This window comes from Thalia democratica, chromosome 3 (genome assembly GCF_965202585.1).
Source record: "Thalia democratica chromosome 3, ktThaDemo2.hap1.1, whole genome shotgun sequence".
In the NCBI taxonomy this organism is placed as follows: domain Eukaryota; kingdom Metazoa; phylum Chordata; class Thaliacea; order Salpida; family Salpidae; genus Thalia; species Thalia democratica.
In genome coordinates this window covers 99,808,469-99,880,557 of record NC_139167.1, presented here as the reverse complement: position 1 = coordinate 99,880,557, position 72,089 = coordinate 99,808,469, and the positions used below count along the sequence as shown (strand labels likewise).

General features: G+C 23.0%; 1 protein-coding gene across 1 annotated transcript; it reads left to right on the top strand.

Moving 5' to 3' along the window:
- Nucleotides 1-19,734: 19,734 nt before the first annotated feature.
- Nucleotides 19,735-56,789, top strand: LOC145832679 (kelch-like protein 23). The gene is made up of 6 exons (XM_082939981.1): nucleotides 19,735-20,217; nucleotides 23,709-23,937; nucleotides 28,988-29,149; nucleotides 34,683-34,796; nucleotides 35,028-35,200; nucleotides 56,604-56,789. The coding sequence occupies exons 1-6, from the start codon at nucleotides 19,735-19,737 to the stop codon at nucleotides 56,787-56,789; spliced, it is 1,347 nt and encodes a 448-aa protein (XP_082796107.1).
- Nucleotides 56,790-72,089: the final 15,300 nt, after the last annotated feature.

Sequence of the window (72,089 nt, the reverse complement as noted above, 5' to 3'; positions counted from 1 at the left end):
TTATGTAAAGTAACTAATCTATATCCTTCTTTAGTTAACCTATAGTTTTCATTTGTTCAAAAAACATGTTTTAGGTCTTTAGTGTTTTTAAGTAATAGTACAGATTATACAAATGGTTTTATATATATTTATTTCGATTAAAAATAAACTACGTAAATGCTAACAGTATATATTTTAAATTGGTTACTAAAAATCTTCTAACTTAGTTACATAAATAGATTTATGCAAATTGTATATTTTATTCGCGACCGGTTTCGGTGGCAAGAGATTGCGACCTTTTCAAGCAAAAATAAAATATCAAACTGCATATAACAATGTTAGTTAATTATACTGTTGTTTAAAAACTTATTCATGCATGAAGATTATAAACAAAAATGTTGCATCATCGAAAATTCAAGCATATCATAGTATATTTAGGTAAAATTGGTACTTGTTTAAAAAAAAAAGACGGATTGAAATAATATAAATATAATGAATTAAAACAAAATGAATTCGGAGCTTTTTTTTAATAATAATAATAAAATATTTAAACCTTGAAACTTATCTAAAACAATTTAAGAATTGTCTAAAATTGTGATTTTAAGCCAAGAGTCAACAAAACAATAATAAAACTCAAAGTCGCTGAAGATTTCAAAATCTAATTTGTGTTAAATTAACATAACTGCAAAATTTAAACGGATTTAAGACCTACTTAAAAAAAATCTAAAAATTTATCTAAGTTGAATTAAGAACTGTCTAAAAAACTTTTTAACAATTTAAGCCAAATTTCAACAAAAACTCAATGAAAAAATCATAAAAAAATAACCTATTTTGTACTTTAATTATGATTTGGTTGAAGTTTTGTCTGCTTTCAAGTTTATTAATAAAAAATTGTTTCCGTATCTGCATGTATTCATTAATTCCGTTCTTTTGTTGCTGCAGTTTGTACCGGATTCAGTATTAGTAAAGCTTCTTTTAAACACAATCTGCATGTCATAATTCTTTGTTTTGGTTTTTTCTGCCTTTGTAATATTTTCCAACTTATTTTGTAATTCTTTTTTATATTTTTTAATTAATGGGTTAATTTTGAGAGTTCAGTTGCTTGTTTATACTGGAGGTAGTTTTTGTCATTTGGATTGCTTTTTATTGTTGTGATGTGTGTAGATATACGTTTTTTAGTTTATTAGCACTTAGTCCAATGTATATATTTGTTAAATTATCGGTTTCTATTGATGCCTGGTAAATTAAATTTTCTGCCCTTCATTCTCCTCCTTCAAGGGAGCAAGTTTCTTTCTTTCTGCAGTTACATGATTCATCTTTGTTTACTTTATTGTTGTTTATTACTGTTTGTTGTGGTTTTTTATTATTGTTTCAATGTTTGACATGCAGCTATAGCTTAATTTTATATTGATTTTGTTTAAATGTTTTTTTAACTTACTATTTTCTCCAAAGTGCTTGTTTATTATTTTTAGAAAATTTTTACTTATGTTTGTTTTTACTGATTTGCAATATGGGGGATTAAACCATATAATTTTTCTTTTCTGTTTGTTTTTTTATTTTTGAATTTTTCTGTATAGTTAGTTTTATAATTGTATCCGTTTACCTTTAAAGCCAAGTCTTTTATTACGTTGTTGAATAGGTTTTTCTTACTTGAATTATTAGAAAGTCTGGTTTCTACCATTTTCGGGATTTGTTTGATTATGTTTGGTGGGTGGTTTGATTTAGAATTTATGTAACTTATTTTGGTGTTGTCTTTTTTATATGGGTAGAATGTATGGTTTAGTAGATTGAAATTTAGATCTATTAAGTTTTTAAATATCTTTATATGCGCTTGGCAAAACTTTTATCAAACTCCTAGTAATCCCTAGAATCAATGCCTTTTTTTAGTTTTTAAATCTATGTAAATAATAAAATTTAAAGAAAAAATGATTGTTCAAACTATAATCCACTATAACTAACAGTTATAAATTTATTTCTAGGTAAATCCATGGTATGATTTGCTTAAATTTACTGCTTTAAATTGTGACTATACTTAAACTGTATATGATAATATTTTCAAGGAAAATTACTTTTCAAGAAAGTTTTACATGAACATGTTTTAGATAATTTTTTTAAAACTATTAAGAAAACTTAAGATATTTTTATGTTCTTAAAAGTTGTTTCAAATTTTTATACTGTTTTTTTTAATATTAAACTGCCTTACACTAACTTTTTAATTGACAATAACATTTTAGAAGAAAAAGATAACAGTTGTTATTGTTTTAATTACATTATCATTATATTTTCAAATAAATTTAAAGTGCTAAAGTAAAAAAGTTGTTTCAGTAATATATGTTTAAACTTTATTGTCAAATTTAAATTAAACTTATTTAAATCAAATCTGTATCTGTAATAAAGTTTATTATTTATTCTAATTCAAATTAAATTATATCACTGCATCTCAAATATGATTACATTTGAAATGATTATAAAGCACTGCAACTTTCAACAATATTTTTGAAAGTAGTTGATAAAGATCTTTCTAATGTTGCTAAAATATGCGAAAAACAAACTATTTAAAAAAAAATCCAGGTATTTCTTTCAGACCTTTAAATAAATTTTTAATGTAAAAATAACAGTTTTCTTTAAATTTTTAATTTGTTTTAGTTTTAAGCAAAATATTTATGATAATTAAAACTAGTTTTTATTACGTGCAGTTAAGTAAAACTCTTAAAACATCATCAAAACTATTGTATATTCTGTTATAATATAAATTTTAATTAAGAATTACAGTTAATAGAATTCGAATAAAAGTTTGGTATGGGGATTCAAATGATAATTGTTTAAAGGAATTAATTCCTATTCAAAATAAAAAAAAAGGTATTAAACTATCGAATAAGTACCTAATTGCTAATTCTATAGATTTTACTTTTATAAAGAACAATCAATGTTTTACCAAAAAAGTTTTAATGTATTTTCACTGCGACTCTTCAGAAAGTTACTGCCGAATTTTAAAGTAGAACAATAGCTTTTAAAGTAAAAAAAAAATAACTTTAGAAAAATGCTTAAGTAATTAAATTTTTGTAAAAAACTAATCAACAAAATAAATTAATGTAAAATATTAATTAACGCAAAAATTAACATTTTAAGTTACAAAACAAAAAAAAATGTTTAACATAAACAAAGACACTTAATAAATAAAATAACCAAGGAAGCTTTTAAACAAATTAACTAAAGACACCTTTAAACAAATAAGGATACCTTATAGTCAAACTCTTTCTGCTTACACAGTTCTGATTTATTTAAAAGTATTGAGATTGCTTTTAATCTGACAAAATCAATGGAATTAGTACAGTTGTAAATATCCTTAGTTCTTGATAAATCATAGTTCTATTCTCAATTAACGTCGGTAAACAGGTGTTCTGCTATTGAAGACCTTTTTGTCGCATTTAAAACACCTTTCGTCTTGTTATTAGTCTTTTCTTTTATAAAGTTTAATACACATTTCGGTACATAATCATTTACTCTCGTTTTTAAATGCCTAGAGCTTTGTCCAATATAGCTATTTTCGCAAAAGCAGTTAAATTTTAATACAATACAAATTTTATCAAGTTGGGATATTGGGTCAAAGTTATTGTTTTTACTTTAATAGCTATTGTTCTATTCCAAAATTCTGCAGTAAGTTTCTGAAGAGTCGCAGTAGTGAAAATATATTAAAACCTTAAAGGTAAAACATTGGTTGTTCTTACATAGGTAAAGAGTATAGTAGACTAAATGTTTTATTTTTTCCTAACAAATTAGTTAATTAGTCGCAATAAAAATAAATTTGGTTAAAAAAATTATTTTTAGACTAGTAGGTAATCAACTCACATGCATTTTTTTACTTACGTCTCTAGACTTTGTTAGAATTCTAAAAATGTTCAAGTATTTTAATAATGTATTTTGTTTTTATTAAGATTTTAAAATGTATCAAAACGTGTAGTAGTCAAATATTTTTATTAGATATTGATGAATACTTTATATTGAAATAAAATATTTGCTTGATTAATTTTGATTTTTGCAGTTGTAAGAATTACAAATCGTTTTCTTTGTTACATTAACTTTTTACAGCATAATTGTTTATCTTCTATTTAAGCTTATAATAAAGTTTCTGCTTATTTTATATCGTCTCAGTAGCTTTTTATTAACAAATAACAAAAAAATTGACATTAATCTTCTTAGAAAATTAAACGCACAAACCAACTTAAATATATTCATTGAACGAACGAAATTCAAAAGTCAGCAGAAAAAACTTACAAACTAAATACATATAAAAACATAAAAGTAAGCTTTTACAAAAACAATTGAATTTTAAACACTAGTCAACACAGTATTTTACACAAGTTAGGTTAGTCAAGTCATTTAAAACATTATATTTCTTTTCCGACCATTGATTTGTTTGTGTGTCATAAGTATACATAGTATTATCTTTAGAATTTGAGTAGTAGTAAATATTTTCCCTGATCAAGAAAATAATATTACCTGTACATACGGCTTGGTATTTTGATGACCAATAAGAATTATACTTGGGTAACTTTAATTCTATTAAGGTAAATTTTCTTGAAAAGCTCTCAAAAACTTCACTGCTTGTAGTTTTCCATCCACAGATAACAAACAACTTATTACCCATGCTAACTGATGCATGCTTACTTCTTTTTTCAATCATATCAGGTAAATAAGTCCATTTGTTTTCATAATAGTCATACGCTTCTAACGATTGAAATTTATATGAATCTATACCTCCAGTAACAACAATTTTTCCTTCAAAAACTATAGAAGCTGCGAAATATCTACTTTTACTCATATCAGCTTTTTTAATGAAGTTGTTTGTTTCAGAGTTGTAAATAAAGCATGAACCATCGTTTTTAATTACATATATATTTTGTTTCAAAGAGCAAATAGAACAATACCTGTATACTATATCTGACTGCGGTTTACAAGACCAAGTTTTAGTTTTATTGCAAAACTTTCTAACACAACTATCACACTCACCATATTGTATATATCCACCAAAAACAAACAAGTCTGAATTAATAACAACAGTTTCACATCCACAAAGCTCCTTTGGCATTGAAGTAAATTTTTCACATATCAGTTCAGGACCATCTAGTTTGTAAACACTATTAAAAACTTTTTTGTTTCTTTCTCCACAAACTAAAATGCTGAAATCATCTTGGTTGCAGTGTCTATTTACATATAAAATCTTTGGTGGAAAATCTTGTACTGTTATAATTACAACTTAACAAATTAATATTACAACTTGACAAAACTGCATCTATTTTTCAATTAATTGCGACTTTAAGATCAAAGACAACTATTGATTTAAAAAAAACTAAACGATGTATAGAATGCACTTATTAATTACAAAAAAAACATACATTAAAATTGTTTAAAAGTGTTCAATGCACTTTAAATCGATAGGTAAAACAGACTAGACATTACAAATATTCTAACAAGCGATCATTTTTTTATTTTGTATTAATGTTGATAACTTAGTTTGACATTTCTTAATAATACTTAAGACTCAGAAGCATAAATTCAGTTAATTTCAATATTTTATTACTATAAAACAGCTTTTAAAATTTTACTCTTTAATACTAAAACTAATGTGTATTTGAAAAAAAAATAAAATTACTTACATACTAACTTATTTTAAAAAGCTATTATTTTTACATGAAAGATAATAAAAATTGAATTATAAAACTAAATTTGAATTTAAATGTAATAAAAATTTAGTTTTAATTAATTTAAAACATTTAACATTTATTTGAATGCACAAGATACTCATTAATTAAGTAAAATTCTTTAATTGAGGTTTAGTTTAGTTAATTATCAAATTTTTATTATTATTTATTAATTAAAAATTATTAACTAATGTGTGATAAAAATAATAAAACAAAATAAAAAGATTTTTTAAACATAAAACTTGTTTGAAAATTTAAAATATTTTTTAATTTTAAATAACAAATAATTTAAAACCTAAATTACTGATTTTCATACAGTATTTTAGATTTACTTAGCTTATTTAAAAATTAAAGACTTACAGGAAGAAAAATGAATAGGTTGATACTTATAATTACTTCTTAAGCGACTAGTTTTGTTAATTTCAAAACTTATTAGTAATAAATTCTGCAAATTTCAAATTAATTTGTAAATAATTCTTTTGTTTAATAAATGTAACTAGTTATATATAAAAATCTGAATACATTAATCACTATAACTTGTGAGAGATGCATACAAGATTATTTATTTTGATACAATTTAGTTTTCATTAGACTATCATTTTTTCAAATAATTGTTTTTGTATGTGCTAAAAGTAACTACTTTACAGATGGATTTTTTAAAACTAGAGTAGAATAGAGTAAAATAACAAAGATAATTGACCTAGTTTAACAATTTTTTTCTGTGTTTACTTGGTCTGAGTTTTTGACTAACTTACTAAAATTGAAATAACTTGATCTTTTAAACACCAGTTTAAGTAAATACTAAAACTAAACTTAAACTTTATTACAATCAAATTTGTTCAAATTTAATAAAATGTATAAATACTAATAGAATTGTTACTATAGTTGATGAAAGTAAAACTAAAAAATCTGTTTTAGCTAAATAATTTAAAGTTTTTGTTTCATTAAAGATAAACTTAATTGAGACGAATATAAACTTGATTACACGTAAACTAAATTTAAGAAAACATTGAGCAAAATAAATAAACTAAATGAAACTAAAAGTAACTTAAAGTTATTTAGTAGTAAGTTAAGTAGCTTACAACAACCTTAAATTAATTAAAATAACTTAATTGAAACTGATACTGCCATAAAAATTTATATGCAAATATAATAGACATTAAGATTTAAAAAACATAACTAAGAGTTTGTAATTAAGAAAAAACATATATTTACCCAAGTTGTATGAAAATACAAAAATAACACGTAACAGTCAGTTTCGTTGAAATGATAAACGGTATGACAAAAAATAGCTCAAAATTAGTTCCTGAAACAAAATTGAACTGAATAGCTTGTTTAAACAAAACAAATTGAGGCTTATAATACGCTTTTCTCAGATACAATCTACAGAAAATGAGTATTTTAAAAATTTATTGATGGTGTTTGACACTCCTATATTTTATGTCAATAATTTTTACTTACGCAAGTTATAAGTAAAATTTTGCAAATTTCTAGTGACTATGATTCCAGTGACGTCATATATTCTAAATAGTATGAAACTGGTTTGCAACATAATTATTTTTAAATAGTTCATTTAAAATGGTGCTGTAAACATTTTTTGCAGGTCATCTATAAGTTAAGTAAGCAAAATTATAATAATGTAAGGCGTATAATACCATATTCTTATTGCGTATTTTATTGCTTATGTGAAATATCTGCGAAAATTAAAAACAAAATATTTTAGTTGATAAAAACTTTATAACTATGTAAATTTGAAAAGCAATAAAGAACAAAGCTGGGAAAAGTTGTATGTTTGCTGTTAGTGTTTTAAAGTACTTTACAATTTTTAATAGTTTTTAAAACTCTGTAAAGCTTTATTTTTCAATGTACCAATGCTTTGTGTTTTGAAACAAATCCTTAACTACTAACATAAAATAAACAATACTAATTAAAAGCAAAGTTCTAAACTTAAGTCGTTTATTATCCTTGTTAAAGTATTCTTACTCTTTATCTGTTTTTAAAACGACTTACAACAAGCTATAAAACTTTTTATTATGAAAAAAGTATGAATATGTTTAATATACTGCTCACATAAAAAGTGCTATGTCTAAAATTCTATTACTAATAAAAATATCGTTTAAGCATATTTAGTTTTCGAATTAAAAGTTTATTATAAATGTTCTAGTTCAATTAAGTTTTTTGCAGTTGAAAACTTTTATTACAATGCTTACTATACTTGAAATTGTTTAAGATATAGCAAGAAAATAAAAAAAGATGAAAGAGTTTTAAATAGCTATTTTTTGTTTATGAACAGTTATTAGTTGTTATTTGAAAATTTTATTTGATCTGATAAACTATAAATTTTATCAATTTTCTCTACTTTTACATCAACTTAATTCTAATTAGTTAAATTGTTAAAGTTTAAAACAGAAAAGTTAATAACTATATTTAAGCCGTTGGTTTTACTACAAGCTGTAAAAGCTAAATACAAAGTTCAGAATCATAAATTTAATATAACTAGGTAGCTTAAACCCAATGTACAGTACATATCTAGTTAATAAAAATACTAACAACATCTTTAAAGTGTAATGCAGTTAGCGTAATTAGCTACTTCAATTACTACTTATGTATTTACAATGATGATCAGTAAAAGCGTTACAAATTTATAAACGCACTTGTTTGTTGTTCAGATGGTAGAGCATACGCGAAGTTCCGGATCAATGCCAGGTAACTTCTTATGTTTGTTTAATTATTTTAGTCGTTCTTCGAGTTCTTTACTATTTATTATCCAACGCCACAACTAAAAATAAAAAGAAAGAATTTGATAAGAATATAAAATTTTTTGATAATTTAAGTTTTTAAGGCTGTCTTTAAAGAATGTAGTATGAAAGTTTTTCTTATAGGTTATGAACATTTTATTCATTAAGACCTTAGTTTTTATAAATACGTACGTTTTGTTAATACGAGGCTAAAAGACGAATATTAATCTATGTTAGAAAATTTTGTCAGAGTTTGTTTACATTTTCTTTGTAAGTAACTAAAAGCTTTTGAGACATAACTTTAAATGTAAAGGAAAAATAATTTATTAGTACACATCAAGTAGTCAAAAGTTGGCTAATACGCTTTCTATAGCTACAATTTGTTTTTATAACTAAAATAAAATTTATATAACTAAAGGAAAAAACAAGAACACTTAAAAATTTCTTAATTTTAAAATGCTATTGCTATAAACGTGTGAATAAGTGGTTTTTACTTTAAACTTTAGAAAAAAAAGTCCAGTTCTCAAAGTTTTTTATAAAAATAAAAATGAATCACAAGTTTAGAGATGTTTATAAATGCACTGTTATTACTAGCTATATATTTAAATGAGGTATAGCACGTTTTTTGTTAATATAACAAATACAATATAATATTTTTTATTAAAAGAAACTTTCGTTAGTCTTTTTTTGATCTTTTTAGACAAATATTAATACAAAAAGTTTAATTCAAAATTGAAAATTCTCGAGTAAAAGTCATAAAAATTAACTTTGGTTACTGGAAACAAATAAGTTTTTTAATTGTGTGAAACACAGTTTTAGATCTTTTATACTAAAGAGAAAATTAAATTAAAACTACAAACACTTATTTAGTTTAAATTAGATTTATTTCAGCGGTTTGTACTTTGCAAGTGCGTACCTAATTGGCAGGTTACTGTATTTTAAAATTGATTATAATATGACCAAATCAAATTTCAAATTTTTTTTCTATTTTTTCAAATTTGCATCATATGTAGATTAAGTAATGGTTAAAACTAAGATGAAAACTTTATAACTTTTTGATAAATTGTTATATGTGCCAGAATTTTTACAACAAATGGTTGATTAACTAAAATCTGTTTCCCTTGATTAATCTTATATAAATTAAATATTTAAACCACAATAATCTAACATAAAACTGAAATAAGCCGATCGCGGAAAACAAAGTCTTTCCAAACTAACTGGATTCCTCCCGAGCCAGATTTCAGCTAAGATCCGGTTCCGAATCTTTTTATTTAAACTTAGGATTCATCAGGATCCTGTTCTAGATCATTAAAAAAAATTAAGATCCGTTGGGATCCGGTTCAAAGCAAAAAATGGCCGGTTCCGGATCTTGGATCCGGTATATCACTATTTAATTTACGTTTTTAACCGTAAAACTCAAATTAGTAAAATATCTAGAATCTAGAACATTTTAAAAAATAAATGTAATATAATCATTTTATATAAGCACAACCAGTTACCTTATTATTAATCCTATTGTTTTATTAGTAAACCAGGCACCTAGCTTGGTACGTTTCTGCAAATCTACAGAATTTTTTATCACAATTAGTCACCTTATTATTAATCCTACTGTTTTACAAGTTAACTTAGAACCACTAAATGTTTATAAATGCAACTTTTGTTTTGTAGTTTCTATAGTTAATAGTGTTCAAACTTAAACTGTCAGTAAATTATATAACTTTTTTAGATTAAAAGTAGATATGAACGATAAAGTATAACTATTTATTTACCAAAAATAACGAACTGTTCATTCATTCTTTATCTTACAAGCTAGTTTAGGTAAAACTTAAAAAAAGATCTATTTATTAGTCATACAGTATGTGACTCTAAAAATTGAGAAAACTGATAATGTAAAAAGAGATTACAAATAGCACAATCATTAAATTTAAATTATAAGGTATATTTTTAAATTCTTAACTTCTTATCTGGTTATGTATATATATATATATATAAATAAGTTTCAAACAAACCTTTGCGGCTTTTAAAGAATGACGTAACTAATTGTTAAAAAGATAAACATTGTACAAGCGCGTAAAAATTTAATTAGTATCATTAAAATGTTAATAAAAGTCTGTATAATCGCTAAATTTAAGTATTTTTTTTATTTATCAACGTTTTATATAAATTATAAAACAAATAGCAGACTTCACTTATCATAAAGAAATATATTTATTCTTTCGAGACTATAAATATATTAAATTTGGCTCTCTAGTACTTTAGATCTGTTTATATTTTTTAGGATTCTACTTAATTAAAACAACATTTTAGCTTATGACACAAAAAAAAAATTAATTCATTTTAACAAAAGAAAACACGGAATAACTTATAAACTTTTCTTACCAATACAAAAATATTAAAATGATGCACTATGCAAAGTTTAAAAATCCTTTTTGCGGTTAAAATAAGCATGTGTAAACTTTTGAAGTTTTCTATAAACTGTTCCATTTAATACAAGTCTTTTAATTTCCAATTTAAATACTAGAATATCTAGTATACGTTTTACAACTTGGTTAACGGGACAGACTTGGTTTAATTGTTTGCGGATAGGATTTCACTTACCATAGGCATTCAATAAAACTGCAGCAGAATTACAAATAAGATATTAATTCAAGATAAAAGCTATTTAGCTTTTTCTGTAGACGATACTAAAAACAAAGCTTAAATTGATCAAAACAAGATCAATTAATAAACGATATAAATCATACACTAGTAGTTGATATTAAGGTGTTCTCGACTTATCAAATGAAAAAGTAAGATATCATTTTATTACATCAAACATTAAGCTTCAGTATTTAAATCATACTATGCTGAATGAAAGTCGCAAAAAATACCTATATTTTGAAGTAACTATGTTTTATACTTCTTAAACATTTTTTTTTCTATGAATCTTCTACAATTTCATAAAAGATATTTTAAATGTTTAAAAATTGAAGTCAAAACAACAAAAAGCCTCTTAGTTAAAAAAAATTGTTTTATCTTACACATTTATAAATTTTTATGTTATCTAGGATATTAACACGTAAACTATAAATTTGATAATTTGTCTTATAATAGTTTTAAATAGTTTTAAATTATCTTTTTATTGACATATTTTAAATAAAACTAAAATTTTTAACAAAGTTATTCATAATAAATCATTTATAATCTTAGGTATGAATAACCACGAACTAATTTTGAGTTGTAAATGTTTCAAACCTTAAAATAATAAAAAGCAAGTAGTACTATTTTATTTAACGTTGCACAATTTTAAATTACTAATGACATATAAACTATTTATGTGTATTATATTTTTTTAAGTTTTATTTTTTATAAATTTATATTAGATACGGCACCACATAAAATAACTTAAATATGTAAATTAACAAATGAAGTTGAAAATTAAACTAAAATTAGTTGCAAAATAATCAAACAACATTAAGTTTTTACAGATACCATTTTTAATAGATATTCACATACTAACCAAAATAATATTTAACAAAAGGAAAGCCAATCAGGTTTTATGGAACACTACTTTTCTTTTTGACCATTGATTTCCTTGAAAATCAAAAGTATGCACACTTATTACTTTCCCAGAAAGATTTAAATAACTTTTAAAAATTACGAAAATAGTGTTACCTATACACACTGCTTTGTGAACAAATGATAAACTAGTATCAAATTTCGTAAACTGTGCTTTCATCAAAGTAAACTTTCTTGAAAAACTGTCAAATACTTCACAATGTTTAGTATGTTCTCCAGCAATAACAAATAGTTTATTACCCATGCTAACTGATGCATGTTTACTTCTTTCTTCAATCATATCCGGTAAATAAGTCCATTTGTTTTCAAAGTAATCATATTCTTCTACTGATTTACATTCATTCCAATCTATACCTCCAGTAACAACTATTTTGCCTTCAAAAACTGTACAAGCTGCATAATATCTACTATTATTCATACCAGCTATTTGACTTAATTTGTTGGTTTCAAAATTGTAAACAAAACAAGAACCATCGCAACTTATTACATAAATGATTTGCTTAAAAGAGCAAATTAAAATGTTATTGCATTCTATATTTAACTTAGGTTTATGTGACCAAGTTTTAGTTCTGTTACCAAATATGCTAACAGATATAGTTAGTTTTCCAGTTTGCGAATACCCGCCAAAAACATATAAATCTGAGTTAACAACAGCAGTTTTACAATGATAAAATTCCTTTGGCATTGAAGTGAACTTTTCACATTTTAGTTCACGACTATATAGTTTATAAACATTATTTACCTGTTTTCTACTATCAGCACTAAATCCTCCACAAATTAAAATACTGAAATCATCTTGGTTGCAATGTCTATTTTCATACAAAATTTTTGGTGGAAAACTAAAATGTTTTCTTTTTTGCATAGTAACTTCTAGTTTTGAATTTGACGATAACAAAACCATCAAGTAATAATTGATACTATACGAATAAATACAACTATTAATCGAAAAAATTACCAAAGTTTTAAATACTCTTATCAATTACATAAAAATACAAATAAATTTAAAATATATATTGATATAACAGTTTTAAAGTTTAGGAGGATCTCTTTTTAACGTACTTATTTTTTTGCTATATATTAGTTTAAATTTATTTTGATATTTTGTTAATAGTCGAAAAATAATTTTTTTATTTTAAAAAACCTTACTGACGTTTTTTTTCTTAAATTAATGTATAGAACAAAGTGTTTTTGTTAATATACATATCTTTGTATTACTCGACCTTGTTAACTTTTTCATTTAACTTTTAAATGTAATCATTTAGTTCAAATAACACGTTTAACGTTTAAGTTAGTTTATTATATATATGATAATAAAGCAGATTACCAAGCTGTTCACACAATCTTTTATAGTCTTGATCATATGATAGTCTGCTTTAAGTAATACAATCTGTAATAAATACAATATTACTAGTTAGAATATTTCGTACAAAACAAATTTAAGTTTTATCAAGCAATTTCGAAAAAATACATCTTTTTCTTTATAAATCTTTAAAGTTTCTAAAAAATTCAACTAATCTTAGTTTCGTTTTTATTTGTTGTTTAAAAAAAAATTACAAAAATTCTCATTGAAAACTTATTTTTTTTTTGTATTTATTTGTTTTTTCTATATTAGATAGGTACAACATATTTATATAGTAAATTAACACGTAAATAATAATCTCCGAACGACCATCAAAAAGCTTGTTTGATGGCTGTTCGTAGAAACTTGCTTGGAATATACTTTTCGGCGATTGTGCAATATTTGTAGGACAAACCTGAATGTGCTAAAATTATAAAAAAGAGAATCGTTCTGTTTTAGTTAGAGCGGAGAACTTTTTTTAGCTTCGTATTCTAGAAGCCTTATGCATTCAATCTTTAAAGCCCAATGGATGTAAGCAGAAAAAGTACGTATACCAAACTAGACTTTTTTAATCCTTTGCGAAGTAATTTTAAAGTAAATAGTTTTTCGTAATTTTTAAAGTGTAGTTTTGTTTTTATTTTTATCGATGGTTTATTTTAATTAAATTTTAATCTAACGAGTTTTGTTAGTACAGCAAACTTTTACATTATAAGCATTTAATTATTTTTACATTCGATTTTTATGTCATTTTATATTTTAAAACTTTAAGCTACAGTATATTCTTATTTCAGTTTCAACTTTGTTTAATTTAGTATGATACAATTTTTACACTTACAACAAGACTTACTATGAAAGATCTCAAATAATTTTTTTTAATGAAATGTGTGTTATATTTTTTAATATATCAAAAAACTTTATTATTTATACAAATAAATTGAACCTTTATCAAATTCAAGACTGTAGACTTTTCTAAATTGAAAAGTGACAACTTTTTTTTTAATCTTCAGAGTTAAAATTTATTTGAAACTTTTTTTTTATGTTTTACCGGCTTAAAAATTTAATATTTAAGTAATTAAAAAACTATTTGTATATACAATTTAAAAATGTAGAATTACAATAAATTTGTGTTGCAAATTGAAATAGTTTATATGACGTTTTTTTAAGAATAAATTTAAAATTCTAATCTAAAAATTAACTAACAAATATAGTTTTACTTTTTTATTGTAAAAACACCATCAAATAAATTCGTGATTATTAAATAGAGTAAGTGTTGCGCTGAATTAAAAAAGTAAAAATATTAAGATTTCGAATATTTAATTCAAAATTAACGAAATTTATAAAATAACGAAATTTTATTTCAAAATTTAGTAACAAATTTATATAAGCAACTAGAAATAAAACTAGTCAAACAAAATTTGTATTCAAACAAGCTATAACATTAAAAACATTGTATGTAAATTAAACTTACTACACATTTAGAGTATAATAAAATAGTAACATTAATTCTAACTTTACCTATTTTTCGTTATTTCTTAATTTGTTTAAGTAAAAAATTATTGCTAACTAATATCGTATTTCATTACAACTAGCTTAAAAAATCCTTAATACATTTAGTTTTTTTTTATTTTAAACTCTTTTTTTCCAGATAAATTTTCATTGACATCTAGTAAAATGATAGTTGTGTTTAATTGTAAGAACTTAGTTTGATATTAGAAAAGGTTAAATATCATATAGTATAGATATAAAATACATAAAAAAATAGATACATTCAAAAGCATCTAATATAACCTAGTATAAGTTTTTTTTACATCATTAAGGTAAAAGTGTTTAGAGTGTTAATATAATGTTTATAAAAAAGTTCTCACTTTGAAAATTAGTTGTAGATCATGGAAAAATTTATGTTTTAAATTTAATAAAGAAAAAAAGCAAAAAAAATTGTGCATACATTTATTTTGAAATTTTCTAAATTTTTTAACAGTGTTTGTAATATAATGTATGTAAGTGACCATTTAATGAGAAAAATATATTATACAACGGCTACCCTTCTATAACTGTTTAATTGTAGAATATATTACTTACATAAAAACACAAAACTTGAACAAGTTTATTAAACGAACGAAGTCAGCTGAAAACTTTTACAAACTAAATACTAATATAAACAAAAGAGTAAAGCTTCTACAAACATAAATGATTCAATTAAGTTTTTGAGATCAATATATTCAATATTTCACACAGGAATAGCTAATCATGTTATTTAAAATACTACACGTTTTTATCGACCAAAGGTTTTTTGTAACATCATAAACATACATGGTTGTAGCTGTTGAAGTTCCATAGAAGTAATTTTCAGATAGCAATAGTATAGTGTTACCTATACAGACAGCTTGGTATGTAGATGAACGATGAGAGTTAAATTTAGGTGATTTTGCTTTTAATAAAATGAACTTTCTTGAAAAACTATCAAATACTTCACAGCTTGTAGTATCAAATCCACCAATAACAAGCAGCTTGTTACCCATGCTAACTGATGCATGGTCACTTCTATATTCAATCATATCAGGAAAGTAGTTCCATTTGTTTTCATAATAATCATATGCTTCTACGGACTTTCGTTTGTAACCTCCAGTAACAACAATTCTTCCTTCGAAAACTGATAAAGCTGAATTACATCTTTTATTTTTCATATCAGCCCTTTGATTTAATTTGTTGGTTTCAAAACTGTAATCTAAACAAGTACCATTGTATCTTATTACATAGAAGTCTTGCTTAAAACAGCAGATAAAATAATTGTGGTCCACTATATCTAATTGTGGTTTACATGACCAAGTTTTAGTCTTGTTACAAAACTTTCTTACACAACTATCATACTCACCATTTTGTAAATACCCACCAAAGACAAACAAGTCTGAATTAATTACAGCAGTTTTACAATAATATAATGCTTCTGGCATGTTAGTATAATTTTTGCATTTAAATTGAGGACCATAAAATTTAAAAACACTTTTAAAAACTTTTCTGTTTTTATTCCTTCCTCCACAAACTAAAACACTGAAATCATCTTGGTTGCAATATCTGTTTTCATACAAAACCTTTGGTGGAAAATTAAAACTTTCTTGCATTCTTACTTCTTGTTTTGAACTTAACCAAAATGAATCCATTTAAGATTAAATTGAGACTTTACGAAAAAGCACAACTGTTTGTTGAAAAAAAAAAGTAATTTATTAAACACGCTTGTCAACTACATAAAAAATACAGCTAGATCACAAGCGTATATTGTTATAACAGTTTAATAATGTAAAAGGATATCCATATACTTTTAAAATCAATAAAAACTAAAAAAAAAATTATATAACAGCTTAGTTTTTTATTTGTTAGTTAACAATTGTTTAAAAAAAATGTTAAAACAACTATAATAATCGGAACTATACTGTTTACTATTAAAACTTATATGCATTCAAAAAATTTATATAGGTTAACTAATAACCAAGTTATAATTATAGAAGTTAGAATTATCTTAAAATGATTTTCTGCTCGAAAATGTGTAAACATATTTTTAGAAAGTTATCATGAACTAAAGTCTAAACTATAAAAACATGTTTTTAGCGTACTCTTATTTTTGATTATACTTTGATTTTTTAAACTAATCGTAACTTTCATCAACTCTTTCAATCAGGTTTTATTTAAGATTGTTATAACAGTCAAATACTTGAACAAAACTTATTATTTGTACCAAAATATTGAACATAAACTTCATAACAGAGGTAATCACTAATCAATATAAATTTTATTTTAGTAAACTAGAGTAATATTTTTAAATTTTTTATTTATAGCAGGTATGCTAAAACTTTTGTTCAAAATTTACTTTAACTTTTTAAAATATGTGCTAAAACTAGTAACACAAATTATAATATTATTTCATTTTAATTTTTGCTTGAAGAGTACAACAGCGTCTCTTTTAGTTTTAAATATTTATTATATCTAGTAAATATTATTTCAAAATTTAAATATTGTCCTTAAAAACATACTAGATAAATATAATTTATCTAGTAAAAATAAAATTCAACATACTGGATTTCTAGTTTTACTTCAAACGCGACAAATTTGACTTTGGTTTTAGTTTTATACAGTTTTAGTGGGAGACAAGCGGTAAATTTAAAATTTGTTAAAAAAATAATTGCAATATTAAGTTTGTTTTAATACACATAAAATGTAACAAAAACAATTAACTATGATATTCGATACACACTATGTACTGTAAACAAACAATTATAAACATAGATGTTGTGTAATGATTTTTTAAATTGTTTGAAAATGTTGTTATTTGATAAAATTAAGTGTTAGATATTAAAATAATTTTATTATAACTGGAAGTTTTGTTCGGGAACGGGTCAAAATTACACGAATGAACAAAAGTGCACGAAGAAAATTTTGCAGCAAGGGTCACTTTTGCTTGAGTTACATTTTTGCACGACAGTAAAAAAAAACTGAAAGTAAACTTATATTACAAAAACAAAAACAAAGAAAAAAATAAAAATAACTAACTAAAAAAAAAACTAATGACCGAGGGTGAGTTTTAGGGGTAACAGTGAGAGTAAAAAAAAAATTAATTAAAAAAATTTAAACAAAATAAATTAACAATTAAAAAAAAATCAACTTGTGCATAAATTTTTCCACGAAAAATTGTCTGCTCGCGCAAAAGTGACTTCGTGCAATTTTATCCCCTCTTGTAAAATTTTTTCGTGCTACTTTGTGCCCTCGTGCAATTTTGTACGCTTGTATAAATTTGACAACTACCCGTTTTAATTAGCTATCAATAAGGGTTTACTGTTAATCCTCATGTTTTAATTAATTAATTTAAATTTATTTAAATTCGATATAGTTTTAGTCCAGTAAATGTTAGATAAACTTTATTCAAGTTTGTTATGTTAGTATACACAGAAGGGGATATTTTAACAATTACTCCTGTTAGATTGACTCTCGCGTAAAAGTTTTGACTACATTTAAAGTATTTTATAAAGTATGATGTTCTCTATAGATTAGTTAGTGTTTGCAATTGTTCTTTATACCATTATTGATCATTCATGTCATACCTAGTTTTAAATAGAGTAGCCCTAAACAATATTTAATATCAGCATTTAGTATAAGTTTAGTATTAAATCAATTATGGTTTTCTATGTAGATGTACTATATTATAATCCTTTAATAACTTAAGTTTCTCAATTTAGCTGTTGCACAAAAAATAAGTATTTAACTTTTAAAGTGCAGCACTTATTCCTGACTACTTACAGGGTTGCCACTCATGAGGCTAAAAAGCCAGCCTGAGTCATCAATAACTAAATTAAGGTTAACGCAGAACTAAAATAAAAACAAAATAATTCTATAAAATACTGTTACTTTTTTGACAAGAGTTTTGTCTGAGTTGTTAGATACATTAACCTGTTAAGAAAACTTAAAATTATTTTTTGTAAAATAAAATATTAAAGTTGGTGAGTTCAATCGTAAATAGTATGTTTTACTAACACAATTTTTTATTTTTTTTAACAAATATTTTTAAAACTTGTAGAGTAAATGCATTACTAATGTTTAGATATTTCTGTACTGTATATTTCTTAAATGGTTGAAAAAAACAGCCGTACTTTTTAAATCTGAAATTACTTTTATAAAGTGTATTTAAAATTTTAATATTAAAATCTTTCAGAGATTTTAAGGAATGTTTTTTGTAAATTTTAGGTTCTCTAAAAATTAAAATAGAATTTTGTTTAGTTTAAAAAGTCCGAGATAATAATATTAGAAAAATCTCTGTCCCTACATTGTATTTTATAGGTTTCTAAATACTTCAATGTTTATAGAAACAAAATTTGCATTAAACAATAAACAGTTTAAACTATTCGAACCGTTGCAGTTTTAAAAATTTTTATAAGCTAACATAAAATAATTCTGTTTTAGTTTTTATCTATTTCCAACAACTTTAAAAAGTGTTTTCATAAAAATAAAAACAAAACCTCTTTTGTATAACTTATTTTTAAATTAAAATATTGTTCGAAGATTAAAAAAAAGTATTTTAAACTAACCCATTTATATTTTTAAAGTCGTACAAGAGCGTACATTTAAAAATTAACTGTATATCTTTTGTAATTTATGAGTATTTTAATAAGAATCGTTACTTATTTTTTCAATTAACAGTTGGTAAAGTATCAATTAATGCTAGATGGATTTATTATTGTCAAGTTCAAAGTTAATTGAAACAATGCAAGAAAATTTTAATTTTCTATCAAAAGTTTTGTATCAAAATAGATATTGCAACCAAGATGATTTCAGTATTTTAGTTTGTGGAGGATTTAACAATGAAATTAGTAAATTAGTATATAGTGATTATAAACTAGATGGTTGTGAACTTAAATGTGAAAAATTTACTGCAATGCCAAATGCAGTTGGAGATTGTAAAACTGCTGTCATTAATTCTGATTTGTTTGTTTTTTGCGGACTTAAACAAAATGGTGAGTATGATAGTTGTATTAGAAAATTTTGCAACAAAACTAAAACTTGGTCTTTTAAAACGCAGTCAGATTTAGAATACAATAGATGTTCTATTTGCTCTTTCAAGCAAAATCTATATGTAATTAGATACGATGGTTCATGTTTTGTTTACAATTTCGAAACCAACGAATCAAGTCAAATAGCTGATATGAGTATAAGTAGACGTTATGCAGCTTGCACAGTTTTTGAAGGCAAAATTGTTGTTTCAGGAGGTATAACATTGAAATATGTTGAAGCATATGACTATTATGAAAATAAATGGACTGATTTACCAGACATGATTGACGAAAGATATTGTCATGGTTCAGTTAGCATGGGTAACAAAATGTTTGTTATTGGTGGAGAAAATACTACAAGCTGTGAAGTATTTGATAGCTTTTCTAGAAAATTTACCTTAATAGAATCAAAGTTACCCAGATTTAATTCTTATTCGTCAACTAATTATCAAGCAGTATGTTTAGGTAGCACTATTTTCGTGATTAGCTTAAATTGGTATAAGATAACCATGTATATTTATGATGTTCAAAAAGTCGAATGGTCAAAAAAGAAAAGCAGTGTTATAAATAAAATAACTAGCCTGTCTTGTGTGAAATGCTATATAGATTAGTATTTAAATTATGTCGAAACAGTTTATGTTGTACAACTTAACTTTGTTATTTTAGACTACTTTGCATCTAGTTTATGTTTACTTATGAACTTTATTCGTTTAATAAAAATACTTATGTTCTTTTAAGTTTGTTTATTTATTAAATACATAATAAAGTATTTTTATTTAATCAGTTTTATAGTTAATTGTAGTATTTTACTTATGTGCAGTTTAACCGTAGTTTTTATTCTAACTAAAAGTAAGACACTTAGTTAAACAAAATAAAATTAATTGAATTATATACTTAAGTAATTTTTAAACATTTAAATTTGTGATTTCGATATTGTTAATAAGACAATTAATTATTTAACTAAGATGACATTTTTTTGGTAAATTTTTATTTACATATTTTTCAAATAACTTTTTGACTTAGAATGAAATAATCTGTTAGGTGATAGTTTGATAAAAAATCAAAGGAATAAAGCTTTGTATACAAAAATATCTAAAATTTCATTCAGTAGCATTAGAAAAACATGAAACTTAATTAATATTTTTAAAAATTGTTTTATGTTCTTACTTTAACTTAGAGAAAACCAAACATTAATTAAAAATTTGCAACGTTTACTTGTTTACGTAGAGTTTTAGTATGATTTATGTACAATTTTATTTTATTTTAATTTTTTTATAATACTTATGCTGGTGATCTACTGTCGATCTTAAACTTAAGAATCTAATATAAATTACTAATTTAACTTAATTCTAACAATACATAACTAAAAGAATAAAATAAAATACTTGACAAAACATTAATCACATTGTTACCAAGTTATCCAAGAAATAGTTGTAAGGATCAAAATTTAAGCAAGGAACTACATTTCGCTAAAACTAAAATTAATTTTAAACACAATTTAAGAAAATACTTAATCAAAATTGCAATATATAAGATAACTGTTCAAGAATATATGTTTAATCGTTTGCTAACAAAAGGTCCTATTGAAGTAACTTCACTGGAATATAAATAAGAAAGATTACTGTACAATTTGTTTTTATATATAAGATAGTTCTTAGATTTATAGTAATAAATTAAACACGCTAAGTATACTTCAACAAACTCTCGCCAAAGAGATACAGTTTTTTTATCATAATTGTAAAACGTTGATAACATTGAATAAAATACTTTATTTTTATTTTTATATATAATTAACAAACATTAGCATTTATACTTTTACGCTGTAAAATTTCCAATATATAAAATGTCACAAAAATTATATAAAGATATACAATTGTTTGTTTTACTATATTAAACTGTTGTTATTTGAAATTTTATAAAATCCGAAATGTAAAAGTTTAATTTGCTACAAAAATCAACTTAATAAATTTCAAGTGATTAAATTTGTAACACTTTTAAATAACAAAAAAGTTTGTCTTGTAAAAACTGATTGTTCAGTAATAAGTTAGTTAACTTTAACACACATAAAACTGTTTCTTAGTCAGTTGATTTAATTAAAAAACAAGAAAATGTTTTAACTAGGTAGATTCGATATGTGTACATGTTTTATTAAAACTTTAATTTATGGGATTTATTTTTGTTCAAAATATCAATAGTAAATTGAATTTCCGTGCACAAATGAGTTCGATCTTTTATATTCTAAAGTATATTATTTTGATTAAAACGAATATTTATTTTTCACCGGATACCACTTTTTTATTTACTATGTATTTATTGATTACATAAATAAATAAAACAATTCAAATATTTTTTGAAAACAAACAAAGTTAAGAGTAAGCTAAAAATCTTACAACTATAAAATAGATTCTACGTACATAAGACTATTGAAGTAATTTTAACATACTAATCATCACTGTATTTAACACAAGATTTTTTTTACACTACTGTTCTTTATCGACCAACATGTTTTATGAAGATAATAAACATACATAGTTGTGTTTTTCGAGCTCTGTACAAATTTTTTCTGGTCACGATATAAGATTACCTTTACAAAAAGCTTTGAGTTGAGATGACCAACTAATATTTAATTTTGGTGAGTTTAGTTCTATTAAAGTAATCTTTCTGGAAAAACTGTCAAATATAAACTGTTGATACCCGCATTTTAGCAATGATATAGATATCCTGGTAGGTTACTGTATTTTTACATTAAAAATTAGGACCATGAAGTTCAAAAACGCTTTTTGATTTTTTTTTAATTTTATCCATTTCTGCACAAACTAAAACAATGCAATTATATTAGTTACAATATCTGTTTTCATACAAAACTTTTTGTGGAACATTTAAACTTTTCGAATTGTTACTTCTTGTTTTGAACTTGACGAAAACGTATCTATCTGAGACTAACTTGAGACTTCAGGAATAAACACAATTATTTATTTAAAAATAACAATATGTGTACTAATTAAACCCATTAATTTCATAAAACATAAAGATAAATTTTTATACATAAAACAAGTCTTTTTCAACAACACATATATATTTCAACAATTTTCTTCAGTGTGATTACAATTGTAACAAGGTAAAACAAATTTTAAACTTATATAGCCTTTTTAATTATATGAGAAATTATCAATCAAGTAGCAAAAAAACCCTAAACTATAACAAAAAAATTAAAAACAACACGGAAAACGTAATTAACTGTAACAATTTAAAACAAAACAAAATTAGACTAATTTAAACAAGGATAATGAGTAATCAAATTCTCTTTGTTTGCATAATTCTGGCTTGTTTAAGTGAATATAAATAGCTTCTATTTTAATTAAATCAAAAATGTTCGTGCAACTTCTTAAAACTTTAAACTTTGTCTCACTGTAATTATTACCACATTTAGTTTTATGTATTTACATTGACAAACATATTTATGGGCTATCTTGAATACAAAGTTCTACCAGAATTCGATTCAAATTGTAAGTACATGAGATACGTGGATGATTGTTTTGTTATCAGTGATAGTGTAAAAGTTAGTAATTTATTGTTTGAGAGGTTAAACTCTTTGCATAGTGCTATTAAATTTACAAAAGAAAATGAAGAAAATGATCAAATATCATTTTTAGATGTTTTAATCAAAAGAAAGGATAATAAATTCATAACGTCTATTTTCAGAAAACCATTTACTGGTCAATACCTTAACTTTTAATCATATTGCAGTAAAAGAAGAAAAATTGGTTTGATTAAAACCCTATTTCATAGAGCCAATAAAATATGTTCGCCAGAAGTATTTCAGAATGAACTTAAGGTTATAAAAGAATTACTAATAAAGAACGGATATCCTAATCCGTTGATTGATAAGGTATTCAAAACTGAATTGAAAAGACTAAATTACACAAAACCTTATGGACCAGAGAAATGTCCTGTTCTATTAATTTTGCCCTATGTTGGTGAAAAATCAAAACAAGTTGAAAGAGATATCAAGAATATGACAGAAAAAGTTTACCATGCTTCTAAACCAAGAGTAATTTTTACATCTGCTGCTATCCTAAATCCTAGAGGTAAAGATCTAATATCCTACAAACACAAAAGTTGCGTGGTATACACGTATAAATGCTGTTGCGCAAACAGCTATATAGGACAAACTTCCAGGCATTTAGAAACAAGAATAAAAGAGCACGTACCTAAGTGCGTGAAAGACCATATCAAAAATCAACCGAAGAAAATGAGTAATGCAACCTTAAACGCAACAAAAAGATCATCAATTTCAGAGCACTTAGTAAAAAATCCTAAATGTGGTAATAATTACAGTGAGACAAAGTTCAAAGTTTTAAGAAGTTGCACGAAAATTTTTGATTTAATTAAAATAGAAGCTATTTATATTCACTTAAACAAGCCAGAATTATGCAAACAAAGAGAATTTGATTACTCATTATCCTTGTTTAAATTAGTCTAATTTTGTTTTGTTTTAAATTGTTACAGTTAATTACGTTTTCCGTGTTGTTTTTAATTTTTTTGTTATAGTTTAGGGTTTTTTTGCTATTTGATTGATAATTTCTCATATAATTAAAAAGGCTATATAAGTTTAAAATTTGTTTTACCTTGTTACAATTGTAATCACACTGAAGAAAATTGTTGAAATATATATGTGTTGTTGAAAAAGACTTGTTTTATGTATAAAAATTAAAATTAGCAGACATATGTTTAAAATTATAAAGATAAATTCTAAATTTGTATTGCTATAGTTGTTGAAAGATGTACAAGATACTCTACATATATAGTTTTAAAATTTTTACACTTTATTGAACTATAAATATTTTAACCAACAAGTTTTTATGATTTTCGTTCTTATGCTAATGTTTTAAATAAACCATATCAGTAGTTATTAAAGATAATTAAGAATCAGATAAATGAAGTTTTTTCAAAATTTAATTTTGTTCTGATAATGATATCTTTAATTATTTAACTATTAATTCTAAGGCTAAACTGCTTTGTTTAAAAAAAAAGTTACTCAGAAGGTAACTTATGAAAAAAATATTTCAATTTTTTTTAAATTAATATGAAAGAAATTGAATTTAAAAAGTATTAAGAAAATATTGAAATTTAAAATTTTAATAAGACTTAACTACAAAAGGTTTGATCATAGTTAGACATGTACAACAACAGTACTTACTAAGTAAACTAACTACAGTATAAAACTTTTAAGTGACAGAAATTTCTCCTATTTTATTGTGCTGAAATTGCTTTAAATTTAACTAACACGTGTTGAAAGCGATAAAAACAAATAAAAGTTTTATTTACTCAAAACTTTTCAAAATTGTATACAAAAAACGAGCCATCGTATCTCATTAAATAAATGTTTTGTTTAAAAGAACAAATTAAAATGTTGTTGTATTTTATTTTTAATTTTGGTTTATGTTACCACGTTTTAGTTTTGTTATAAAACATGCTAGCAGATACATTAAGTTTTCCACCTTGCGAATAGCCCCAAAAACATATTAATCTGAGTTAATAGCAACAAGTTTACAATTATGAAATTCCTCTGGCATTGAAGTAAAATTTTAACATAGTAGTTCTGGACCATCTAGTTTACAAACACTATTAACAAACTGCCTACTATCAACATAAGTTCCTCCACAAACTAAAATACTGAAATCATTTTGGTTACAATATCTATTTTCATATAAAATTTTTGATAGAAAATAAAAATTTTCTTGCATTGTTTAAATTGACTTTGAACTTGACAAAAACAAATCCATTTAGCATCAATTGATACTTTACCAACTAACATAACTGTTAATTGAAAAATAAGTAACGATTCTAATTAAAATACTCATTTTTTCCAAAAGATATACAGGTAGTTTATAAATGTATACTTTTATAAGACTTTAATAGTACAAACGGATTGGTTTAAAATACTTTTATTTATCCTTAAACAATATTTTAATTAGAAAATTAGTTATACAAAACAAAAGTATTTTTAAAGTTGTTGCGAATAGATAAAAATTAATACAGAATCATTTTATATTAACTTTAAAAATTATTAACACTAGAAAAGTACGCATATTTTAAACTGTTTATTCTTAAAACTAAATTTTGTTTGTATAAACATTGAAGTATTTAGAAACCTACTAAATACTAAGTATGGTCCGAGATTTTTCTAATTTTTATTTTCTTGAACTTTTTAAACTTAATAAAATTCTAGTTTTATTTTTATAAACCTCAATTATCACAAAATTTTTCCTAAAAAGTCTAAAACGTTTCAAAAATTCAACTTCTAAATATACTTTATAATTTCAGATTTAAAAAGTATGGTTTTTTTTTTCAACCATTAAAAAAACATAAACATCATAGAAATATTTAAACATTAGTAATATATTTACTGTAATAAAATCAAAAATATTTCTTGAAAAAATACAAAGAAGATAGTATTTTAGTAAAATATTTTATTTAGGTATACTAACTTTGTTATTTCATTTTTCAAAAATAATTTTATGTTTCCTTAAGAGGTTAAATGTCCCTGACAACTCAGACAAAACGGATTCAAACAAGGTCAACTTGTTAAAACAACGGGATCTTTGATCAAGAGAATGAATAGTATTTTGTAAAATCACTTTGTTTTTTTAGTTTTTTTAGTTCTGTATTTCAGTCTAGTTTATGATGACTCCCATGAGTGGCAACTTTGTAAGTAGTCAGAAATAAGTGCTGCACTTTAGGAGAAAAAAAAAACATTTTTTGGTGCAACAGCTAGATAAAGAAATTTAATTTGTTATAGGATTATAAAGTAATGTACATCCACACAGAAAAACAAAATTGAATTTAAAGTAAACTTATACTAAATGCTGATATTAAATAATACTTAGGGCTACTCTGTATAAAACTAGGCATAACATAAATGATTATGTTGTATTAAAGAACTATTGCAAAGACTAACAAATCTATAGAGAACATCATACTTTATAAAAAACATTAAATGTAGTCAAAACTTTTACACAAGAGTAAATCTAAAGAGTAATTTTTAAATTATTCCCTACTGTGTTTTACTAACATAGCAAACTTAAACAAAGTTTAACTAAAATTAACTTGAGTAAAACTATATCAAATACTAAATAAATCTAAATTTATTAATTATGATATGAGAAATAAACAGTTAATCCTTTTAAATGCTAATTAAGACGGGTAGCTGTCAAATTTGCACGAGCGTACGAGGGGAAAAAATTTTCACGAAGAAGTTTTTGCACAAAGATATTCTCACGAGGGGATAAAATTGCACGAATATAATTTTGCATGAGCAGGAGAAAATTTTGAACGGGTTGGGTTTTTTTTAAATCCTAATTTTTTTTTGTTTTTTCAACTAATTGTTTTTACTATCACTGTTACCCCTAACCCTTGCCCTCGGTCGATTGGTAGCTTTTTATTTTTTCGATTTAATATTTTTTTTTCTATTCGTGTTTTTTTATTTTTTTGTCTCTTGTAAAAATTGACCATTGGTGCAAAATTGTTTTCGTGCATTTTTGTCTTCGTGAAACTTTGACCCGTTCCAAAATAAAACTTTTAATTATTAAAAATTAATTTCAATATCTAACACTTAATATTATCAAAAAATAACGTTTTAATACAATTGAAAAAACATTAAACAATATCTATGTTTAGAAACTTTTTTATTTTACAGTACATGTATGATAATACAAATTTGATATTGCATATTTTTTTAATCTATTATTTTGAATTTGACCGCTTGTCTCTCACTAATATGTTATAAAACTAACAAACTAAAACCAAAGTCAAGTTTGTCGCGATTGAAGTAAAACTAGAACTCGACATATTTACTCATGTAAGTTGAATTTTATTTTTGAGTTATTAGTTTTAGCACATATTGTTGAAATTTTAATTAAATTCAGTATAAAAATTTTAGCGTACTTGCTACTAATAAAATATTTTAAAATGTAATTCTAGTTTACTAGAAGAATAATAATTTAATTAATAATTACCTCGGTTTTAAAATTTATATTCCATATTTTGGTACAAACAATAAGTTTTGTTCTAGTAATTGATTGTTATAACAGTCTTAAATAAATCCTGATTTAAAGAGTTGATGAAGGTTAGGATTAGTTAAAAAATCAATGTATAATCAATAACAACAGTCTACTAAATTAACTTTTGTAGCTTAAATTTTTATTATAATTTTTTAAATCATCTTTACATATTTTTTAGCCATAAATAATTTTAAGATAGTTCTAATTATCTTAAATATAACTTGGTTATTTGTTAATCTTTATAAATTTTTCTTTTTTAATTGAATGCATATAGATTTTAATAGTAAACAATTAAAATAGTTCTAAATACTATAATTATTGCATGAATAATTTTTGTTAACAATTATGAACAAAACTAACAAAAAATTTATTTGTTGTAAAACAAAAATTGTTATTGTTATTTAGTATTGATTTTATAAGTATTGTGGATAGCCTTCTACACTTTTAAATTGTAAAAACAATAAACGCTTGTGATCTAGCTGTTTATTTTAAATAATTGTCAAGCGTGTTTTATAAATAAAAAAGAAATTCAACTAACACTTGTGCTTTTTCGTAAAGTCTCGATTTAATCTTAAATGGATTCATTTTGGTTAAGTTCAAAACAAGAAGTAAGAATGCAAGAAAGTTTTAATTTTCCACCAACAATTTTATATGAATACAGATATTGTAACCAAGATGATTTCAGTGTTTTAGTTTGTGGAGGAAGGAATAAAAACGAAAAGTTTCAAAAAGTGTTTCTAAACTTTATGGTCCTCAATTTAAATGCAAAAAATATACTTACATGTCAGAAGCGTTATATAATTGTAAAACTGCTGTAATTAATTCAGAATTTTTTGTTTTTGGTGGATATACACAAAGTGGCGAGTATAGTAGTTATGATAGAAAATTATGCAATAAAACTAAAACTTGGTCATGTAAACCACAACCAGATATAGACTATCAGAACTGTTCTATTTGCTGTTTCAAGAAAGACTTTTATGTAATAAGATACAATGGTACTTGTTTTGTTTACAATTTTAAAACCAAAAAATTAAATCAAAGGGCTAATATGAATGAGCATATCAAGCTTTGACAGTTTTTGAAGGCAAAATCGTTGTTACTGGAGGTTACAAACGAAAGTCCGTAGAAGCATATGATTACTATGAAAACAAATGGACTTATTTTCCTGATATGGTTGAATATAGAAGTCGTCATGCATCAGTTAGCCTGGGTAACAAGTTGTTTGTTATTGGTGGATGTTATATTACATGCTACGAGGTGTTTGATAGTTTTTCAAGAAAATTTACTCTATTAAAAGCAAAATTACCCAAATTAGACTCTCGTAGTGAATTTAAACACCAAGCTGTATGTATAGGCAACACTATTTTATTGCTAAGCGAAAATTACATAGATGAAGCTACGAAAGATATAACCATGTATGTTTATAATGTTACAAAAAACATTTGGTCGATAAAATGTGTATATTTTTAAAAAACTTGACTAGCTTATTTTGTGTGAGATACTATATAGATTATTGTTAAAAACTTAATCGAATGATTTATGTTTGTAGAACCTTTACTCTTTTGTTTTATATGTACTTGTTTTGTAAAAGCTTTTTCTGACTTCGTTCGTTTAATAAACTTGTTTAAGTATTGTGTTTTCATGTAAGCAATATATTCTTTGTGAGTTTAGCCGATGTAAAACAGATATTGGCTCATTTGCGACTAGTAAATAATTACCACTTTACATTATATTAAAAAGAAAGTTTACGAATTTAGACAGTTTTTAAAAAGTTGTACGCACAACTTTTTCTGTTTTTTATTCTTTAATATCTGTAAAACTGAAATTTGTCCTTTATTTTCATCTCTGATATGCTAAACCAAAATTTTTTTTTATTAACATTTTAATTTAACACTTTTTATTTTAACCGTACTGTTTAAAAAAAAATCATAGAATAATAAGTTTAATGCTGTTGAATGTAATCAATTTTTGTATATTTTACATCTGAACGAATTGATCTTTAGATTTACACTTCAAACAGTTGGTTGAAAAAGAATTGTAGTGTTTTAAAAACTGTACTAAAATGGCTAACTTCTATAATTTACGGACATAAGTTCAGTTTAATCTGTCTTGTTTGGTAAAATCTTAACTCTTCTGTTTTATTTTTATCTAAATTTTTTACAGCTGACTTTAAAAATTTTTGTTAAACAAGTTGATTTGTCTAAACAGAACTTATTCAAAAACTAATTAACACTGAAAAACTATATATTAACATGTATAAACATTATTAACCATTTTATACTTGTAAAATCAACTCGATTTATGTAAAGTAATTAATATATACCCAATTGTAACTAACATATACTTTTATTTGTTCAATAATATGTTTATGTATTTTAATGTAAACCGTACAGATGATTATACAAATGGTTTTATATACTATTTTTGGATTGAAAAAAGGAAACTATAGAAGTGCTAAGTAATCAAATTGCTACCAGTAAATATTTAAAAAGTGTTACTAAAAAAGTTTAAAAAAATGTTAAGTTAAATTTGCTAAACAAAAAATAAATAAATAAACTTTCAATAAAAAAAATATTTATGATAACTTATTTGATATTTCAAAAGATTGTTTAAATTTTTACTTGATGACAATGTAAACCTACTAAAATTTTTACGTTAGTAGGCTTTTAATACTTCAACTTTCATAAAAAAAACAGTTTAAAAAATGATGATTAAAATTATTTAAGCTGTTATTGTACAAAAAATTATCAGAGACTATTATTTTTTATTTAGTTTTTTAGTGTTATCAATAAATGTTAATAATTTTTATCTAAAAATAAATTACAAATTTTAAAGCTATAATTTTATATTGATAAATTTGGTTTAAAAAGAGGTCATGCTGTGACTTCAAACTGAGTAAAGAATATTTAAACTTTTATGTAATTAACAAATGTGTATAATTTATTAGTTGTTTTTTTATGTTAGCTGTTTTTGCTTGTAAGGTATCAATTTAAAGCTATATGGATTCGGTTTAGTCAAGATAAAATACAATTGTATAAGTGCAAGAACGAAAAAAGTTGATTTTACACTTAAAGTTTTATATGAAAAAAATATTACAACTAAATTTTAGTGTATGATACTTAAAAAAAAAAAATTTTACCATTAATGTTTCAATAGAAATTTTAAACTGTTTAAGAAAAGTATCTGCATACAGTATTAGCAACTCGTAAATTTTACAAAATAATAAGCTATTCAAGAGAGTTTATATGCAAAAATTATAAAAAAAATATTTGTAGATCTGGTTTATTTAAAAATAGTTATAAAGTTTTTAAATGTTTAAACTTTTACTACATTTTATGAATAACTGCACCACTGAAAGTCAGTAGACTACTACTAAAAACATCTTAAAATGATATCTTTTGACAATTTTTTTTTATATACAGTATAAATTTTGTTTCAAATGTTATAATTATCATAATATAGTTTGTTTAGTGTATGATAAGCATCTGTTGGTAATTCTCGAGTTGATAGCTAAATTAAACTTTTACTCAGTTTTTGATACTTTTTAGGTGTAAAACTAACAACAATTGCTTATTTTGATAAGTTAAATTTGAATTAAAAAATAACTTACACGCATGATGACATTTTTAAAATGCTTGGAAATTATATTTAATAGACAAAAAATTTATGTACTTTATTTTGACATCATTTTAATTCTACACCAAAGCTTATCTTTTATTATTTAGATAAATTAATGATAAACTTTAGTTTTACAACTGAGTGAATATAAGTGACAAATATAATAAAAAAAATAAGTTAATAAACTTTAAATTTGTATCTATGTTCAAAAATAGTTTGAAAATTAGTATAACTGTTTAAAGTCAAGGATAATAAATATAATGATATTTAGTATTTTTCTAATTAAACAAACTATTTGAAGGTCGAATTTTGGTCGAGGAGCGAAGGTAATCAACCTTGCTTACGAAATATGGTAAACTAGCAGCAAAAATTTGTTTAGAGTTATAATTCTAAATTATGTGTATAGAACTCTTACATAAATTGTAAAAACAATTATGTACAGTCATAATACTATCTAAATCACTAATTTTAAAACAGGTCTTACTAAGGTAAATGAAACTTGAACAGATTCTTAAATGATATATTAAAAACTAAAATATTTAATTAGAACACATTTTATTGGTAAAAACCATAAAATAAAAAAATTACTAAAAAAAGACTAGTGAAGTATCCGAGTTATGTTTTTTTGATATTTTAGTTTTATTTAAAGTAATTATTTTTATTCTAGTAAAAATAAACAATTTAATTAAACTTTTGTTCAATATTTATTAAAATAAAAATTGTTAAAATAAAACGTGTGCTTATTTATGTATTTCCTCAATTATAACTGTAAATTACATTAGAGTATTAATATTGTTGTACTATTTACATTCAATTATTTTGTAAGCTTTAAAAAGTTAAAATAGTAAATTTTTATTTATTTGTAAAATTTGATTTTTAATTATGTCCATTACAAAAAGTTAGTATACAAAACCTGCTTGTTACGTGGATATTTTGAGAATTTTGATTATTAAAAAAAACATTTTGCTCAAGTATTTAAATATTTTGCACGATAATCTACTTTTTGAGGAAAAGACAGAAAACAATTAAATTCTTTTTTCATATTTAAAAGTGGGAACAGAAGTAATTAATAAAAACTAGTTGTTTACTGGACAAAATTTAACATTTTCTTCATCTCTTTTGTGATAAATAATCTATTTATTTTGGCATTTTAAAGTTTTATTCATTTTATATTTAGATGTTTTCTCAACATTTTACAATAATGCTTTAGTAAAGTAGCAATTTTTACAACATGCATAACTAATATGTGATAAAAATTTTAAATAAACCTTTACTGCACTGTAACATTTACTTTTCTAAGTTTAAATGAAGAAATTAACGTAGCAATTTAGCTTTGCTTAGTTAAAAAAAAAACATTTTAACTTCAAAATAACTTTAAGTCAATTATATTTAATTTAAAGTTTAAATATTTTCAGTATAAAAACATACTTAAAAGCTAGATTAAAACAAGTTTTAAACTGCAAAACAGTTAATTTAAATTACTCCTTTAGCTTGTTACAGTACACAATAAACATAAATTTTAATTGCTAAAATTATACCAAGATTATAATTTAAATACTCAATAAAGTAGAAAAAACAGTTATATACTTCGTTTTATCATTTTATTCGTATATACTTTGATAAACAAACGACAGCCTTAAGTATAAACTTTTTTTATAAGGTTTAAGTATAATAGTTTTTTTTAAGGAATGTTAACAAATACTTTGCTATATTAATGGATACTGATCTGGATTCCGCCGGTTACTAATTTTTTAAAACCCCTAGACGACTTTGTGAATGAAAGTAAATATCTTGTTTTAGTCTTATTAACTTTAAAATATGCTAGTTTTTTTGTAAATTTAAAATACTTTTAGAACTATTTTAAAAACTTTGTTGACATTTTCAAAGCAACTTGTTATTTTTATTATGTTTTTTATAAAGTAAACAAAATTTTAATGGTTGTGAATGGAACTTCTGTAAACTTTTTAGCCATGTAAAAGGCCATATTGAAATTTTTCTAATGGTTTGATGACAAGTTAGCTGATAACTACTGAAATATAAGTGAAAAGAAATTACTATTAGGAATTTAATATAAAGATAATGTGCAAAAGCCTATATCTTAATTTTAGACTTAAATTATTTCAATTTAAGTTTTAAATGTTAAACGCACTATATTTTCTTTCTACGGTGCAACTTTATTCTAAATCCATTTAAGTTGTTTTAAGTAATCGTTTTTTTTATATAGAATTTTAAAATAAAATCTAAAGAACTTGTAGACATTATTAATTTTTTTAACTTTTTTCTGTTTTCAAAATACGTTTTTTAGTTGAACTGGTTGTAAATAGTTGTAAATAGTTGTAACAAGCTGTTTTTTCTAAAACTTACAGCTTGAAATTACTAGAAACTACAACAACCTAATCTTTAAAGTTGTAGCATGCTGTCTGAAAATATACATTTGTTGTTTATACATAGTACTCTATTTGAAAATTCCATAATTTGAATTTTGTTGTTGTAAAATTTAATTTATATAAGTTTTTAGTTTTACCTTTATAAGCATTTTAAGCGTAGACGTTAAATTACATTTTTGAAATTATAAGGTTTATAACATTCACTTTTAGTTTAAAATAAATGAGTTGATTTTTAGACACAAAACACTATTTTGTAGTTGAATAAGTTGTAAATGATATTTCAATATAAATTTTTGTTTTGTAGTATAAGAAGTGTACGAATTGATAAGCAAAAGGTTCTCTAAAAATCAAGTCTTTAGATCAATAATTTCTGTGTCGTTTTTATTCTAAAATCAAAGAAATATATACAGTATAGGAAATTTAAAATTTAAAAAGTGCTGTTTATTTTAAAAATATTTAAAATATAGTGTCTGCTACAATTTAATGTTGTTTTAGTAATAAAAATAGTATTTTATATTTATAATTTATGAAATAAATAAGTCTATTTTTAAACAATTGCTGTGTTTATTCTTAAAGCTTAAACTTAATGCTAGATGGATTCGCTAATGTCAAGTTCGAAATCTATTGTAACAGCACAAGAAAGTCTAGATTTTCCACCAAAATTTTTGTATGAAAATAGATATTGCAACCAAGATGATTTCAGTATTTTAGTTTATGGAGGAAAGAATAAAAACAAAAAAGTTTCTAATAGTGTTTACAAATTAGATGGTCCTGAACTAAAGTGTGAAAAATTTACTTCAATGCCAAAGGAGCTTGGTGAATATGGAACAGCAGTTGTTAATTCAGACTTGTTTGTATTTGGTGGATATTCGAAAAATGGTGAGTTCGATAGATGTGTTAGAAAGTTTTGTAACAGAACTAAAACTTGGTCATGTAAACCGCAGTCAGATATAAAATACAAAAACTTTACTATTTGCACTTTTAAGCAAAACATTTATGTAATAACATATGATCGTTCGTTTTTTATTTACAATTGTGAAATCAACAAGTACAGTCAATTATCTGATATGAAAGAAAGAAGATATTATACAGCTTGTACAATTTTTGAAGGCAAAGTTGTTGTTACTGGAGGTTATGATTTTAATTCCATAGAAGCATATGATCATTATGAAAACAAATGGACTAACTTACCTGATATGATTGAAAGAAGACTTGATCATGCTTCAGTTAGCATGGGTAACAAGCTGTTTGTTATTGGTGGAGCATGTACTACAAGCTGTGAAGTATTTGACAGTTTTTCCAGAACATTTACTTTAACAGAAACTAAGTTACCCAAAATTAATTCTTCTTGGACATCTAAATACCAAGCTATATGTAAAGGTAGCCTTATTTTTGTAATTAGTTCAAATCCGGAAAAGGCAACTTTGCTTGTTTTTAAAGTTCGAAAAAACAAATGGATTAAAATGAAAAGCAGTATTATAAAAAACCTGAATAGCTTGTCTTGTATAAAATGCTATATTGAATAGTATACAGATTATATCGAAACTTTTTTTGTTGTAAAACTTTCCTGTTTAATTTATGTGTAAGTAATTTTCACCCAGTTTAAGTTAATTTATAAACTTTATTTGTTAAATAACCATAGTTGCTTTTTGTATATTCTTTTATTTAATATAAATTATTTAAAAAATTTTAAAGTTGAAGGTATGGCTTCCATTATGTATAGTTAATTTTGTATACCTTAGTCTAAAAGCAAAATTTATTTTGTAAGAAATTTAATAAAAAAATTTAATAAAATAAAATTAATATTAGTTATTAATTTTATATTGTTAATTTGTTAATAATTGACGTTAATTTTCTATCTAAGATAGTATTTAAATTTCATATATCTTTATTAAAATTTGTTTTCGATAAGTTATCAACTACTTGTTTTGAAATTTAAGACGAAATAAATTTTATTTAGTCAAGTAATTTATAGTTTTTTGTCAATTTAGTCTGAGTTTAATCTATGTAAAATTTAATAAGACCAGATTCAAAATAAAATTTATTCGAAAATTGTAGAACTAGTCACTGTTTTTTGTTTATAGTTTATGTAAAGGGAGTTTTAGTTTTAAGCAGACCATTTCGAGTCATTCAAGTATACTTCCTGGAAATTTAAATATACTATACGCTTAACTCCATGATCTACATTTATCTAACTGAACTTAATTTTATATTAGTTAAATTCCTTTAAGTATTTTATAATACGTAAAAATGTTATTAAAAAAATTAAAAACTTGTTGAAGAATACAATTCTAATATTTATTTTAAGTTCAATCTTTTTATTGCTATTAACTTTAAACGTTGGTCAATTTAATAGATAATTCTTTAACATACTTCAAAACATTTAAAGAAGGCTATTGAGGGTTTTTCAGTTAGCATATAAACTTTTACAAATATTTATCGATCCTAGTTAGTTTTTTTTTAGCTATTGTAATTTTTTTTGAATAACTAACGACGTCATCTTTAAGCAGCAGAATAACGTTTATTTAAAACTTGTTTGTATCAACTTATTTATATTCAAGTAGAAATTATTATCTAATCCGTTTTCACCTCACTTATTTTTTAAATTGTTCATGTCGTATAGAATATTAACGATAAATAGAATGCTTTTTAAGTATACTTTTAATAACTTGTTTAAACGATTAAAATCAGTATCTGTAAATATTTTTTAATTCAAAAGTAAACTTTTAAATTTATTACAATAATTTTAAATACATTTATGAGATTAGCATATCGAAAATATTATTTGAAGAGTTTTATGAGATAGTAAAGTATGTAAACTGACAAAAATAGTCTAGCTAACGTTATTAATTTATATATATTACATAGAGCATTTTAAAATGTTGAAAGCATTATTTTCTTTTTAACATTCTTTTGATAGTTTTTTAATTGAGCTTGGCAAAAAATTGTAGCTCAAAGTAAAAAAATAATAATTTACGACATAATGTTTAAACAACAGCTTTATTTTTTTAAATACAAACTTACGTCTTTCACAGGTTTCATTTAATAAAAAAAAATATTTTATAAAGATGTCATTCAAACGATAAACAAATACTGAAGTCCATTTTACTTAATTTGTTTTTTTTTACATCGCTTAGTCTTAAAAGCTTTTTGTGCGCAAGAAATTAGTTGTGACGTAACAAACGTTGATCACATGGTGATAAGAGAAGATATTGCTATATATTAAAACAAGATTTCTAGCAAAAGACGAATTTTGTGAATTCTTCCCCATAAATTTTATTTGCAGGCTACTTAAGCTTATATGTTTTAAATTACTTAGTAGTATTTTGCCAGCTTTTCACAATTTCAGCTTCTTTACAGAAGTTTTATTTTGTCTTTTAAGTATTTTATTATTTGCTTATAGAACTTTTAATCTCGTTTTGTAGCTTAAGTAAAAGTTTTTTTTTCTAAAGTTTTAAAAAGCATAAACTGTGTTTTTATTTTTATTTTATTAAACAAGAATTTGAGTTAATTTCGAAAAAAAAATATATAAACATATAAGTTAGTTAACTGTTTTTAAAGTTTTATCTCTTTTGTTTCGTTTTATTGATTGTTTAATTTTTTAAAAATTAAATGCTTATATTATAAAAAATATTTCTTAGCTCGTAAGAAAGTTTAAAAGCATCTAGTGAACGACTCAATAAAAAAAAAACGTTTCTTTGTAAACCAGGTAATTTAACCAAGCTTTTCAAAATTTTTTTATCGTTCAACATTAAATGTATTATTTTAAATACACAAAAGCGCATTTAGCTACTTTAATTAGAATTTATTATTTTATAAATTACAGTTACTTAAACCATTTTTGTTGTTGATTTAAATCTTTCTATAAATATCTATTTTAAATTGTTTTGCAGTATAATGGAAGCAAATTTCTTTTTATGATAAATACTAACTTTTTTGTTATTAGCATAAAATTAATGTTATACATGGAGTTGTTTTTCATTATATGACAAGTGTTTTAGAAGTGGTGTTTTTTAACTTTCTTTACTTTTTTTTTAATCTAACTACTTAGCTTCAAAAAAAAAAAGCCAGTTTATATTTAGCTTCAATATTTTTAGTTTTGTAAAAAGTAGAACATGTAAAGAAATAAATGAAAATAACAGAAACCAAAGTAAATAATATATATAACAGAATAAAACAAAATCACTTAAGCTTAGAATAAATTGATCTATAAAACTTCAGTTTTGGTACAATTTTATGTTTGTTGTTATTTATAAAACTAGAAAAGATACATTTATTTAGTTTACCTCGTTTTTTTTTTTATTTTGAAATGTAATGTTTTATTTTGAAGTCATTTTATTCATTAATGCTAACTAAATATGTCAAAATTATATATTTTTAAAATAAGTATAACTAATAGTAGTGCTTAATAAAAAATGACCTTAATAACTGTTTTGAAAGTATTTTTGATAAGACTGTTAATATAAAATTTTACTAAAAAAAATAGTTGTTTTACATTAAATTAAAGTAAGATAAGTTGAGCTAGTTAAAAAAAACTTAAAATATTCATACAAGAGCAATGTTTAATGAAAATTACAAAATGAATATATGCACTTGAATACCTTTAAAATAAAAATAAATGTTCATAATTTGCCTACATAACTATATAACATATATTTTACCTTAGTAGAAAAATCAAATTGTACTTTTATTCATTTTTTTTTACTTTAGCGATAAACTTTAGCTTCAGACAACTGAGATAAACTATAAACAATTTTTTATGTAACTGTTTACATCAAGACTTTTAAAATAATATGTAGAAGTTATTAATAATTTGTTGTTAATGAACAAGTAAAAAAAATAAAAACTCTTAGAATACAATGTTTATTTTCATTTCAATAACAAATTATTACGACGTAAAACGACAATAAAAAATCAAGTTAAATAAAAATATCATAAAAAACATTTAGTATAAAAATAAAGTATAGAAAAATCATACTCAACTTTTTCGTTTACGAAGTTTGGAGTTACCAAACCTAAAACTATCTAGAACCTGTAAGAAATTAAAAATAGTTCACCTTAGTAATTGTGCTTTATTTGAAATTAAAGCGTGAAATTTCAATAAAATAGATAAAAACTCACTGTTATGTCAGTATAAAGCTCAAATGTAAGCAATTTTCAACAAAATAATTGCCGTCTTCTAAAAGTTTTAAATTTAGAAAGTTTGTTTGAGAAATAATTTATAGAAAGTTTTTTAATTTTGCGCATTTAAAATATTAATAACTGAAAAAAAAACTTTTAAATTTTTAAATTTGAATTGATGTTGTTAAGTATGGTTTTTTAAAGAGTTTCTATGTTACTTCAACTTTGGTTAAAATTTTACACTGAATGAAAATTTTGAAAAACAACGGAATTAAATTAAATTCAATGTAACTTTCTTAATTGATAAAAAACAGTTATAAAAGTTTATTTAAAAAATTTTTAATTAAAACAACAACACTAAACTAAATTGTATAATTGGAACAACCTTAAGTGAATTTTATAAATATAATAATGACTCTAATAACCTAAAAATATTTCTTAAATTGATAACAACAATTACTTAGGAAATACCTTTATTAATTTAAGTTATCAATATAATATACATTATATAAAAGATTCTTTTACGTCACATATACATTTTGTTGCTCAAAATTTTACTTCTTCAAAGTTTATACTTAAACAAATGTACAAAACAAAGTTATTGAACATTAATTTGAATGTTAATATGCATAAGTATGTTTAAAAAATATTTAAAAATTTCTATATATATATATATATATATATACTTATATACTAAATAAAAAATTAAGTAACCCTCAAACCTGCTAATATTTATACTTTAAAAAGTTTTATTTCATCGTTTATTTTTTGTTACAAAAGTTGAAATAAACTAAAAATTGTTTACAAAACAACTATATAAGTTATTTAATATCACGATAGTTTTTGTTTTTATATATATTAAGTTACTTAACAAAACAATAGGCAATAAACATTTAATAATTGTTGTCCATATTTCATATAAACATTTTAATGAAATTATATCATATCATGGATGGTTTATTGCTTAAATCTTAAAACAAAACAAAATCACAAAAAATAAAATTAAACTTTGTAAATAAATTATTCTCGCACAGAATTATGGTTAGTATATGTCCAGTACATTTATGAAGCTCATTGTTAACTCACTATAACGATCAAACGTTAGTGGGTTTGTACAAACATTTATATTTATTTTTGATTTGTGATAAAAGCCTAGTGTTTTTAGTTTAACCTGGGTTTAAACCAGGGTTTCCCAAACTCATTTACTAAATCGCCCCCTTTTCAGAAATTTGAAAAATAATCGCCCCCCACAATTTTAAAAAGTAGTTTTTCTCTTAAGTACAAACTTTTGAGCCAAAAAATTGTGTTCGAAATGTAATTTAGTCTGGTATTTCTTATACACGCACTTTTTGGCTGTGTTCAAAATAGTTTACAGGGCTTGAGAAAATAAGTTACTGTTGTTTTCTTAAGCCCAGTGAAGTGTAAAAAAATACATAAATATTAAAAAGCCTTGTGTAATCAGTAATCAATCCTGTTTAAAAATGAATTGTTTTGAAACTAATGAAACTTTTAGGGTAGTGGTGGACAACTTTTGTAGTCAGCGATTCATATTTACTAAAAAATCATTTCTTGTTTCAACTCGTTTAAAAAATGTAATTGCGGGCTGCATAATTTACAAAAATAACATGTAGAAAACTAAAAGACTCGAGCATAATTGTAATAAAATGATTAACTATTATTGTGATCTAGGAAATACTAAAGTAACTAAAAACCAAATTGAAAGTGTATTTCAAAATCATAAACATCAAAAAACTAAATTTTGTTTATTTTGCACAAGTAGTTTCAAGTTACTTGGCGGGTCGAAATTTGATTGAATCTGGACCGTAAGTTACCAATGTGAAATCTTAACTGAAACCTGACATTATAACTATCTCTCATTTAAAGAATTTCGGACATTTAAAGTGAATACTAAGTAACTTATTTAAGCCGCACAAAATACTTAAAATATTATATAAATAGGCATATTCTAAAATTAAATACCAGAGATTAAAAAACTATAAAAGAATGAACAGATTTTTTTTAAACATAATTAAATAGATATTAAAACATTATTGCTGATCCAGTTTTAGGAAGTTTGACCAACTGGTTGATTATCTCACATGAAAAGTGGGTTTATCAATATTTTCTGTTAATGCAGTAAAATTATTAATTTCGATGCTGAGATATATTTTAAGCAAGTTAGTTGTAAAATTAAAAATTTTATTCTAAACTTTTTAAACTATATGTTTTGTAAAAGAATACCATTAAATAGTTTTTGACTTAAAATAACTTTTAGGAAACTAAACCTTAATTTTAACATTTTTTTTTCTTCGTTTAAGTTTAAAAAAAAATCAAATGTTTTACAATTAATTCTGTGAACAGAAAGTAATCGATTAAAATAATCTTTTAATTGTGTTAAAACTTTCTTTTGTAACTGTAGCAGTCTTTTTTATTGCTTATTTAATACTGTTTAACTTTATTTTTTCTCTAGTTATTAGCCTATAATAATTTACTAGAAAAAAATAGTGAAAAACTAAAAGCTAGTGTTCAACTATTAAAATAAACAACATATTCTAATTGCTAATATATTAAAAAATAAGATAAAACAAAAAACAGTTGTATTAATAGTTTAAAATTATTTAATATATAGATTTTCCAACAGTAATAATTTAAGTTAGAAAATAAGTTTGAGTTTTATAATCTTTTAAATGAAAAAATTGAAGCATTTCAAATAGAGACATCAAATCTGTACTCTTTTAAAACCGAAAATAATTTTTGAAATAAAAACTTTAATAGTTATCAAGGCTTTTTTATTTATACAGATTAAACAAGTAATAACAAAAATATGTCAAATAAATTTCTTTCAAACAAATACTTTAACCACTATGCTATAAAAACTTTTAGTGTAATGTAAATCGACAAATATAAACTACAAAATTAACCAGGTCAAAACAAAGATATTAACATATTTAAAACAAAAAACATTTTATAAATACAGTAGACTTCAATTCGCACTTTGAACAAAATAAAAAAGTTTAAACTCAAAAATTATTACCATTTTTTTTTACAAAATGATAAATTCAAATATGTTATATGCAATAACGTTATGAATAAACATGAAATCAACTAAAACATAAAACAAACAGTCATAAAAAAAAGATCTATATAAGCTATTAAGTATTGTGTATTTTTCGTTTTATTAATACTTAGTTAGTAATAGACTTTATTTAAGTTAAGTTTAAGAAAGTATAAGTTTGCACTTTTTTTGGGTAAAAAGTGCGAACTTAAGAGGAAGTCTACCGTAATTTATATTTATTAGGCATTATGCAAACCTGCTATAGAATAAATAACTTAAAAGATTTTTTAATATAAAAAGACTACTTAAATACAATACAAACCAGTTTAAACAAGAAGTATTTTAAAAGATCAAATAAATAAAAAAACTTTCATAAAATAATGTTTGCTACTGAATTCAAATATAATGCGAAGGATGAGGTTCATGAATTCTTGCAAGTTTTTCTAATCTGATTCTAAATCAGTCAAATAAAGCCTCAAGTCACCTCCTTTACAAATATCTAGATTAGATATTTTGCTCAATATGTTGATAAATAAACTGAAAGCTTTCTCAACAACATAGCTAGAATAAAAAACTACACACAACAATCTAAATTCCTCTCAAATGATTGGATACTTTTGCGTTAGTTTTTGTTGAGTTCAAAAGCTTTCATTTCGTTTTTTGGAAAAAATTACTTTAAGTTCAAGGTCAGTTTGTAAGTTGGAGAAGGTTTCCTGTGAGTCGTTTACTTCAAAAAGATCTGCCACGAAGGGATCCATATTTTTATCTATATGATAGCTTTTTTGTGTTAAACCGAAATTTTACTACTTAATATGGTGAAATTGTTAAAAATTCTAGATTAAAAAAAATGTTTGCCTAAATTGTCACCAGGTTTTTCTAGGTAAATTGGCAACCCTGTATAGTTTTATTTCTTAGTCTAACTTAATGACTTTTCAAAAAACAATTGGAATCCTCATGAGGTGATAGTTAATATAGAAAACATAGATTTTTACAAACCATTTATGATCCTAAATAACATATATGTAAGGTTAAAAAATAGTGAAAAGAATTCCGATCGTCTATGATCTATGTAAGTGTTAAATAAGAAAATATATAATTGAAAATATTTAATTAACTTAAAAGTATGAGTCATAAGTACTTGATTTTTTTCTCTATATTTTACATAAACACAATAAACTTTTTTGTTTAGGTTTTACCACAGGGTCAAATATTTAATAGCAAGCTAAAATTAGTAAAATAGCAAAATAAAAAGTAAAAATTTTATTACAACCCAAAATTTTAAAATCGCCCCCTTTTCGCCCCCTTACTAGTTATCGCCCACCCTTTCGCCCCCTTACTAATTATCGCCCCCCGAAATACTAAAATCGCCCCCAGGGGGGCGATATCGCCCACTTTGGGAAACCCTGGTTTAAACTTTTACATATTTAGTGTATTTGTTTTCTTAGTTTAGTAAATTTAATAAAAGTTTTACATAAAGATAAATAAATAAATTAAAAAATAAATAAGTTACTTAAAGTTTTCTTAAAAAAGCCTAATAATCTAAAACATCGTTAAATCAATTGCATTGTTAACGTTTTGTTTTTAAAAATATTAAAAGTATTTTAAATTTAAAACTAAAATTTTAGTAGAACTTTTAATATCAGTAAAAACAAAAACTATATTTTTACATTTTAAAATAAAATTTAATGAATGTTAATTGAAAATCTGTAAAGTAAAGCATTACTGCAATGTTTTATAATTTAGCAAAAAATACTCAATTCGCCTAATTTACTTTTTTTTTATATTGTATAGGCTGTAACTTACTAAACAATATATTTCAAGCAGCATTAGAAATATTAAGCCATTTTGAAAATAAAGCAAAAAGTATTGTTTGACCTCATAAATCATAAGTGTAGTTGCGACCAAAAAACTAATAATTTTGTTTAAAATTAAAATAAAGAACTAAAATAGTTACTTCATTACAGTATCTAAATGCAAGTCATTGTTGGTTTGTTTACAATTCTATATTTCAAACAGTTTTTAAAAAATTTCTCGTTTGAAACGATTTAAATAACATCTACTAAACTGTTGCTCAAAATAAAATACGTTATAGTAGTTTAGATAAAATAACTTTAAAACGTAATTACAAAAAAAAAAACAACTATTTAAATTAAAAGAAAATGGTTTGAAGTTGTGACTAACTTAAAGTCATAAAATGACCAAACCTATATGTTATTTGTAATAAGTACTTCACACGTTTTAAGTTAATTTTTTTTCAATCCTTCCAACTGTAAAAGATATAAACAAATTATTTTATATTAGTTACCAAAGATAAGTATCTAAAGGTTTTGGATAAATATCAATTCAACCAAACTACTTTAAAAATATCTAATAAAAATTCTATAAAATACATATACACTGCTTTAATCCCTTTTGTTTTTATTAAGTTATTTTATCTTACTAATATAATATTTGATATGATGAAATATTTAGCAAAGGATTCTGAAATTGAACTAAAGCATGATTTAAGATTAAATACGGCAATTAATGCATCCTCCTACGTAGGCTAATGCAAATGTTTGCTTAAGAAAACTCTTGAAAAATAAAAAACTTTAAAGGAAATACAGTATGTTCTTTTTTATAACAAGTAGCAATATGATATAAGTAAATTGTGCAAAGTTTGCTAGATAGTATTTTACTTGTGATGTAAGTGTATTGTTCTATATTAATCAAAATGATCGACCGTTTTACAAATTAATTAATTTTTGTGTTTTAGTTTAATTATTTATAAGAAAGATCAAATTATAGTATAACAATGACTAGTTTAGTGTGAAATAAAAGTAAGCTTTTACTAAATGTGATGAAAAATTTTATTTTTGTTATTACCAATATACAAGAAATTATCGAAAATAGATAATAGAATAACGAATACTGTATTATTTGTTATTCAAATATGTATTACTTCGATATATACTTAATTTATAAAAACTTTTTAAACAACCTAATAACAAAGTGTCATTTAGTATAGTTTATTAAATTTGTAAAAATTATAAGTTATGGTTTTAAAATACTAAAACCAATTACAGCTATAAAAAAATACATACCTTAAAACCTTTTGAGCAATACAAAATTTTTTCTATACATCTAATAGATTATACTCAAAATTACTGTTATATAAATTTTGTAACTAACCAGATTTTAGCCTTTAAAGGCTTACAAAAATTAACGGCTTAAATTTGTTCGACATATCATCAGAATTATTAAAATAAAAATTGATTGATTAAATCGTGCATAAAGTTATAAAACGCATTCTTTTCTCTTTGTTACGCCATAAAAGCAATTTGGGGATGTTTACTTTAGTTCAAGTTATAAAGAAAAGTTAAATAGTTTTACTTATAAATTAGTAGTTATTTTTTTTTACTTTAAATTACCGTAAGTTTTCTTCGAAGAACAAACTGACATATCGTGCAGTTTTTTAGTTTTTAGACAATAAATTGTAAACTAGGTTAAAGTTATTAAATGCACTAAATTACAAAGTATGTAGCAATAATTTGCTTTTAACAGTTTTTACTTTATGTAAGAAGTCTTAAATAGTTGATGTTTAACATATCTTTAAACTGCTTGCACAAAACTCTTTTTGACAGTAAATTTAATTTCAATTAAATATTTATAGGATTATATCCAAATTAACTCAATCTACTGAGATATAAAATAACTTTTCAGTAAAGTAAGTTTTGTGAACTTCTAAACAGTAACACTTTTAAACGGTGACTGTTATATCGATGTATTCTAAAAATAAGTCATAGTTACTCTTATATATCATATAAATAAAGTAAACAACTAATTAATTTGAATATGGGATTAAAACTTTATTTAATTATTTTATTAATTTAATTATTTTACTTCTTTAAGTATCTAATTAAAAGGCATACAAAACCATCATAGCTCAAAAAATTTTTTGAAATAAAATTGTTAAGAAACTGTATTTACAGAAATTATATAAAATACTTAATTAAATTCAGCCGGTTTAGGCTTTTAAAATATTTTCCGATGCTTTGCTGACAGCAAATACACTAAAATTTCTGCAGAGAATTTGAAACTTTACAAAAACCCGACCAACAATATTTCGATTGTTGAATCAGAAAAACATTCAGAACATTTCTGTGGTTTTTTAAACATGTATGAAAAGCACTTTTACAAATGATTAAATATTTCATAGGTATTTTGTTGTTCTCCTTTTTTTTTCATTCACGTAAAAACGTAAGACTTAAAATATAAGTTTTAAAATAAGATCTAGCTTTTAATTACTTAAACTGAAATTTTATACTTATTAATGCATACTTCAGATACTGGAAAGATATAAAGACAATATTTTTATTAAAATCATAAAAATAAATAGTCATATTAAACAAGTAGTTATTAAAACTTTTTGTAAAGAATAAAGTGAAAAAGACTATTTCTGATGTTATCATACTCTTAAAATGCAATATGTTTATTTCGTAATCACTTGTATGACGTAACATTTAAATCTTGTCTAACATGTGCTTTAACAACTAAAATCGATAATAATCGTTGATGTCGCAGTGAATAGTTTTACTATTTTGAGTATTAAAAAGCTATATATACAATAATTATTTGCAGTGCTATATTTTTAATTAAGTTTAACTTGTAGAATTCTATAAGAAAAATTTATTTAAGTTGTATATACATACCTTAAAGTTATTAATGTTAAGATAAACAGTATTTTGCTTTATTACACTAACATATATGTCTGTGTGTTAACGGTTTAACACACTTTAACAAATCTCTGTAGAAAGAAGGAATATTATTGGAAAAAAGGAATAGAAGCTAAAGTAGAGTACATTAAGTTTTATATTTCATGTACGAAACAGCTTATTGTTTTTATATAATTAGATAAATATTTAGCTCTAATTTAATTTGTCAAGCACTTTTGACCAGAACTTTAGTATGGTAAAACATGGATAATAGACAAATATAAACCCATACTTTAGCTTCTATTCTTTTCTTACAGTATTTAACATTCGGAAAAAAATTTAAGTCTGACTTTTATGTTCATAAATTGAGTAGAATACAAGTTTTAATAAAAAAAAGTTTGTAACTCGGTTATTCTAATAATCTTAAAGGTGTTAATTATTAAAAAGATATACTTTATAAATACTTTAAAATAAGGTTTAAAAATTCAAAATATAAAACTAATCTGAAAAAAATATTTTTTGACTTAAACACTTATTTTATAAACAAATGAAATTTAGATGTAATTTATAATATTAGTTTATAAAATTAGAACCACTTACAAGATACAAAGTACTTCTAGTTTTTCTTATATAGTTTGAGTAATTAGTGCTTATAAAAATTTGTGTTATGTATTAACTTTTAAACAGTTTTTCAATTGCGCCTGTAATGAATGTTGTGACGTAATAATGCGAAAACGTTCGTTTTCTGTTGAATACTGCATACATTTTAGTCTTAAGATTATACATTTTGTTGCTTTTAAATGTTTTTTCTTATTATTTTAAACCTTTAAAGGTTTTTAGTAAGGAACTATTTTAAAAAAGTTATTATTTTATTGTAATCCAAAAAATTAAATGTTGTCTAAATATTTAATATATATTATATGCTAGTTAAATTGATGCATATTTATCGTTTTATTATTAACATTTTAACTAATTTAGAGAACACAATGATTTTATGCTACTAATTTTTATTAACTTCATGTTTTAATTCTGTCTAATTTTAACAATACTTAAAACGAAAAACTATTAAAACATTAAAAATTAAAGCAAAAAAAATCAAGTCGTAAATGTTTTATAAGAAACATTTAGTTTCATTTCTTTAATTTCCTACCTAAATTATTGAAGTCACTTGTTTCAAATACATATTTAACAAAAAAGTACATAAACTATTTAAACTGCAATAGAAAAATACTCAAAAGTTAAGCTATATCTTAAAGTAGTATACCCTTTTTTTTATTGAAAACTTTTATAAACTTAAAAATTCATCACATTATAAAATTATATTCACATTAACTTTTATTTTGAAATAGTATTGTAAACAATTTATTTAAATTTTAAAGTATCAAACGATTTTCGGCTTGAAATATTTATTGCTATGTTAATCAAAACATTATAGGAGTTTGTTTTAAAGAAAGTTTTTACAACTGAAAAAAGAGTACTTAGATAGTTATTTTGTTTGCAAAATTTATTTACTTTTTAGTAGTTTACGAACTTAAGATAAGATATTTATTAAGTTATTTTACAACACGCGTTTAGTTTAAATTATATAAATGATAAAATAAAAGGATAAATTAACTATTTAATGGTAATATTATGTATGAAATGTTTGTTTATGCATAAATTTATTTAAAAGTTAGAGTGCTTAACAGTATAATTAGTTATTGAAATCATTTAATATATGTTTCATTATATTGTAGATTATTTTTATTTATTTATTTATTCTAAATTTTATTCTAATTTATATATTTAAATATTCTAAAGTTTAAAAACTAAATTTATGTTGAAGTAAAATTGAAGTTTTCATTATCATGAAAACCTATTGTAGTATATATATACGGCCCTAAATTTTATAACTTTAAAACACTATCTGTTTGGACTTAAATACTAAAAATCTAGTTAGTTATTAAAATTTTATGAATAATACTATTAAACTTTATAATAAACAGGTTAGAATTTCCGAAAAAGAATCATTTTTAGAATAAACTTCTTAGACTGAAATAGTTTTTCTGACCCTTTACATAAAACTAATACATACAAAAAAAAAAGTAAGAACAAGTGCTTATTTGAAAATTTCAGAAATAAGATGCATATTTTCACAACCATAAAAAGAAAGTGTTATATTGATAAATAAAACATGTAACTATTTTTTTTCTTTTTACTTTTAAAATACGTCATAGACCTAAGATATTTGTTTTACTTGTCACAGTTTGGTTATAAAGTTTAATTGAGTGTTTTAGCTATGAGTAATAGATAGCACGTGTTGGTCACAGTGACGTAATAATTTAAAAGTGATTCAAAATTTTCATGAATATTTGATTAAGTTAAAATTATCTCGAAAACTGATTTTATATCACGGTGTGCTACCAAATATTTGTTATTCTGAATTGGTTTTTATGTTATTTATTATATAGTATTTTGCAGCTTATTTAATAATAACATATAATGATGTTACTCGGTAGTTCAGCTGATAATTGTTACAGATAATCAATAAAATGCAAATTTGTTTTTTATACAGAGTTTCATTTCGTGAAAAACTGAGGCTTAGTTTGATTAAAGCATATTTTAGTAGCTTAATATAAATTCATAATAAGTTAATTCTATATTTTATCTTCTAATAACATAAAAAATTATATTAAGATTATTAGAATCGTTTAAATTCTAAACTTGCATGCAATTTAGTGTATAACTAATTGATAACTTAAAGTATTGTATAAAACTAAATATGAAAAAATTTATTTATTTATTTAGTGAAGTATTTTATATCTCCTCATTTGTTATTCAACTGAAAAAGAATATATATTTAAACTTAAAGCTGTATCTTTTGTTAAACTCACTTTAAAAACATTAAAACAATATTATAACTTCAAGCTGTTTTATTATAAGTTAAAATTTTGTTTTAGCTTAAACACTAAAAATAATTTTTATATGTAACGATTGCATGCAAAACTTAACGTTTAAAATCAAAAGATATTGATTATCAATAAAAAAAAATTATTTATAAGGATCTCAAACATTATTTTACAATTTAAAAAAATGTTGGTATTTTGTTGATAAAAAGTTATAAAATGCTAACCTTTGTATCTTAACTTTTTTTAAAATATTTGGTGCTGATTGTTGTACAAAAAACATTAATGAGCTAATGTTAAACTTTTGTTAAGTATTAAGATATTAATAAACGTTTTGTTTTATAAACCATTGTTTAAATAAATTCAAAATCATGCTTAGTTTTTATTTCTATCAAAAGTTTTATTATTTAGCTTTATAAATGTTATAACTTTCATTAAGTTTAAATAAATGTAAAACGTTTAGTAACTACTTGACCGAAAAAAGTCTTCCAAACTATTTCTATGATGTTAAGAAGAAAACAAGTTCAGATATACGCTAAGATACAATATGATGTATGCCTGACATCACAAGACTGTTGTGACGTAATAGTTAAAACGTATTTTTAATCCCGCACTTATACGATCTAAATCGAAGAAGAAAGGCACATAATAATTGTCTGGTTTCAAGTCACGGTGAATCAAATATTTTTTATAAGCTTAAATAGCTTATGCTAAACAAAAATATTTTAATATACGTAAAATATTTTTTCTGTTTTGTTGGGCTGCACTCAGTTTTATAATATTTTCCGATTTAAAATAACTTCATATTTTTGTCGGAAAAAATATTTAAAATTTCTAGTAAAAACTTAAATTTTCGTTTAACAACTAAATTATACCTATTTTGACGTAGCTAAGTTATTTACTAAGAACTTAAAGAAGACGTAGCTAAAAATTTATTTTAAAATATGCTAGAAATATGTCTTGTTTAATTTATAAGTAAAGTTCATTTTATTTTTATGATGATAGAGATTGTTATTAGATGTTTAAGTAGAACTAAGTTGTTAAAAAAAGTTGTTCCATTACGAAACTGTTCAAATATCTATTAAAAAAGGTAGATTATAGGCATTCAAACTAAATTATAAATCATCAAAAATTAAAATTAGAAAATAAAAGCGATAAATTGCACTTATGTATTTTTAATAATGAAATTCGTTATGAATATTAGTATTTTTAAAATTTTTTAATAATTATTACACTCGATACATTACTTTGAAACAATAGGAGTAAATGTATTTTTATACTTAAAAAAGTTATTATTATAGTTTTTTAAGACTTATTCAGCTTATCAATTTTTTATTAAAAAAACTTAAATTTCAAAAGGAGCATAATTAGTTAATTACATTACTTTTTAAATAAAATATATACCTTAGGAGTTTTTTTAAGTAAAAAATAGCTCTTTATTTATTTTAAACCAGTTTTAATATTTCGTGTACAAAATTTTTGTGGCGAAATAAAAACAAAACTAGTTTTTCCAAATAAACAATTCAGTAACTACAGTAAAATTAGATAGGTATTGTTGTTATAGACTTGATTTTATTGCGTTTTAGCTACTAAAAGTATTTCCTAATTCCAATTTTAAAACTAAGCAATTTGAAAGTTATCATGACTTAAAAAAGTATCAGTACTTTATTGGTATCAGAAGTTTGATATATTTAACAAATTTTATAATAAAAAATACAAGTATTTTAGTTATGTATTTAAAAGTGTAAGCTCTTTATTTTTCTGTATATCTTAAATGGTTTTAATTTGTATTATCTAGATGTTTTCAAGAATGCGTTATGTTTAATTTTGATAACTTAATTTATTTAATGTTTATTCACTTGTTTCTTTAGATAAAATACTAAAGAAATTAAAATTTTTATTGAGTTTTACTCAAAGCTTACGGTAGTAAACTATTTAAACAGTTTACAGCACCTTATTTTATGATAAGTTAGATAATTCAAATACTCTTTTTAATCAGGCTTATTGTATAAAAAACTTCTATTTTGATCATATAACGGTATAAAAAATTAAATAAAAACTTCAGCTTGTTGTTCTAATTTTTTTTCTTTGTACAAAGTTTATACTTTACACTTATTATGTATACTTAGATCTTTTACTGAATAAAAATAATGATGGAAAAGTATATTGCTCCTTATACAGTTTTGACTTTATCCGTTACAAAGCAAACAAACAGTTCGCATTAGAATTATATAAATGTTTAAAAATGTTAATAAAACATGTTCTTTCTAATGGAATGAATGATACAGAATATTTTTCAGTCAATAAAATCAAAATCAGTAATTATCCAAACTATTTATAAGGAATAAGCCAAACTATCAACAATTTAAACTGAGTATATTTGGATATATAAAAGTATATAACTTATCATAAAGTACAATAACTAACAAAATAAACCTATAAAAATAGACTTCTATAAACCGACTTAGACGTTTATTTGGTAAAAAAGGAATTTCATTCAGTGTCAATAAACTTATGAAAACTTTCATAAAATAATTTATAGAAACTATGTTATATAAGAATATTATTTCGACCTAGAGGTGTAAGTATAATAGAAGTTTTAATTAACATTTTATAAAAGAATATAAACAATTTAAATGTATACAAAATATTTTTTAAGTTGCTACATTATAAAAAAATATTTATTACATATTGTATAACTGATCTTAGTTCAAAATAAGTTTTTTTTTTAAATGCTTTTCAAATAAAAATACTGTGCGTTCTAAGAGTAATTTATTTCAAAAATTAACGAAAGTTTTAAAAATTTCAAGATAACGAATGACGAGGAAAATATCTTATTAAGTTTAGAGTAATATAGTTGAAAAATTTATAATTTTAATTTTAAATAAAATCAAATTATACAGTAATCTTCCTTTATTCTACCAACATATGTTTCTGTGTGTCAACGAATCAACACACTTCAACTGGGTTGTTAATAGGAAAGATAACTCTTTTTTGTTAGCAAACAATTAAAACTATATTTTGAACAGTTAATTTTAATTTTATCATTTAAGCAGCTAAAGTGTCATTTTTACAAATATAAATTCTATTGTGACGTAAGAAAGCGAATTTTTTTTGTTCTTCAATACACATTTAACTGTAGTTTTTTTTTATATTCTGTACTCTCTGGTGCTACGAAGTACAATATTTTTTGAACAGCCTACTAAAGCTAAATTTTAAGATAAATAAGTCAGGTAAAAAATTAATCTTTTTCCAATTATTAAACATATTGCCAGAAACAAACGAAAAGCTTCTTCGTTTAATTATTGCTAATACTGAAGTATTGCCTAGTTTATTATAATTTTTTTTTACTGAAGTATGTTAATACTGAACTCTACCGTGTTTTTAACAGTTAATACCCGCAATGAATTTTTTATACAACGTCTTGAAAATTTTTTCTATAAACAATTACCGACTATAAAGATTTGCCAACCCATAAACAGACAAACATTCAATCAAATTAGTCATAGTAGGTTATTTAAATGTTAGCACCTATACTGGTAAGTATAGTTTTGAAATACAAGTCTAACAACTTGAGTTCGCTCTTAAATAATAAAATCGTTTAAATAAAATACTTTGCTTTTGTACACATAGTAAGATTAGTCATGGTTCTTATGAAAAGATCACTACTTATTAGCTCTTATCATGTAAACTTATAATGAATGAACGCAATTCGAGTAAACACTATTTAGCTGTAAAAAAAATCGATACTTACGCTTTGTTACGTTAAACTGCGTTTATAATCACGAAGAAAATATTTATCAGTCGTTTCGTCAACACCTTGGCAATTAAAGGAAATGCGTAAATCTAACAATATAATTGAATCTTAAAAGTCATTTTTGTAGTTGTATTAATTTTTTTTTAAACTTTGATAAAAGTTTTATACTAGATTACATAAAGATTACACATACACTTAGTACATGATATATTGAAAAAAACTAAATTAAACAATTTCACAAAATATAAAAAATAGTTATTTTTAATTTATAATTCATTATTTAGTTGTTTATAATTTCTACCTTGTTTATGAAAATGGTTTACTAATACTTTTATATAGTTAACTAAAGGTCATAACAAGATATTAAATATTTGAAGAGTATTTTAGCACATATAAATTTTAATTTTAAATAATCTAGACTAGTCTATAATTGTAATAATATACTTTAATATTTGTCATATTTTCATTAAAATTAAACCTATAATTATGTTATGCTATAAAGAAGTATAGATCAAAAAAAATTTTTTAGTTTAAAAAGTTAAAGACTTTAGCAATTTAGATTAGAAAACGGTAAAAAATACTACATACTTTCTTTTATCATTATATTAACTACTTGTTTAATTACTAACATAAACCATTTTTAAACACATTTTAAACACATGTAATTTTATAATTTAAAAAAAAAATATCCTTCATTAGTATCTTTACAACTATCTAAAAATCAAAACTTTTTATTTAGTTGTCATCTCTTTAGTTTGAAAATATATAATAAATTATATTCAATATATCAAAATAGTCATATTTAAAGTTTAGTTAAAACTTTTTTCAGATTTTAATTAAAATTTAATTTTCAACTATTTTATTGATTAGAAAAACTTAGCCTTCAACATATTATAATGTTTAATAATAAAAATTAGTCTGATTTCATCTTTTAATACTTTGAATATTTTAGTTTTTATGTAAATTTTTAAAGAAGAAAAAAATATCTACTAAACGTTAACTAACAAATACAAATGAGCTAAATTATTCTGTTTAAAGTACCAAATTTGTACATTATACTCACATAATATAAACTAAACATTTTAAATATTTCTCGTAAAAACGTCTGTGTAAGCGTTTTTTATTTCACAGTGCACTACAACTCTCTTGTGACGTAATGATAGAAAAAAAAAACTTTGATAAGGGCTAAAATAACATTTTATAATGTAATAATTAACGTGTTTAATTTTAACAAATCACTAGCCCAAAAGTCATCTTCATTTAAAGCTGTTTTAAGCCATGAAAATAAAACGTTATGCAAAACCCACATTCTGAATACTTGCGTATGATAAATCAATAACAACTACAAGGTTCATTTATAAAACTAACTTTTAAATCGTTATATTAAACTAAGCTACTGTTTTATTTAGATAACTGTAAAACAAATTAAGCTACTTAGATAAAAGATCTATAATTTTTGTTATTTTTTTTTAATTGAAACCAGGGGCGTCGCGTGCGGTGGCACACTGGAGCTGCAGTCCCACCTATTCAAAAAAAAAAGAAAACAAAGAATTTTCCTTTATTTCAGTTTCCCTGCTTTTTTTCATTGAACTGAACGATAAATTTGTTAGTTTTTAAAATTTTTCATTCAATTTTCAAAAATTCGTTAAATGGTTGGCGCTGCAAGCTAAAACTGTGTGTGCTGCATTTTAAACATATATCAAATATCCTATACAAAAACTTGTTGAAAAGCTTATTTTTAGAGCTGCATTCAATGCAGCGCTATGTGAATTAAACTGAATATAAAGAATATAGTGAATATGAATATACTGTTAATTAGTTTTTGAACATTATACATTGAAAAAACTACTAAATGTAAACAACTTGAATACAGTGAAAGTAAATTTTAGTTTTTGAGGTGAAAGTTGCAACATCAAAACCCAGTGGTCAACACATATACAAAAAAAAAAACTATTTAAGCCAAAAGTTCTAACAAGTTTTTAAAGGATATTATTAAAAAAATTCAAAACTCAATAAATTCGTGTGTGTTTTATTGATAATTCTTTTAAAAATGGTCATTAATATTTTTTTATATATCATAATTTTTTATTCCTGGTTACCTTAAAGCAAAAGAAAACAAAGACTACCTATCTTATTTACATAAAATAATAAATTTCTTTTAAATATAACTAACTTTGTTTTTTGATAATTTTTAGTATTGAAATAATCAAAATGTAGCTAACAAGTTACATGCAAGTTTTAAATGCCTTATATTGATAATGAAATTTGTGTAAAAAATAAAAATTTTCAAATTGAGATCTACAACCTAAAGTTTTCTCAACTTGATGTGAAAATATTTAGAACAAGATTATAATGAAAGATATTAAAAAAAAATATTTTAATCTAAAACATACTCAAAAATTAAAAACTCTATTCTTAAAAAATTTAAAAAAATCTTAATTATTTTGCTAAAAAACTTTGTTAACAATTGCTGAAAATAAAGCAAAAGGTAAGATATAGTGAAATAGTTTTTTTTTCTATCAAATTCCTTACATAAAGAACCTGTTGTTGCCCTAGTTTTGTTGTAAGCATTTATTTGATTTTGATCAAAATAACAAAAACATTTTTTAAAGAACTCTGATACCACTCCATGATTTCTATAGGGTTTGACATGAAATTTAAGTTTATATTAAAGCATTAATAAACTAAGTTAATACAGTAGACTTTTAAGTAAAATATAAATTGTTTAGAATTGCTCTTTGAATTGAATTTTGACATATAGTTAATTAAAGTTGGTAAGCACTAAAATTTTATAAAGAGAGGGAAGTACAAACTAACTTAACAAAAGACAAACTAATTGTTTATCTCCAATTTGATTTTTTAGGCAAATATATTAAAGTTTTTAGATAAACTTACTTCCACAACAAAAGACAGTTCTCATAGTTAAACTTATATCAACCTGTATTAAAACTAACAAGTTTCATCTTTCTAATTTAAATGAAAAAGTTGTTTAATATAAAGGACATAGGGGGTCTATCATATTTTTGTAACAAAAATTAGCATAAGAAATTGTATTAAAGCGTTGCTTATATATTACAAGATACTTTTCACATTGAAAAAAAAATAGCTTTGAAATATCAGTACCGTGTGAAAATTTTCACAAATAGTTTAGCACAAGCATAACTAATTTTTTAGGTTATTTTTAAAAATAACAACATGCAAACTACAAATTATAGTGAATGGACTGTGGATCAGCTTAAACGCCTTGATATAAATGCTTTGTCTGAGGTTGAAAAGCTCAAGTTAAAAAACAGCAGACCAACACAAGATATTTCAATTACCCAAGAGTGTACATCAAGAGGTTTGAAGTTTATTATATGACTAAGCTAAAAGTTTAAACTATATGAAAAAATGTAATTATATATTATATATGTGTTTGTTACTTTAAAAAGAAAATATATTATGAGGAAAAAGTTATTATGTTTACAAATATTATTGCAGTTTTAACTAAAATATTAGCTTTATAACTTTAAGTCTTTAGAACTAACGTATATTTGAAACATTGTTTCATCCTAATATATTTTTTAGCTGAGATTAATATTATTTTGTTTTGTGTTTTTGATAAATATTTATTGTTATAAGTATTAAAGTTTATATGTTACTTTCAAACTTTTAATTTTTATAGATTGCAAATAGTGAACTACTAAAAATATTTTATTTTATTTTTAATTCTCTGTGCTGAATGCTACTTTTGACTAAACTTTATATTTTATTTTTTCAGATACGTTATATGTTTTTAGTTAGTATTCCATTAATTAGATGCTAATACTTGTAGGTTATTTTACAACTTGTAGTTATTTAATTTGCAAACAAAGACCTTTTAACAAATTTTGCCTTATCTGTTTATTATCAATATTTAAAGCTAATTCTGACTAAATTTTGCTTTTGAGTTTTTTATAAGAGATATCAAAATTATATATGTTTCAAAACGTATGTAGAATTTTATTTAATTTTTTATTGTGTAAAACTATTTTAAGAATAAAGTCTTTTTTTTTACTGCTGTAATATTTATAACTTTTTCAAGACCTTTGTGTTGCATTGTAAAAGTTTTAAAAGAAAATTCCTTCTCTGTGATTTTTTTTTTTCAATTATAATGTTATTTTTTACTAATGAAAAATAAGAAAGTAACTCAAAAGAAACAAAGTTACTGTTTAAAGCAATTTGTTTTTAATTGCTTTAAAAGTTACTTTATTTTTTGAGTTAACTTTATAACCTACAAAAAAGTTATTGATGAAATTTTTTGATCCTTAATTTTAATTTTTTAAACATGTTTTCTATTTTTTGTTTGTAAAAGCATTGATGCTTAAATAGTTAAATACGTAGTTTTAAAGTCTTTTTAAAAGTTGTATTGTAAGAAGTTATATAAACAAGAAAAAATAATAATTTTTAATCTGTAAAAAAAAATTATTTTGCTCTTATAATTAAGTTATGTTTATACATACAAACTTTTTATCAATGTATGATATATTGTAAATTTATGTACTGTAATATGATAAAAAATTTTAGCAACATAGTAATCTATTTCCTTCATTAAGTACTTTTAAACAAATTTCTCGTATATTTGAAACTAATTATAAAATATATATTTTTAAGTATATCATGTTTTTTTTTTATATTCATAAAAAGAAGTATTTAAGCTAATATTTTAAAGACTTTTAGCTTAAAAATTTCCCTATTTCTCTCTAACTCCTTGAGTTTTATTTTAGTGTTTCAAATTAGGGGATTTTTTCAAGTTCTCAAACTCAATCTGCAGCACCCCTTAACAAAAATACCACGCGACGCCACTGATTGAAACTAACAAAAACTAAACTTAATCAAATTTTATAATTTAAAAGGTTTCAATATTTAAAGTTTATACTTTATTTCTGAAACCAATTGTCCATTATAAAACGAAAAAAACAGTTATAGTTGTTCAAATAGCCAAAACAAAATCCGATTTGATTTAATAAATAATTTTTTTCATGATTTTTTTTTTGTACCAGTGTTATTTTAAACCTAGAAGAAGAATGCAATGTTAAAAAACACTTAATAGTTTTTTTGTTATGATTATTGATTTGAAACATTATAAGCACTAAAGTGGCTTTGTTTTCTAAATATTTTTCGTTTAACTCTTAAGTTATTATCAAAAAAAAAATTCTCTCTGATAAAAAAAACATTCAGACAGCTTAAAAGCTTGTTTATTATAAACGGAACAATAAAGTATTAAAATACTTTTGTTTTTGATCACTTATACTTTTTCTTAAAAAAACAAAACATAATATTAATATGTTTCATTGCTGTAAAAGAATTTTTATTGTATACTTATATTTACATGTATTTTTACTAATTAAAGAAAAACAATTTAAATAATATTGTTGTGCAACTATTATATTTAAGTAACTTGAAAATATTTTAATAAAAAGAAGATAAAGTTTTACTTGTTAGCCGCAAAAAAAAACGTTAAAATAAAATAAATAAAAATATTAATTACATCATAAAATTTTCTTCAACAAGTTAGTTTACAATCAAAAACATTAAGTAGACATTTTAGTCAATATATATGCTACTTGTAATATTTATGGCTCAATCTTGAATATGCTACTTGTAATATTTAATGTTCAATCTTCATAAAATAATATGTATTAAATGCTCATTAACGGTTTGTTTAGCGATAAAACTTAAGTAATCTTTTTATTTTATTAAACCAAAGACATATTTAAATAATGAAGTATAGTTAAGTTAAATAAATTAATTAGTACTCATTTTGTTTACTTTTTTTTTTTTTTTTCAAATTCACTTTTTACTGTAGCTTAAATTTATAAAACAAAAACAGTTAAACAGCTAAATTTATCTGAAACGAATACTTTTACAAAAAGTTAGATTTTACCTCAAGTTATAGCGCCTTTTTTACATTCGCTAAAGTTTAAAGATAAGCGATAAGAGAAAAATATTCTATTTTTTGTTTTATTACAAAACCGAATGCTTTTGTGACGTAACAATCAAAAAAACTCAAAAAAAAAGTTTTCAGTAGCTATATGTTACAAGTAAGTTTTGATAAATAATTAGTATGTTTTATTGTTGGTAGCTATTTTGTAAGTCTGAAAGGACTTCCAGCTAGAATTAAGTTGAAACTTGTATACAAATTATTCTTTGTTCGTTTTTATAAATACATATGGTAGTTATTAAATCACTTTTAAAAACTTAATAAATTTTACAAAGCTTTGTTATTTCGTATGTAAATATTGATAAATAAATCGTTTTTGATTATAAATAAAACTAATAAATGAAGCTTAAAGTAGTAAGTGATATTAATCTAAAACTAAAACGTGCTTAATTCTCAAGCTAAAGATTCTGATGCTTTTAAAAATAAATTACTTACATTTTTAGAAAGGTCTCAAAGTTTTTAAATAAAAGTACTACAAAAAATACTAAAATTAATCTCAAAAAATATGTTAAGCTTTAAAGTAAAAATTATTTATTTTATACTTGTATAATGTTGTGTAAAATAAATTCATATAGGTTTAGAATATTTAAAACAGTATTTAAGCTTAAAAAATTAATACAAAACGTTTTTGATATTTATAAAAGCAAAATTTAACAAACTATATTATTTTTTATTGTTATAGTTAAATAAAATAATTATAACTATAAAAAACGCTTACTAAAACATAAGAATAACTTTCGAATGATAATTATTTTAAAACATACTATAAATTATTTTAGTAACACAAGGTTCCAAAAACTGTAAAAAAATTTAAATAACATTGTTTTAATGTACATAAATATTTTCATTGTAAATCGACTGAGCTGTGTAGTTAATTTAAAATTAGGATTATTAGACTATAAATATTTATAAACAAATATTCACAAAAATTGAAAAATAAGTTTTGAAATTATGAAATACAATAGAATCTCATTTTTGATCTATTTTTTTAATCAAAACAGATTTATAAAAACAAAAAAAAAACGTTTTCATAGATAAATGATGTTGATTGCCATTTAAAAGTAATATATGTATAAACTAGATCTTTCTGCCAAAATTATATCTTAAATGTTTTTATAGCTCTTATATAAAATCATTTTTATATTCGAAGATTTACTTCTTGTTTCGCAAACAATTTACCATAACCTTCGAACATATTTATAAAATATTACATTCTAATTAGAAAACTATCCTAAGATTTATATTTTTGTAGATCGCTGCGCTATACTAAAACTAATCGAAATATCTTTTGTCAAGTTACAAAAACGAACTGTGCTTTACTTTCGAGTTGTATATAAAATGATCATGAATTTGTAACATATATAGTATAAAAAATATCATTAAGTTTTAATTTACTTCCATTGTGTTCTTTGTGAAAAGATAAAATATATTTTAATTATTTTAGTTAAAAATTGTTTTATTTACAGTTTGATAGTTTGATAACTTGATAAAATACGAGAAAATTAAAAACAGTCTGATTTTGAATAAATAAATATTAATGTTTGTATAGTTTACGCTTGTAAAAATTACTTGTAAAAATGTTTTTTTTGACAATTATTGCTTTCTTTTTATACTGAAATATTTAAAAATGATTTTACAACTAACAAAACTTGATCGATTGACTATTGTGAGGTATCAAAACAAAAATATCGATTTTCTTTACAGCTCATTTATTACAATTCAAATATAACTATTCAAGATTATTAATGATGTATGTTCACAACGTTTCAAGTCAGTATAATTCTTTAACAGCCGATAAGGCTAGTTTCGAATTGTTTATTATCAGTTTAAATAAACTAATTACAACAAAGCTTAATTTTTATTTTTAATTATTTCAAACATTTAGTTATTTTAACTAATGGTTATACAGTCTTCTATGGCAAAGTATTTGAATATATATATACATATATATATAATAATATATATATATAAATAAATTGTACAGTAATCTTCCTTTATTGTTCCAACATATGTTTCTGTGTGTTAACGAATCAACACACTTCAACTGTGTTCTGTAAAACAATAATCACTGTAATGAGAGAATAGAAGCATAGAATAAAGTAGGTGTATACATGTTTTCATTAAAATAAAATATTTTCTACAGATAATAGTTAATATTTAGGTAAAATATTTAATATTAAATCCGACTGTTATAAAACTGTATGATATTTGTGGTTATTAAGTCTAAAATAAATAAAGTAAGCTAAATTACACAATAAAACAACAAATCATAATATAAACAAACAACTGACGTTAATGGGAAAGATAACTAATTCAAAACTCACTATTTATTCAAATAGTTTATAAATTAAATAAGTAAATAAAAATATTTTTAATTATAATTTTAATTATTTGTCAATTTTTGTTTGGATAAATATATACTAAAATAGTTAATACAGTCACTTTCAACTATTACGTCACTGCGACTACCAAATGCCTCCCATTTATCTTAACACAAGTTCGTTACTAGTGATAGTAAAATTCATATTGATTGTTTGATAAAGTTTCTTATATAAATTCTCTTTACTTAATTAATGAATTTAAATAAAAAGTAATTATATTATTCTACTAAGTTTTTTTAATTAATATTACTATTTATAGTGTACTAAAAAATCATACTATGCTATTATTATGTTAAGGTTAATAAAACTAACAAAGTAGACTTGTAATTTACTTCATTTTAGTAATTAGCTTAATTCAAAAATAAATGTAGATCTTTAAAAGTTAAATTAAAATATAATCCAAAGTTTAAGTCGCAAAAAAAATCAACAGTTACAGCTCTGTTTAGTTATCAAACTAAAAAAGTTTTTGAAGCTATGGCTTAATTTCAGTAATAAAAAGAAATGAATTAATTGCTTTAAATGCTTAAAGTAACAAAAAAATTAATTTAAAGTTATAAAATCCTTACTTTTTAAGTTATATTTGTTTTATTTACAGACTTTCAAACTTTAGTATTGTATAAAAATAAAAAAACAAATCTTATTTGAATTTTGAATAAAATTGAAATATTTCAATCAATTTATTTCTAATTTTTATAATATAAAGTTATTTGTCTTAACTAAAAAAGATTCCTCAATTTACTGGAAAGTAAAGAACTTATTTAAATAGAGGTGTGCAAACTAAATATTTTACTTACGTCCCGGTTTCGGTAAAAATTAAACTGCGACCTCTTTAAGTATAATAGTAAACTTCACATAACAATGTTGGTTATCTACAATGTTGTTTATAAACTTATATATTAGTGAAAATCCAAAAAAACGTTAATGTTTGTTAATGTTTTGTTGGTAATTGGCTAATTTCCAATTTTAGATAGTTTTTAATTCCATTTAGACATATTTCAAGACAGAATTATTTTTTTAAAAAAGCTCTTAAATCAGTTATTTTTTGACTCATTAATTAATAAAATTCAATTCGATTTATAACTTCAATTTTACTAATTTATTATGAAGTTGGTAATATCAAACTACTGACATAAAACAACTTTAATTAGATTAAAAGCATAAGTATAACTTGTATCAAACTTAGCTGAACTATAAGAAATTTTAAACAAAATTCACATTATCTTTGAAAAAATTCCATCTGCTGATGTTATCTCTTATGCCACAACATTTGTCGTGACGTAACAATACAAAAGCGAAGTTTTTTAGTCACCATTATATATAAAGTCACACAAGTTCAATAAAAACATATTTAGTTTGCACTTAATTTCATTTTAATTTAGAGGCAATTAAAAGCCTTCCATATAAATTAAATAAAATTTAGTTTTTTAACGGTATTTAAACAAAGCTATATTATATAACTAAAACTAAATATCAATATTCAGCATTATTTAGAAACCAGTTTAAAAATTGAACTTATTGATTAGATAAACTTATTTTCTTTTATTAATTACTATTATTAAAATATTAATGATAAGAAAAACTGTACAGACTACCTTATTAGCGATTTGTGTTTTAAGAATTTTTAGTTGTTTAAAAAGATTTAGACTAAAAAACTTTAAAAACAATTAGTTTTATATATTTTTTAGTATTTATAAACCACAGTAAAAGTAATACATCATGTATACTTTGTTCAAGCAAAACTAAAGTATTTTAGCTTAAGTTGGAATTTGTAAAAAAAAAAATGTGAAAATATTAATATTTTAAAAGCTACTATGATATTTGATTTCTCGTTTTTTCACTAAACAATTTTATGTTGCATTTTTAACTATATCAAAGTAACCTTTTTTAATAGTATTAAATAAAATAAAATTTTAATTTTAATTCATAAAAGGACTCTAATGCTAGTTTGTATGTTGAAACTGATTTAAATGCGGTAAACTCATTACAATGCTTTTAGTTAAATATTTTAAGTAGTTTTTAAATTATTTGTAGCCTAATTCCAAATAACACTTTATATAACTCTTTTAAACTTTTTAAGAAAATAAAAAAAAATTGTAAATTTTAAATAATTCATTATAGAAAGAATTCAAAGTTATGAAACAAGTAAACATCTATATAAGCTTTATTTAACTTTTTGTATGTATACAGATTAAAAAAACAGAAGTTCATTTATTTGATACTTTAATAACAGTAGGGGTTTTAAACCAAAATATCAACAACAATAGATCTCTTTTGTGACGTAACAGTGAAAAATATTTTTACGCTTTGTAACATTTAATTACTTGTTTACTTTTTTACTGCTGTTGCAAGTGAATCTTAGTTTTAATTATAACTAAACATATAAATTTACTCTTTTTTATGTCATTCTTTTTGTTAAAAAACTTATATGGCCTCAGCGAGATTTTAAAAGATTGATTTTTAAAAGCAACTTTGAGTAATGTTTACTAATTAATTTCAAAACTTTTAAAACTTAAAATAGAATTTTATTATAAACTAATTTGCAAAAGTGCGAGATGTTATAGTATTTATTAGTTTTGAATAATATTATCACATTAGCAATATATTAATATACATGAACTCGAAACGTAAACTTAAAAGTAACAAAAATAGGCAGTTTTACAAAGTACAAGTTTAAATTATGAGTTACTGATAGGTTCTTTAGAGAATGACTTTTAGTTACGTGTAACAGATGGCATCTGCATGCCAAAGTGACGTAATAGTTTAAAAGGAATTGAGAAACGTATGTAGCAAATAATTTTATTTTCAAATAAAGCTGAAATTTGCAGGCTAATCGATAATCGAATATTTGTTAAGCTGAAAGGGTTTTAAATATTATTATGCCCGTTTTAAAATAAAATATAATGAAGTTATTCGACAGTTAGCTGTAACTTTTTATTAAAAAATTATAAACTGATTTTATTTGGTTATGGAAAAAAAACTTTATTAATATGATTACAAACATATTTCTTAAACTAAAAACAATAAAAGATAACTTCATTAAGTTTGCGTTAGTTTTCTATTTCAATAAACAAGTATCTTTAAAAAACAAGAAGCTAAACTTGTTTTTCTTCAGAATACGTTTTATTATTGTTTGGCTTATTCATGAGACTGATTTTTGATAGATTTTATATAATAAAACATAAATAATATATAACAATAAATAATAGTATTGTATTTGTTATGACCTACAACATGGTGGTCTCAAATTTATTTTATATTATTTATCATACCCTGTACAACATAGTTAAGAAGAGTGTTGAGCGTTATACAAAAAAATTAATTTAAAATCGAAAAGTCCATTATTGTGTCACTTAAACAAAATTATGCGGGGGAAGTAAAAACTTTTTATTACAAACTTTGTAAGCTGTTTAAGTTTTGTAAGTGTCTGAAAAATAAACAACAAAAACCATAATATTTAAATAAGCATACAGACTTAAAAACAACTTGACAAAAAAGACAGTTGTTTTTTTTATGTCTTACTATCACTAAACCCTTTGGTTAAAACTACTAAAATCAAACTACTTGATTTGTAAAAAGTTATAATAGTTTACAATTTCACAATAAAATAGTAAAACGTAAAAACTAACTACATTATTTTTAAAATCAATATAACAAAAATAAATGCAAACTTAAACCAGGAAATTTGAGTTAAGAAGTATTGTATCAGAATATAAAACATATACATTGTGTTACTTTTAAGAGTGCAAACTAGAATATAGATACACAAGTATTATTATAAGTTTAAATATTAAAGTAACTTTTAATGTTTAGAAATTTGATCTAAGATAAATATTAACGCTACAGCAATAATAACCAGAAAATGAATTAATTACAACTGTTTTTCCAAATTAAAAAAAATAAAATTTTCAAAGTAATGTAGAAAAGCAATAATATTATTGAAACACTTTTCTTTAGACAATTAGTATTTGTACAATACAAAATTATATAAGAATAATTAAATAATTTATTTATTTATTGAACTTTTGTATTGTTTTCATATCAGATATAACCTTATTCAAGTTTTTAAATAAAGTTAAGTGAAACAGATTTAAGATTGTGATTAATTGAAAACATTTTAGATTTACGCGGCAAACAACCTTACATTTTGTTTGCTTACGTCATAAAATCGATCAAACTAAGAACAGGTGATATAGTTTTACTATCTGTTGAGTTTTTTACTTACTGATTTGTTACTTTGCTTTTGTATTTAAGCTCTAAAAATATTTTATAAGTTTTAGTTTTAACATCATTCTAGTTATGGTCTAAATATTTTAATAACTTTAGGTACAATAGTAGTTTAAACATAGTTGCTAAAATAAATGTTTATGTATATCTTTTGTTGTTGCAAAACAAAAAATATTTTCAATTACCATATATATTTAAATTAACTTAACTCATTATATTTACCAAACATTGTTACACGAAAAGAACTATCTTTCTTAAAAAACATTTGTAAACATATTGTATATAAAACCTATAAAAATAAAAAGTTTTTAAACTTTTGTTTTCTGATGTTTCATTGTAACAAACGCAGCCAGGTTAGCATTCTTACCTTCAGGGGTAATAGCTTTGCTTCTTTTTTTAGCAATACGTTTAGAGCTTTAACTCTGAAACTATCTGAATCGCTCATAACAAATTTTATTATAAATTACTAGTAGATATTACTGCCAAAATTATGTACCAAGTTCTAGCAATCTGTGATCAAGTGTTTTATTAAACCAAAAGCAATAATAAACATAGAGTAACTCAAATTATAACAAGTGATAACACAAATCAAAGCAAACATAAATACTCTTTAGCGCCAAATTTCAAATTAGTGTTGTAAAAATTAAAATCAAAAGTCACAAAGGGCAATTTGTTACATCATTAAGTTAAAAAAATACGTTAAGTAGGATGTTATCAAACTAAAAAACTAACTCGTTTACCACATTTTGTATTTGCTATATTTATATGCTGTATTTTATAAAACGGTGTTGATGTTTTCGATGTTTTATACCTATTTTGTAAGACTTAAGTATAAAATATTTTCAAAAAGAAAACTTAAAAATATATATATATATATTTCAAAAATGTCATTAATTGTGTCTTATTAAGACACAACATAACTTTATAAAACTATGATACATCATATAACTATTTTCAGTGAGCAACAAAAATTTTAAAGTAACAGAAAAGTTTTTTTTCGTATAATTTTATAATTGGTTACACTAGTTGTAATTTGATTTGTATAATAATAATACTTTATCACTGCTACTTTATTGTTTATACAATAAAGCCTTCTTTTAAAGCTTTAAATAGCCTTTTCTGGCTATTATCACTATATCCTATGGTAGCTTTTACATTTATATCTTATATAGTTCGTTATTAATACCTAACAGTTTTTAATCGCGTACAATAAAAATAAGATATTTAATGTATGAAAAGAAGGTAATAATTTCATTTATAATACTTAAGTAACATTTAATTGACCTAGTTGTCATGTACAAAAGTAAACATAATAGCTAAATATCGGTGAAATAAATTAAGAAATTACAAAACAAAAAGAAAATCACATGTAACTGACCTAATAAGAGCAAAAGCGGTCTCAGTCTACCGAAAGCTTGTGGTCTGATGTTTGAATTACCATGATCAACGCTTTGTTTCATCTTTGTTTACGTTTATTTGTTTGGACACTTTCCGGACAGTTACAATCAGGAAGAAAATTCAAAACATTTTCAATATTTAACACAAGTATATTCGTTTGATACAAATACTTAAGCTTTTATGCAAAAAATATTATATAAGCTGTGTTAAAAATTCTGCAACTTAGTTTAATTTAATGTCATAACAACACTAGTAAAGCTTACAGTCAAACTTTGTTAAGAACTAATTTAGTTATCAGTATCTTTGTATGTAAGAAAAACCATCATTCCTTAAAACAGTTTAACACTGTTTTTAAAGTATGACTTAATTTTTTTATTAATGCATTTAAAGTTTGTTGAAAGCTGATTAAAATATAAGTTTTTTTAATGAATGCATTATAGTTATTTATGTTTGATTATTAATTTAGACTAAATTAAAACAATTTTTTACTCAAATACATTAAGTTAAAGATAAAGTGCGTGACAATAAAAGTTTGACACACTCGACATACAAGATTTTATAACTGGACAAGATATCAAAAAAAAAAACGAGTTTCTAAGATAAATGTTTGTTCTTCTAATTCTTTAGTGATTCAATAACATTTAATAATGTTTAACAAATAGTTCATCTTGAAATAAATGTGATCATTAAGTTCATGAGTTGTGTAACAAAATTTAAAATCCAATATGTTCCATTATACTTAAAAGTGCAGATAGTAAAGTCTATTGCACAGCATTTATAATTTACTTGTTTACTTTTTATAACTACTAATTTTGATTACTTTAATATCTAAATTTAATTTTAGATGTATTTGTTTTTGTCAAATTTAAAACCTGAAGTAACAACACGAAATAGTTTTGATCATCCACCAAAAGTTTTGTATGAAAACAGATATTGCAACCAAGATTATTTTAAAAGTTTTAATTTGTGGAGGAAAGAATAATACTGGCAAACTTGTGAAAACTTTTTTCAAACTTTATGGCTCTCAACTGAAATATAAAAAATATATTTACATGCCAGAAGCACTAGATGATTGTAAAACTGCTGTTATTAATACAGACTTGTTTGTTTTCAGTGGATATTTACAAAATGGTGAGTAAGATAGTTATGTTAGAAAGTTTTGCAACAAAAATAAAACTTGGTCTTGTAAACTGCAATCATATATAGACTACAAAAACTGTTGTATCTGTTGTTTCAAACAAAATATTTATGTATTAAGAAATGACGGTTTATGTTTTGTTTATAATTTTAAAACAAACAAATTCATTAAAAAAGCTGGTATGACTAAAAGTAGATATGATGCAGCTTGTACAGTTTTTGAAGACAAAATTGTTATTACTGGAGGTGAATATACAGAATCAGTAGAAGCATATGATTATTATGAAAACAAATGGACTCATTTACCTGATATGATTGAAGAAAGAAGTAACCATGCATCAGTTAGCATGGGTAACAAGTTGTTTGTTATTGCTGGAGAAAGCACTACAAACTGTGAAGTTTTTGATAGTTATTCCAGAAAATTTACTTTAATAGAATTAAAGTTACCTAAGTATAAATCTTATTGTTTATCAAAATACCAAGCTGTAAGTACAGGTAACATTATTTTCTTGATCAGCGAAAATAAATATGATTACTCAGGTTGTAAAGATACTATTATTTATACTTATGATGTTCAAACAAATAATTTGTAGAAATAAAAAGTAGTGTTTTAAAAGACTTGACCAATTTATCTTGTGTGAAATACTGTGTTGACTAGTATGTAAATTTCTTTTCTTTTGTAAAAACTTACTCTGTTGTTTCCATATGCATTAAGTTTGTAAGTGCTTTCAGCTGAATTTTCAGTTTTGTTCGTTTAATAAAAATATTTAAGTTGGTTTGTGTGTTTAAGTTTCCAATAAAATTAATTTCATTATTTATTTATTTATCATGAATAACTAAATGCTACTGAGAGGATATTAAATGAGTAGAAACTTTATTATAATATTACATCTGCAGTGTTTATTATTATTTATTATTATTATCAAAATTATTTAAGCGAGTATTTAAATTCTATATAAAGCATTTATCATTAACCACTAAATATTCTATAATAATTTAAAATTTAAGTACACGTTTTGATACCCAAGTAAATCTTAATTGAAATAATTTACATAGTTAAAAGAATTAACAATTTTAAATTTTCAACAAATGTCTCCATAAGTAAACAAAAAGGAATCAATAAGTTGATTTTCTACTAGTAACAAAATATTTTCTTTTAACGAGCTTTAAATTTTAAATTTATATTTATCGCGACTAATAGACTCAAGTTAGTTAGAAAACAAGTTTTTTTTTAAACAAAGAAGATGAAAATTCAATCTAAATGTTTCAACCTAGTACTATTATAACAAAACATAAGATGATTCTTATTCTTGTATGTATAAGTATTTTTTTCCTTGACTGACCATATATTCATATATAAAAAAAACTTTTATTTTAGAAACAAATTTGTGTTTAAGTTTCTTTATTATGTTTTTTTTTTGATATAAACCTAAAATTTAAAATGTTTAGAAACAAGTTTAATTATTATAATTTTTACGTGTATTATATTTATATTTACTTTAAGATAATACTCATTAATAACTTAGTGTTAATTAATATAAATTTTGTTAATAGATCTAGGAATTAAAAAAATTGATGACTCTGCTTCTGTCAAAGTAAATTTTATAAAAAAATAATAAATACTTTACAACTTGAATTATTTTTAATTATTTGAATTATATTTTTTTATTAACAATTTATTATAAGCCTCAGAGGCACTTTAGAATTTGCTTGCTAAAGAAGAAAAATATAGTTGAAGGAACTACTGAACTGTATACATCAAAGTTTGTGAAAACTTTAGGATAAAACTTTAGGTTTTATTTATATATTAATTATTCTTTTAAAGTAACCATAAGTATCTTTTTTTATTGATTACTAAAAGTTGTTTAGTTCATATTTTACCATTTATAACTCAAATTGATATGCAAACAGTTTTTATAGCCTTCACTGTGTACATAGTGAAGTAACAAAAAACGACTTAAGTTTGTTTATTCAACAAATAAAATAAATAGGTCAACTAAAAAAAATATAAATTAGTCACATATAAGAAATAAAAATAAGCCATTTAAACATAAAAACTATTTACAAAATATTTAAAAGTATAATACTATTATTTCTAGAATTTAATACAAGAGAAAACGATCAATTTTTTTAAAACATTACAATCTTTTTTTGACCAGCAATTTTTTTTGAACATAAGAGGTATCCAAAGTTGTGTCTTTTCAATCATACTGTAAGTAATTTTCACAATAGCAAATTCAGTGTTACCTATACTACCGCTTTGTTATCATATTTTTTATAAAAATTATATTTGGTTAAGCTTGTTTACAGAAAAGTAAACTTTCTGGAAGAAATTTGTTGAAGTATATTCATTACTTTACGTTTAAGGACTATCTTATATATAGCAGTTTTGTTTAAGTATTTTTTTTAAGTTTTTTGTATGGATTTTTGTATACAAAGCTTTTATTCCTTTAGTTTTTTGTTTAACTTGCATGTATCAGAATTTATATATTTTAAAATAAAATTCAAAACAAAATGTCGAACAGTTATTTAAAAAATATCTATTTAAAGATTTACCCATAAAAAGTGTTATCTTAATTAAATAATTAAACGTCAACTCTCAATCTTATTAACAATATTAAAATCACAATTTAATTCTATATGATAAATATATATATTTTGGTTAAATACTTTAGTTAAACTTAATTTGTTTTTATAAAACTCTTACTATGATAGGCTTGCTTTTATTCAGAATAAATACTACGATCTAACTACACATTAATAGTATAACCATCAACTATAAAACTGATTAAATAATAAAAAATCATTTTGATGTGTATTAAGAAAAAAATTACAAAAACTTGACCATGTTTATTTAACATAAAAATTGATAAGTTAACTTAAGCTGGATGTAAATTAGTTACATAAATTAACAAAGTTAAGTTGTACAATATAAAAAGTTTCGATATTCCTTAAATACTAATCTATATGGCATTTCACACAAGATAAGCTAGTCAGGTCTTTTAGAACACTGTTTTTCTTTTCTGACCATTCGACTTTTTGAACATCATAATTATACACTGTTGTCGTATACCAACTTGAGCTAATCACGAAAATAGTGCTACCTATACATACTGCTTGATAGTTAGTTGACGAATAAGAATCAAGTTCGCGTAACTTTGATTCTAATAAAGTAAACTTTCTGGAAAAACTATCAAATACTTCACAGCTTGTAGTATTTTCTCCACCAATAACAAACATTTTGTTACCCATGCTAACTGAAGCATGATCAAACCTTTCTTCAATCATATCAGGTAAATTAGTCCATTTATTTTCATAATAGTCATATGCTTCAACATATTTTAATGTTATACCTCCTGAAACAACAATTTTGCCTTCAAATATTGTGAAAGCTGGACAATATCTACTTATACTCATATCAACTATTTGACTTGCTTTGTTGGTTTCGAAATTGTAAACAAAACATGAATAATCGTATCTCATTATATAAATGTTCCGCTTGAAGGAGCAAACAGAACAAATCTCGTATTCTAAATCTAAATCTGACTGCATTTTAAA

What these genes read in the sequence shown, in the direction of transcription:
- LOC145832679 (XM_082939981.1), top strand. Translation starts at nt 19,735, where the DNA reads ATGCCAAATGCAGTTGGAGATTGTAAAACTGCTGTCATTAATTCTGAT. An exon ending in GTTGTTTGTTATTGGTGGAT is followed by an intron (nt 29,150 to 34,682) that starts GTTATATTACAT and finishes TTTACAAATTAG; the next exon opens with ATGGTCCTGAACTAAAGTGT. An exon ending in CATGTACTACAAGCTGTGAA is followed by an intron (nt 35,201 to 56,603) that starts GTATTTGACAGT and finishes CTAATTTTTTAG; the next exon opens with GTTATTTTTAAAAATAACAA.